Below are 72,089 nucleotides of genomic sequence, written 5' to 3'. Positions count from 1 at the left end.
GCCGAATAGTTATAACTAGGCAAAAGATATAATTGTTTGCTCAAACATTGAAAGTCATTTCAACTTCTCTGTGTTTCTCGCCGCCATTGAAAGTTGTGGTTAAGCTGTTGCTTTCTTAAATTTCCCTACATCTCCTTCCCTTCCATCATTTTCATACTCCATTTTCAAACTCCTTTAATTCCTATTTTTCATTCATTGCCTCATTATTATTAATTACTCCCTCTTTCCCTTTTTCCATCTCCAACCCTTTTAATTCTCAATCTCCTCCTTTTCATTTACCCCAATCTCCTTTAATTTACCTTCCTCAATTTTACTCTCTCATTCAGACAGTTTGGAAAAAAAACAAAAAATCATATGAAACCATGTAATTGTTTAAATAAAACTTTTAAATTGCTATAAAAGTGAATCAATTTAAAGATTATATTCTAAAATTGTCCATATTAAATATTTACTTTGACTTATGCTGTCCACAGGTTTCATTATCCGTTTTTCATTTTATTAAACTAAAAACATATGCGTTTCTTGGTCGTATGTTTAATGTTCCCAGTCTTTGTAGCTTATGTCAATGTAACAATTCTTTCTTCTTTCCTTTTGCTCGTTTTTCATTACTAATTTGTGTATTAAATAACACTAATATGTAAAACTAACTAACCAAACACTTTTGTTTGGTTAAGCATGTCCAATAACTTTAACTAAACCCAAAATCAAACCACTTTATAAAGTAAAGTGAAAAAGAAAAAGAAAAAGAAAAGTTGAAATGACTTCATGTTTGTGTGTAATTACTTCCTATGCATGTTCAATATTTTGTAAATTTAATCATCAATAAAACATAAAGATTAAATTTTTTATTTAATAGGTCGTTAAATAAATTTAAGGAATAAGTCAAAGATTTATTAAATACAAATCTGAAAGTTCTAAAAAATTAAAAATGTAAATGATGTTTGGTAATAAATTTGAAAATAAGATATTCAATGAAAATAAAAGTATATTTTATGTTTTCAAATATGTGTTTAATAATAGATTTTTTAAAAATTAAACAGTTATTTTTAATGTGTTTAATATATTTTTATAAACCACAAAACTAGTTGTAATTATCAAGTATAATATATTATTAATTAATTTATAAACATCTTATATTAAAAAAAATTGTATAATATAATAATTAATTTTTACTATCATATAATTTAATACGTATTACATAATACATATCCCAATTAAAAATGAACTGGGTTTATAAAATTAAATACTATTTTCTAAACATTTGCACTTTTTAAATGTAATTTTACATTTTAAATTGGAAAATTCTTATAGAAAAATCCAAAAAATCTTTAAAATTTCAAATTTTCAAAATTAGATATATTTATAATATTTAGATCACATAATTCATGTCTATTAAATCCATATTTATTAAACTAATGAGTAAATCTAAAAACATAAAACATAATCTATTAGATTTTATATTAACCTTTAAGATTTGAAAGATATAATAAATGAAAAGGTTTGAAAACTTGAAAGTTCACACAACACACCATGAATAAATTAAATTAAAATAAAGTTGCGGGATAAAAAGAAAAAAAAAAAAAAAGGAATGGAAGGTTATGATTATAATAATAAGAAAAGAAATGTGAAAATGAATACTATTTAAAAAAGAAATATATAGAGAAAGAGAAAAAAAAGGAGGATGATGGGAAAAGTGTTTGTGGGTGTTTTTAACTTTAATTTTGACAAACAATTTAATAATAATTTTGATGAGAAAAGAAAAGCAAGCACCGACTTCTTATTTGTCTGCACAGAATATCCGTCACATTACTTTCACCCCTTTGGTCCCTATCCTCTCAACATCACCGTATTAACAACACACATAACACATTCAATTTTCAACACTAAATTTATCCACACTTGCAAATATATTAACATATATAATATAATATTAAAAAATTAGATAAAATAAAATTTAAATCTAACTTTCGAAATCTATCGTTCGCTAATAAGGGTTTAGTCTATTATGAGTACAATTTTTTTAAAAATATTATTATATACTTAATTATTAGCCTTAAATGTGTTGTCCAGTGCAATTATCCTTAAATTCTCTCTCTCACACATATATATTATTCAAAAATTACCTTTTAAGTCTCCAAATTTTAAAAAATAGTTGTGTTTGGTCGTTAGTTTTCAAAATATACCTTGTTAGTCTTTAAATTTTTAAAAATAGGTACATTTCATTCTTAAATTTTCAAAATATACCTCTCTAATCCCTATTTTTTTATAAAACATGTTTAGAAGGTCCCTCAAATGATTTTTTTTTAATTATTATTTAAAATAATTATATGTTACTTCTCTCTAAAGTTATTGTTAAAAATTATTTTCTAATTTTAAACCTCATATAATTTTTAAAAAATACTTCAACAACTTTTTAGATTTATACTTAAAAATTCGAAGACTAAAAATATATAATTTGAAAATTTAAGGACTAAAAAGATATTAAAAAAAGAAAAAGATAGAGACGAAATATATATATATTGATTAAAAATGTAATTTTGGCTACATTATTTAAAGCTATAGTTGATGTATAGCACTGGGACATTGTTTTGTTGCCCCATTAATTTAATTTTGGTTAGCCCGATACCTGTACGATTCTCAAAGCCCATCGCAAAGCTACCTACAAATTACATTAGCGCCTTTTCCTACCGTTCTCTTCTTACTAATAGTCGTGGATGGATCTAGAGCTAAAACAATTCAGGCTCCGACCATAATTTAATGACTACATTAATATTTCATCTTTTATAAGATTATTAGTCAAGAATTGCCTCCAATCTACGTGAAATCTACTAGTTCCAAGTATTCCTTTTTTAATTGTGATTCTTGGCATATAAAAAATAAATATTTTATAATTTCTTTTTAGTTACCATCAACTTTTAAAAGTTAAATAATGTAACAGTTTTTATTTTGGTGTTCTCATATTATAGTCTTTTTTCCAAAAAAAAAAAATAATATATACTTATATCTAGTACCAAGAGAGGAAATTTGTTCTAACAATTAGATTATCGAACTAATATGTTAGTAATAATATTGTAATATATATTATGCAATAATTTTTTTAGAAAAATTTTCCTAGATAGAAAAAATGTCAAACTATTTACAGAATAGTAGAAAAAACACTTGTTTGAGTTTCTATCACTAATAGACACTGATAATATTTATTAAAGAAGATTAAACTTTTGTTATTTTGTGTAAATAGTTTATCTTATTTTTTCTATTTTTGAAAATCCCTCTAATTTTTATTTTAATGTTATTATATATTTACTAGGAAGTTACAGGAAAATATGCGTTGTTTTCCTATATTAATTACTACTCATTCAATTAAATACTCTATTTTTCTTTTGTATTTGTATTTCCTCTAAACTTTGGATTTGATGGAGTTATTTTATTTTAAGAATATAAATGCAAGTATTTAATTTGTTTACACGTGCACCTCACATGTACATTGGAAGAATCAATACACTAATTCGATATGTGTGGGTTCACCCCTAAACTGATATATCTAATTGGCATCTATTGCATCCTATCTTGAAGAGGTGCGTGTTGGAATTGATGTCCTAAATCTAGTGTATCTCGTGGTTTGTAGTTTTGTTGGTATTTTATTTGCTATTTAGACAACATTTATTCAATCCAATAAATTAAGATCCAATGTTATATCATGTCACTTGAACAGTGTGTGGTTGACATACAGGTATTTCATGTTCAAGTAATAACCTAAAAGGTCTACAGTAATTGGATGGAGGTTGGGTGTCTTATCCTAGTAACACTGCGGATATGACCCACTTTGTAATTGTTATATGAGATGTCAGTGTTACAAACAATATGAACCATATTGTTTATCTAAATACATGTGAGTGGAATATCTTATATAAAGGAGTTTATACATAGATTGGACCACGAAATAATTAGTTTCTCTTTCTAACACTGTTACTTGAAGAAACTAATAGTTCACTATGATGACCATAGGAGACTTGACCTTAATCATGAGTGAGTTGTGAACTTCTGTTTATGACGACAGTTCTTTGATCTGTATGGGTGAGAGTAGCCATGATAGTCGACTCAACAAGCCTACTATTTGTCTGATTGGGGAGTTGGGAACACAGCTACACAAAATGAAATTCACTCTCATTCCTTGGGAAAGTAGATAAATTGCTTCCTTAATAGCTGGTTTCGAGTCTTAAACAATGAGACTCCAATCACCCACTAGCCCAAGAGGTGTTAGTTTATAATTGGACTAAAAGTGTTTATTTATCAGAGAAATCTGTGGTACTTAAAGAATTAGATATAACTGCAGGGTAAAACGGTATTTTGACCCAATTGTAGTTATGAGCATTTGTGAAGGGTCATCGCTCTATTGACTAGTTATATCTATGGACACAGAAATATAACTAATTTTTAATGGAATAATCAGTAGTTAATGAATATTGATTAATTGAATTAAATGAGTTTAATCAATTAATCTCATATTATTGGAGCTTCTAATTTGTAGGTTCATAAGGTCCCCTTGTTAGCTCGCTGAATAATAGTAATAAGGAATGATTTAAATTGTAAATCAAATTAGGAAATTTTATATTAACGAGATTAATATATAATGGTTAATTATAGATATGATCTAAAATTTGAATAAGATTCAAATATTAGATTTATATGAATTGGTTCGTAAAGAGATGTACACATATAAATATGTGATATTTATATGTTAATTAACTCCATATTAAATATGATTTAATATAGTTATTTAATTGATTAATTAATGATTAATTAAACGATTAAGAAATAATGGAGATTGGAGGTTAGTATAAATATATGATAAGATGTTAGTATAAATATATGATATTTCTGATAATTAAAAAAATATATATATTAAATAGGATTTAATATATGGTTATTTAATTATTGTGATAATTAAATAGGAGTTATTTAATTAATTACCCCTAAGGGTATAAATGGAAATTCTTGGAGGAGGGTTTAACCTTTTACATATAAATATATCCTTATAGCGATTTAGGGCAAGGGGTTTTTTATCACACAAAACTTAGCTTCCAAGTCTCTACATTCTCTCTAACTTATCTCTAGAAATTATATACCCTTTTCCTCCTCAAAAGTTCTTGGTGTTGAGAATATCCTAAAACTCGTAGTTCGTAAACCATGAAAACATATTCTATTATTAATAAAAGTAAAGTGTTACTGAAATTGCATGATGTAATAAAAATCCAAATAAACGAATTCATGACTATTACATGAGTATTTGAACTTTATGTGGAGACATAAGAGTGGATCAAGTTCGAGTAGATAGCTAAAATGGTCTATACGTATATGGATGAGATTGGGTACCTCGTCTTAGGGACACTATGGATGCGGTCTACTTTGTATAATGATACAAACGATGTGATCCTGAAATCATTCATGTGGAGACATGCAAGTAGGGGCATCCTATGCAATAGAGTTTTGCATAAAATCGGACCACAAAATAGTCATTTTTTATTTTTTTCTTTATAACGACCGTTTACTGTTAAAACTGACTATTTCAATTCGATGACCTAGGATAACTCGATCTTAATCTTGAGCTAATTATGAACTCCTATTTATATTCAGGATCATCCTTTGATCTGCGTAGGTGATAGTAGATCAACAACACTACTCAACAAGCCTCCATTTTGAGGATAAGATCGGATAGATAGCTGTAAACATAGTTCTACAAGATGGAATTCACTCCTACCTGTTTTATGGTTAGCAGATAGGTTATTCCCTTAAGTACTGATTTCTGGTCTTGAACAAAGGGACCCTGCCCTCTCATGGCCGAGAGAGACATGGTTTATTAGTTGGACTATAAATCAATTGTTCAATAGAGAATAGGTGGAAGCTTAAGGTGTAAGATGTATTTACAGGGGCAAAACGATAATTTTGACCCAGCTGTAAATACAAACAACATATGAAGGATCGACTTACTGATTATGGTTAAACCAAATGGACAGAAATACATCGAGAGTGCAACCATCGAGCTATGGTGGTATGTCTTGGTGGTTAACGAATATTAATTTATTCGAGTTAAATAATTTAACCGATTAATCTCAAATCGTTAGAGCTCATGATATGTAGGTTTATAAGGTCTCTCTACTAGCTCGTAAAACTTTACACCTTGGATTAGAAAATTAAGCAAATTTTGAAGTGTTCAAAATTTGAAATTAGGGTTTTGAATTTAAAATGTTGAAATTCAATTTTAAGGTTTGAATAATTATATTCGATATAATTAAATGTTTTAGTTTTAGTTTATTGAAATTAAACATAAACTGGAGAGTTTTAAGTATTTAAATTTTGATTACATGAATAGGATTCATGTTTAAATTAGGTGTTTTATTAATTTAATATTTGATATAAATTATTGTTATTTAATTAATTAATTAAATTTATTTATTTAATTATTTAAATAAAATTATTTTCAAATTTAATAAATTCAATTTTAGAAATTGAGTTTATTATTTAAATTGATTTCAATTAATTTAAACAAAATTTGAATTTTAAATTTTTTAGCGGGGTTTTTCAATTTTTGACACCTACGACACTCATTTAGTGCAGTTTGAAGTATCACTTTGCTGAATGTGTGTAGTGCTTGTATGGTTAAGCTTGATAAAAGTTTCATGATCTGAATTTTTTCATTTTATGCATGGAAAAATTAGTGAGAAATTTTGAATTTTTTCTTTTATTCTCATCTCTCTCAAAACCCTTTCAACTACAACTTAATTGGGAGTTTCCACTACTCAGACTTAGAATAGTATAGAAGACCCTCTAAGTAGTCTACTACTGATTTGAAGGTCAAATTCGTGAATTTCAGCAAGGATTAGAAGAGTTTCTACAAAAGTATATATCTATGAAACCTTCCTTTTGTAAAAAAATTTTATGCATGCTTTTAAATTCAAATTAAGTGTAATTAGAATGTTTATTGATTCTGTTTGCTTCCGCTATATGCATGTTTTTCCTATCACTTGGAGACCACTCTTCCAAGTTCTTTGGAATCCTAGAGAAAAGGTAACTTTGTTGGTAGTGTCCTTCTTCTTGGAGAAGTTCGAGATCGTTGATAACGGTGGAAGAGGATAGTTGGAGGAGTCAACAAAGGTGAGTTTCAATTTCTTTTCTTCTTCCTCTTTTATAGCATACTTATAATTTTGTTTGAATTTTTATCCTACAAATGCATGTTTTATTTTACTGTTTTTGTTTTCATAAAAATCGAATATCTAAATGTAAGGTGTTCACACACTTCTGCGGGAATTTGATTCCTCGATGCGTTCCGTCAACATCAATTGCACTTGTTCGACTTAAGACTTTATTTTTAAATATATAAATTTATTTTGTAAACTAAAAATTGGAAAAGTTACCTCCATTATCTTGCAAGTGGACACCTACACTTAAAAAGTCACAACTATAAGGGCAAAAGAGGCCGATAAAGATTCTCCTTATATGACCCATTTTAATAAAGTAGAGATTATTAATTTTCTGATTAAGTAATATAGGTGGACAACACAAGATTATTTTTTTATCGTTTAGGTTTGTGCCTATTTGATGTTTGAAATTCTATAAATATTTGATAGGTCTTGCAACTTTCAATTTTGTGTCAAATATGTTCATAAACTTTAAAAACTATTTAAGGAGGTGTTTTGAACAAGAAGCGGAATTGAGAACTTCTAGGACTCAGCTCTAGATTTCTTGTTTTATTATCTACTTTTTACCAATGTTTCTAAAAAATAATCAAAGTTTAGAAAACTAAAAAAGTAGTTTCTTAAAACACTTATTTTTGTGTTTTGGAATGTGATTAAGAACCAACTCATTTACATAAGAAAGATGCAAACCACCCTAATAAAGTGAGAGAAAATGTGTTTAATTCTGAAATTTTAATTTGTTATCAAATGAGAGCTAAAATTTTCAATTTTGTATCTAATAGGTTGTTGACTTAATCAACATTTTTTAAAAATTCAAATACTTACTATAAACATCAAATTGAAACTTTATGGTTCTATTAGAATAATTTTATTTTAGATTATAGATTAATCATCAATTTAATTTTTTAGAAAAAATTGAATATATCACAGATTTAATAGATACAAAATTAAAAATTTAAAAATCTATTATACACAAAATATAAATTCCAACAAATTTTGAGACTAAAATCATACTTTAACCAATATTCTATACGATTTGTATTAAATTTTATTTTTCAATTTCATTTTCACCGATAATTTAAAAACTCTAAAAAGAAAAGAAAATATAAAAAGAACAAGAAAAAGAAAAAGAAAAAACTTGCATCTTAATGTTAGAAAGTGACGATGGAATATATTTAGAAACCAAGGGTTATGATTAACTCAATTAAAATAATTTGAATGATATTAAGATTAAATTTTGGCATATTAAATCATATGGTCATTTGATCAAATTTCTAATCAGATTACTGAAGAGAAAAGTTTTGACTTTTAGTTCTAAAGGTCGTTTGAATCGCAAATATTGTTTTATGAATATAAATATTAAATATCTGAAATTTGAGTATCTGAATTTTAAATGTTTGAGATGATTAATGTTTGTGTTGGGATGTATAGGATAATTAATGTCTGAAAGTTAAATATTTATGTTCGATTCAATAGTTTTTATGTAGAAACTAAAAGTAAATAATTACTTAGCTAAATGTAAGAGATCAATTAAATTTAATATTAATGGATGTAATGTTAACTAGTTATTTAATAGATAAAATAAAAAATAAATACTTTTAAATTAAACAGAATTAAATTAATTACTAAAAATAAATATAAATACATTAGAATACTGATAATTAATAATAATAATTTAAGATAACCTAAAATATTAATGTAAGTGATATTAGTTGAAATTTATTAAATCTAAATAATATATTTATATTTAATAATTAAATAAAAATATTGATAATAAATAGTTAATACTAATTTGTTAATTAATTAAGCAAGCTATAATTTTAGAGTTTCATTTTCAATCATCATTTTTCACACATGTTTAAGGGTGTGTTTGGAATAAATTTTCAAATGTTTAATTTAAAAAATAAATCATTTTAGATAAAATTGAAATATTTGGTAGCCACTCAAAATAGTTTTTCAAGTGTATTTTAATCTCTTTTTATCAAGAGTGTTTAAATAAAAATGAGTTTCTTTTAAAAACATTTTTTTTCTTAAGTCAATCCAAACGGATCCTAAGTTACCTATTGCTCGACTTTTATATCTTATTTTCAATATTTTTTTAACCCAAAAAATGCAACAAATCTTCTTCCACTGTTATTAAATAATGCATAGTCATATATGAATTATATATCTTGAATGTATTATTTATGAATTACGAATGAAAGTTGTGTACCACGTAATTATTAACTAAATATAATGTAGATACAAAATTAAAAATTTTAAAGTTTATTAATGAAAACTAAATAAATTTTCTTCAAAATTTATAAATTGAGTAGAAATTTTTTAAAAAAACTTAGACTCAAATATATTACACACATGAATATGCACACATCAAGATTTAAGATATCAACGTCAATGAAAATATCGATATCTTAATTTTATAAAAACTTCGATAAATATATTAATAAAATATCAATTTGGATGAATAATTTTGAAAAATTATAAAAATCAAAAAATCAAAAAATAAATTTAAATTAATAAATAAACATATTGTGTTTTCAAATAAAATATATTTATATGAATGATATTTTGATGATTATTTTATTGTGTTAAACTTTTTTACAGTATAACGAAAATTTAATAAAATGATAGAAATATAAACATTTCAAGGAGAAATTAATAAAATGATGTACACACGCCCTATTATTAATTATTAGTCAGTTGTGAAATTAATGAAGTAAAATAATAAATGAAGTTGTTATCTAAAAAGATAATAAATGAATTAATTAATAATGTGGCTAAATCTGGATGGAGTGAGTGATACGAAAGCACTAGATCTATGTGGCTATATATGAATGTAGCAACTGCTATGCGCTAGATTCCTTTTTGACCGTAGCTCTATGGTTAAATGTTTTTTTTTAACTTTAAGGACGTCTACGGTTATGTTGGCCTCAGAATAATTTTCTTGTTTTTCCGATAAGTTATTTTTGTTTTTGTTTTTGTTTTTTTTTTTTATTTTGTTTTTAATAAGGTTTACAGTTGTAACACAATTAATATAATTAATGTTAGATAAAGATAGGTACTTGTTCCGGCTAAATATTGTCTCATATAATTTATTGTTCTATACATTCGTGATGATCATTCAAATTATTCATTACTTCATTTAATACCTTTTTTTATTTTTATATAAATAATGTTCGTCAACTATATTAAGAAAAAAAATGGTTAAAATGAATTTAATTCAATTCATATAGTATTTATATTATCAACTTCGAGATTAGAGGTTTGATTCTCCAAATTTGTATATTTAATTTAATATCTTTACAAAAAAAAGAAAAAAAGTGAACATTTTTTCATTAATTTCTTGATCAAATCAAACTAAAACAGAAGAACGTTGCATTGCAAATAAACCATAGTGCATTTTAAAATTTAGATACAACTTAATAATTATAATCTGGAGAAAAGATTTAGTTTTTTTTTTTTTTAATGTACTTTCTAAAAATAATATAGTTTCATAAAATATTGACAAAAAGTAAAGATATTTTTGTCAATGCCTTTTTGAGTCCAATAGACTATTTCTTTAAATCTTCTTTTTGAATAACTATGCATGAATCTTCATCTATCTTCTTTCTAGCTAATTATTCATTCAAATTTGTCTAGTAGACTTTTGTGTCTTAAAAAAAAAATTAAAAAGCAATCTTAAATCATTTATCTATATGAAATTCATGATGACATGGTTGATAATTGTTACATGAATAGTTAAGATTTAATAACTAAACATATGACATATGATAATTAAAAAAAAAACAAAGAAATATCTTCGAAATCATGAATCGTGATTATTAATAAATGTAAATATTTAGTTAAAATAAGTAAGTGTCGATATTTAAAACTCCGTCATGTTATGTGCTATGCATTAATGTGGACAATTTCATCACTACTATATAATTTGCAGCACAGGTTATAATAATGACATAAATGGTTCACTATTTAAAATTGGAATTAACGACGATTCTATTTCATAATATCGTCTTGTTTGTTGATGTTGATACAATTTAAGACAAATCTATATATTTAGGCAATAAAAAATAATTATAATTATAATTAATAATATATTTATTTCGTGCAATTAGATTCTAATCTAATTAATTCAATTATTTAATTTTAGTTGGCAAGTGATCATCAATAATTAGGGAAGTTGCTTGAACAATCGCAATCAGTCCCCTATAGAAGAACAAATAATGATTATTTAAATCAAAAGAGAGGTTTTCATACGTTCATTAAATTTGGAAAAAAAAAATATCAATTCATTGGAATATTTTTCCAATAAATTTTCTTATGAAAGGGAAATCTTTTGAAATAATAGGCTGAACTCGTATTTATAAATAGAGTCGAATTCGCCGATTATTTTGTTTAGCCTTGAAAAATGAGACAGAGAGGGCATTGGTCAATTCTATGTAAAATTGAAATTTATCTCTAATAAATCTTAAATACATGAATTTAAGGAAAAAAAATCAAAAGTTTTGAGTTAATTTTGTAACATAATCTTGAGCATTCATTGTTTTTTTGGAAGGTAGATAATCGAATTTTTTAGATACTCTAGATTATAGACATACAAAATTGTAAATATCCAACATCTTTACATTACCACATTTGTTTGTTAATAATATATATTTTTTTATATATCTAAGAATATTTTATTATTGTATTTATTTTTTAACGATTTTTATTTAGATATATCTTAAATTTACATAATATTTCAATAATATTCTTACAACTATTTAATAATTCATAATTAATTTAATATAGTTTGAACTAATATAATATCTTTGTTTTTATCCATTTGAATTTCTTTTTTAATATAATTTATATTATTTTTATATATTTTTTTGTTTTCCTCCCCAAAATATTATATAATAATTTAAGGTTTTTTTATAAAAATAAATATTAAATTAAATTTAAATATCTAGTTTAAAAAATTATAAGATCTACATATACATGGTTGACAAAATTTATTTTAATTATATAATGTAAATGAAGAATGATATATACATAAGAAAAAAGGAAGGATAAAAAAGTAAACTGAGAATGTCCTCAGCTCGAGAATATGAAAACCCATATTTAAAGAGGACATATAAAACTCTCGAGATGCCTTTTGTAAGATATCTTAGGATGGTTGAAAATCTTTTAAATGTTAGAGCATTTTATAATAATAATAAAAAAACGATAATCTAGATATCCACTTCATGGAAAAATAAACGACCCTTAATTGCATGATATTAATAGGCCTAAAAATTATTAAAAAAAAAAATGGTGTGCGAAGTTCAAGGAACATTACGATAATTGGATTCCAAGTTTACTTGAATTAGATTATTAATGTCCCTACTTCCCATATGCTGATTTTCCATATATGAGCAAACATAATAATTATTTTCGTTGTCATTTTTTATCGATTCCTCCTAATAATATAACCCTTCCACCTAATCTGTACAATTTTGAAACATTAGCCCTACTCTCTTAACGATTTTATTTTTACCTTCGATATCTGCCAGTAAATTATTTATTTTTACTGTGGTCTACATATATAAAGGACAATGCCATTTGATTCTGTAACCCATAACAATGACACATCTATGTAATAATTTTAAACTATAAATTTTATTCAAGGGTCTATTATATTTTTTATCTAAGAAATTTAGAGGATAAATTATAATTTAAAAAAAAAATCAAAAAATCAACTTTATCTCTTTTCACATTTCTATGTTTTAAATTAACATTGTGGTTTTCTTCATTTCGCTTGAGCATTTTTTATATTGTTCTTTTTTGTTGAATACAACATAATTAGTGGAACATTACCAAACACAAGTCAAAATTAAGATTTTTTTTCTTAATTTGAAAAAGAAAAATTCAGCATTTTAGAACATTTTTGGGATTTGGAACGAATACGCATGGAAAAAAAAAAAAGAAAAAAGAAAAAGCAATGGGAACTTGAATTAAAGGAAAAATTCAACAAGATAAAATAAATAAATAAAAATTATTTGACCATCTCCTCCTTTTTCTGTTATTGTTCTCCCAAAACTGCAGATAACCTCTCTTCTCTCTCCTCTTTAATTTCAAACAGTAGAAATAAAAAATGTACCTTATAAAAAGTTTAAGCACATAAAAAATACATAAATATAATTCAGCTAACATGAAATTTCTATTATAAAAAACATGCCATGAATAATAATAAAAAAAATAGAAATAAGAAAATAAAACTACGAAACACAAAAATTAATAAAAAAAAAAAGTCATGACCCTCCAGAAAGAATATATTATGTGAAAAATTGTTATATCACGTAAAATCCTTTTTTATCCAAATTATATGAATACCCTCTCAAAATTTTCGTATTGTTTATATCATTTGAACTGATTCCCAAACGAAGTATACAATAAGAAAATTTAATTAGAGTTAATACGGCTAAGTTTAAAGAGTTTTTTCATATTTTACTATAATATAATAATCTATATTATTGATTTTGAAGTTTGAAGTTTGATTATCCGTGTATATATATATATAAAACTGCATGATAAATCGTGCAATTTATGAAATGAATCTTCATGGAGAGGAAAAAAAAGGAAGACAGAATACTGTAGTTAGGACACAACATTATTATTTTAGCGTTGGACTTTGTTCTAAACATCACATGGTCGCACGAATAAGAGTGGGGACTTGACGATAATGCAACCAAATTTTACTTTAATTTTTTTTTCATTATTTATTTATTTTTCTGTATCCCCAAATAATGTTATTCTTTCTATTTGGACCCCCAAGGATAATTTTGTTTCTTTTCAGTCGTTGCAGTGTCCGAATCATCTCCTCTTGTTTTTCAACATTACTATTTACCTCCTTAAGTAATCGATTAATTAATTTTAATTTGGTATGTTAATTTAATTTCATTATAATTAATTCCCAGAATCTGTTCCTAATCCCAACAACTTTGGCTTTAATTACTCAATTCCGTTTTGTCCTTTCAATAATGCCCTCAAGTCAATGAAAACTCTCTCACTGACCCCTTATATCTTACCATTTTACATGAATGTCCCAAATCTGTTTTAAACACCTTTCATTCCCTTTTTTTTTTTTCTTATTTTACTTTTTTCCTTTTCTTTTCCATTTTCTTCTTTCAAACTTTTTCTGAATTATAATTAATCAAAGAGTTTGAAAGTTGGGTTAAAAGCATCCATCTTTTGCAACTAAATTCAGATTCAACTTTTCACATAACACCCTCACTCTTAGCCTTATCACAAAAAAAGTTTTATTATTGTAATAGTACATACATTTTTTTTTTTTGTTAAATTACAAATTTAGTTCTTATTATTATTATTCTTTTTGGAAGGTAGATTACACCTCTGACCTCTAGAGACAAAATTCATACTAATATCATTAAGTCAAACTCACTTTAGTTCTAGTTTACATTATTTGTTCAACTTTTGACAGGTCATAATAAGATATTTTATTTTATAGGCGTCACACGTAATACTATAATTTTTTTTTTCATAAAAAAAAAAGTTAATAGTATTAGGTTGTTATGAAAAGAATTATACCACTTTTCATTCATTGCTTGTCGTAAATTCAAGATCTAAGAATTCTATGAAGCCCATCTAATAAAATAATAGATCCAATGTTGAATGTAAATAGGATGTATTAGGGCAATACTAGAAAATTTTCTTTCTAAAATAAAACCTTGAGAGGCTCTAGTCAAAATGGACCCATTGCTTGCTTGTGGGACTCACTAGGCTGATGTGGCGAAAATGGGCCCACTCTTGTCTCTTTAAAGTGGGTTTGGTTTCTTGGGTGGGCCATGGTAATAACCATTGGCCCATCTCTTATTATTATTATTATTCCATGTCTCATTTTTACTGAGCTGTCCCACTTTTAGAGGGTTAAATGTTGACCACCACCATTGATTTGTCCACCACATTTTCACCCTCTCATGTACGAAATCAAAATAAAATGTGAATCATAGCATAAATGGACCGTTTAATTTTTATTTCTCTTTTCCTATGTGAAATTCAATTGAAATAAATCATTCGTGTCCTTTTTTGGGGGGGTTTAATTAAACAAGATTGTCATATGGTCCAAAAAAAAAGAGAACTTAATGCACAACTTTATTTTGTTGGAGCCTAAAAGTGTAAGCTAAGTTTTAAATTTATAGAAGGGATGAATATGAATGTCTAAAATGAGGCTATAAATCATTTACTTCAATGCTTTATTTTTTTGGTTGACAACTTTAAATGGCGAACTTTAGAGGGAATGTGGAATCGACCCAATTCTATCAATGGACTCATCATTACTCAGTTTTAATATTATTTTTCCCATAACACTTCTAACAACTAAAGCCATGGTTCTTTCCATTTGGGAGGCAAAATAGAAAGTAGATAAATAAAAGATGGTTGAGACAGGCCGTATACTTTGAACGAACCCAGGCCCATTTAGTACGAGCTCCAAACTTTCAAGTGTAATGATTGGGCCTTTCCATCTACATTCAGGATTGGGTTAGGTCGAAGCACTTTTGTGACTCAACTCAATTATTCGCATGATAATTTTTTTTTTTTTTTTTTAACTCAAATAACTCTTATTATTTATCATGGATTGAGTTGGTTTGAGTTATTTTGATCATTTATTTAAATTTTTATTGCAAAAGTAAATATTATGTTAATATATAAAAATTTTATTTAATTATTTACGTATATTGAATTAAGATTAATAACTCAATTTCAATTTATATTACGAAAATTAAATTTTTTTTAGAAGTTGGAGAATACATTATCCAAAAAAATTATGAAATTAAAATAAATTCTATCCTAAGTAAAAAAACAATATTTTTTAAAATCAATAATAAGTTTGGGTTGGTTCGAATTGGTTTAGATTATTTCAAGTGAATATATGAATCAACCCAATCCAAATACCCGAATCAACATATTTTTTTTGTTTTACGCCCCGTAATTCTATTTGGATTGGGTTGGGTTGATTCGGCTTTTTGAACTGCCCTGCTATCCCATCCACAAAAGTGTTCAAATTGGCCCTTTTTATACAAATATTAAGTCAAACAAATTGTTATTTCATGTTAATATTTTTCATATTCGTTTCAAAGTTCAAAATTATGTGTTGGTATAATGAAATAAAATGGGGAAAAAAACAAATACATTGAAAGGATTAATTATGAAGGTCCCATTTGGTAACCATTTGGTTTTTTATTTTTGTTTTTGAAAATTAAACCTATTTCATCCGTATTTCTTACAACAATTTGCATCTTTCTTTTAAGTACAATTGTTGAATCCTTAGTCAAATTTCAAAAATAAAAACAACTTTTGGAAAACAACTTTTTTTAATTCTCAAAATTTGGCTTGGTTTTTTTAAACCATTGATGAAAAACAGATAACAAAGGAAAAAATTTGAAGATGTTGATAATGTCAGACTTAATTTTCAAAAAAAATAAAAATAAAATAGAATAATTACTAAACGGGATCAAAATAATAAACCTAGTGAAGGATGCGGTATAACATTTGCATGGGCAAGTTCGAAATGCAAAAATAGTTCGGCCTTTGGTTATCAGGGTATGTTAGAGCCCCTCTTTTGAGATCCTATAACCAATTAGCTTAGCTTAATAACTTACTAATTATCATTTTAAAGTCTCAAAATAGGGGGAAAATATATAAATATAATAGAAAAATGTAAAACTTCAAACGTGGAGTTTAAGAAGTTAATCAAACCCGATCACAACACTTAACATACAAATTATAGAAACTTATTGTGCTGCTTTACATCATTCATACATCTCTTTGAGCTATTTTCCCTGGTTTTTGCACGGTGTTACACTAACACCACATCCTAACAAAAAAAAAAGGTCAACAAAAATCCCCACATCAAATTTTCTTGAGCAAACTTTCATTTTACACGGAACAACCAATAGTAGTATAGCTTCACCATTCACACCCCACCTGTACAGACTAAAGTTGCTGGTTTTTCAGCCGAGCTTTGATCAATCACTTTATTCCTCGACGATGGAGAAGTCAGGCTCTTCTGGCTTCTGCAACGAGCTTACGACACCAGCATCCGACACACAACGCTTATTCAATCCCCTTCTAGCGTTTCCTGGGCGTGAATCCAAGTTTGATGTCGTTGGTGGTGAAAGCGGGGACTCAACTTTGGTAGCTGGATAACTCTCTCTAGCCCTGAGCTCAGCTCGCTCTTTGCGTCTCTTATATCTCCGCCATGCTGCTTGAACAAAGCATGCAGCCCATGTTCGCCATTGATGCGAGTAGAATCGAAACTTGTGTCTCAGTTGTTTGCTGTGTAGTCTTCTGAACTGGGAGGATACAAATTTCAAGTCCTCTGCTATGAGAGCAAATGCTTCTACCTCAGAGATGGCTTTGACTGTGCGAGTGGAAGAAGGAAGTACAACACTTGGACGAGGGTCGAGAGCCCAAGTCAGCAGCTCCTCACCACAGAAATCACCTGGGCCAATACGACAGGAGTTGAAAAACCCAGTTCTACCACCATTAGTGGTGTATGAGTCGAGATGACCTCTGATTATGAATAGCATTTCATTGACGGGGTCGCCTTCTCGCACGAGAAATGTGCCTTCTGTGCTCAAGGCAGGTTTAAGTCTCTCGCATATTGCATCTAGCATTCTTTCGTCCATTTGATCAAACAATGGAACCTGCCAAGATCAAGAAGAGAGTGCACAGAGAAGAATCAGTTTCATTTGCCACAAATTGTAATTCTGAGTGATCAATTCCAACAATGCTCCTCCATATCCATATGTCATGTAAATGTATATGTGAAACTTACCCTTCGAACGAGGTCAAGGCAAAGGTGACGTTTTATGTCTCTTCGGAGATCCAAGGGAAGGCTTCTAAGCAACACTTCTTCATCGACTCCTCGAGTTGCTACCCACTTATACTGATCATATCTGCGGACAGATTGTCTGAGCTCTGGAGGTAGTTGCCTGTGATGCATCCATTGTTCCGTATCAGTTCTCCTTATTCTCCACTCTTCTAATCGAACCGTTGTTGATTGGAGGTATTTCTGCATAATAATTTAGTGCCTTATTTAGATACATGGCAGAAGGGGATTGGAACTAATGGTTTATTACAATAGCTATTATATGAAAGGCTTACCTGCATATTACCAATGAGCAATGCAAACAGAACCAGTCCAAGAGTTGCCACAATAATGGCAAAAATTATTTCCCCAACAAAAGTGCTTGTGGCAAGATTTTGTCCCAAGGAACTGCACATGTAAATGAAAGGAAATTGGAATTTTTTGTATCAAACTTTTTAATGGACTGAAGGGTCACTAGTAAGCCAGAAGAAGAATGGCTTGAACAGCAACAGTGAGTGACGTAGAAATCGAAGACTACTTTCTTCAGCAAGCTTCATGACAACATAATGTTCTTCCCTTTGAAAGAAAACTTTCAGTGGTAGGTTTCCTGATCATCAACCATTTGATGGTTAAAAGAACATTTTTCTTTCAGAAAACAAATCTAAAATATACAGACTCCCTTTGGCCTATGTTAGCCCCTGATCACATTGGAGGCCTGTCTCTTTAAATCATATGAAAAAAACCCAAAATGTGACATTGTTTCTCCTTATGAGAAGAACGTGAAAAAAAAACTTTATGCTGACATAATCAAAATGCAGGAGTAGCTCACCTGAGATTTTTCAGGCCCCACCAAAGACAGTAGAAGTACTTGTTGAAAAATGCTGAGGTTGTGACATGGAAAGTTATTGCATCACCATATATACCGAATTGATAAAAGGAACCATTTGGATTGCATGAACTTTTAATGTTGCTCTTATTAAACCACGAGTCCCTTTGAGGGTTATCGACCTTATGACAGTCGAAGAATCCATCTGTACAAGATTTGTCAAACATACAAAGTCTTCTCCAGCATGCTTCTTGACGCTCAATTGAAAGAAGGTACCAGCAGGCTCCTAAAACCTTTTAAAAGGATACAACAATAGACGCAGTGGGATACAAATAAGTCATTTGTTGTCATTTTAATCCCTAATTTCCACTTCAGGGGCAATTAGAAAAGGTAATATTTTTCTACTTACATGGCTTGCCAACATATAAAGAATCAGGTTATAAGCAGCTCCAGCCCATGCTGTTTGTGTCACAAGTCCAGTGGCCTTAACAATTTGTGTTGAGAGAGGAAATATGAGAAAAAGCCTTGGGAGGTACTGGAATATGAGGAAGAACCTTAGGAAGTTCTTGGTGTTCGTCATTGTTGAACCACTAAGGTTGGGAATGACAATCCAGATCAGTACCTACAAAGGCCCAAGGCTTAGATCAACAATTTGGCAACCTCATATCGAACACCAACAGAAAAGCAATTGATGGACCGACATATACCTGTGGAACTGGCACGGCTGCAATGAGATCAATCCAGAAACCATGGCGTAGATACCTTATTGCTATCTTACAAGGATCTATAACAAGCTCTCCTCTCCCAAATACACGAGAAGAGGGCGCAACATAAGCTGTACGGAACTTAATGAAAATCTGAATTGTGTAGAAAACATCAGCTATTGATCTTATAGTTGTGAGGACGACTTCAAGACCTACTCCTATATCGATGCACACCTCATCCCTGACCACAGGCAGGTAAAAGAAAAGAGGGTCTACAAACAAAGAGACTAAACAAGCAACTAAAAATATCTTATTCCATCGCCTTATGACTTGTCCCCTAGGATCCAATATTTTTCTTTGTACTCTCTCATAATCTTCTGAGAAAACTCTAGACAAAACTTTAGCTCTCAGGGATCTTCCAGACTTCCTAGAAGCCACAGTTCTCTTGCTGCTCGATTCCGGTATTTGTGTGCCATCAATGTTATATATGATCTTTGTGACACTGCCACCATTGATAGTAGGCAGGGCAGACGATTCGAGATCATCTTGGAACCTGAAAGAAAAAACCATCTTCAAATCATAAATACAATAGATAATATCGTGTCACGATGCTTAAATTTCAAGTAAGTGCAAACCAATTACAATAAAATGCTAGAGAAAACAACAGAAATACTGTTAAAAATTTGTGCCCTCAGTTCTAAGATTGAAACAGAAACTAACCTTATGGATCTAGAATTACCATAAGCCATAAAGATATTCCCAAATGAAAACTTTGGCTGCAGTTATAATGGAGTTAACCTGCAACACAAGGAAATAACATTAGAGGTCAGAAAGCTACAAATGTCATATTATGTTAAAGTTCATAATAACTGAAAAAAGACAAGGCATGAATTCAAGGCCACATAAACTAAAAGAGGAAGGTTTTCCATGCCTGGTGTCACCACGAATCATGTGAATTAAAAGATTGCAGCAAGGATAAAGCTGTAAAGCCTCTCAAACTTCACAACTCAAATGAACAAGTTGGACATGTGAGTACTTTTGTATTATAATACCCTTTTCAACAACCAAATACTTTACCATAGAGAATCTCCCCCCGCCAACCCCAACCCCAACAAAGAACAGTGATGGGGGGAACTTTGCTTCTTTCAAACGCTGAAGTTCATTAAACTAAGTCCAATTCTTTAAACCAAAACATTTCTCGCTCTCATTCACACACACACACACACCGACAAGAGAAAGAAGGTAAAGGGGGAAAAACAGTAAGATTGCATCTCAATAAGAACCAGTAAAAATCGATGATGGGTTTTGCAGAAATACCTGTTTCAGAGCATGAAGAGAAGGGCTTGTTGTTCTTCTAGCCGAAATGAGGGGTTGAAACTCAGAATTTGAATGAAATGGGGAAATGGGCTTTGAAATGTTCAATGAAATAGACATGAGAAAAGAGAAATGAGAGAGTAGGAAAAGGTTAGTATGTGGGTTCAAAGAGAAGAATGACACTGAAAATTATGAAATAAAAAATGGTTACCAAGAAGAAGTGCTTCCATGCGTCTAGAGAGAGTCCAAAACAGAGAATGGGTCTAAAAAAGTTTCATGAAAATGGAAGAAGATGCTTCTTTTGGATTTTTTAAAAATATTATTTAAAGTATTTTTTTTTTTTTTTTAAAAAAGGAACTTTTTTGACCCTTTTACCCTGCAGTTGTTCTTGTGTGGAGTTGACTCCTTCTGTTCTGTCAAGGAATAAGAAAAACCAAAAACTGACTTTTCCTTTTCTTTTTCTTGTTTTTTTTTCCTTCGAGGAAACCAAAGGTTTGGCTTTTGATTGTTTTGTAGATGGATATTACATATGTACTTCATTTTTCCATTATTGCTCCTTTTGGAATAAACAACATTTTTTTAAAAAAAAATAATAAAATAATAATAAAATCCATGTGTGCATGCACAAAAACAAACGTAAAAAAGATCGACACAAAAATATACATAATTCATTAATAGTGTGTTAGCTATGTTCACGAGATAGAGAAAGAACAATATTATTAAAGATAATAGTTTCTGAATACAAAACGACGGTACACTCGAGTTAAAGAGTTTATGTAATACATCTCTTTAAACCTTAGAGTCATAATCGTAAATAACTATAAATAATTAAATATGTTAAATACAAATTCTGAATAAATTTTGAATGCGAAACTCCCATACTTGGTTGTTTGTAGCGCCAGACAATAAATTCAAGACATTTCAACACTAATAATTAAGATGACACTCTCTATAAAAAAAATTCTATTTCAAAATAATAAAATCTTAAGAAGAGACTATTTGTAGTGCAAAAGTTAAATTATTAAGGTTGTGTTTGACAATAATTTGATTATTTATTTTAGTTTTTGAAAATTAAGCTTATAAATATCTCTTCCACCTCTAATTTTTTTGTTATTTATATACTTCTACCAATATAAAAAAAAAAAAAAAAAAAAAAGAGTCAAGTTTAGAGGGAAAAAAATTAAAAACTTGTTTTTGTTTTTGAAATTTTGCAAGAATTTAACTCTATTACTCAATAAAGATGAAAATTATTAGAAAAAAATTAGAAAAAAAATAGGTATAATTTTCAAAAACCAAAAACTAAAAATCATATGATTAACAAATCGAGCTTAAAAAATACTATTAAACTTCATCTTTTCTTTAAAAAAAATACTTCTTTTATTTGGGATGTTATACCTTTGACATTTCACATACATTTTAAAAATATTTTGAAATAAAAATCCTCTAGAATGTTTGAGAGAAGATGACATGGAATAAATAGGACGGTTGAATTATGTTTAAAAGAACTAAATTTAGACGCACTGACTTTTTAGTAGAATGAAAAAACATTAGCCATTGCACTTTTGAGAAAAAAATAAAACGATATTTTCTATAAATTTGAAGTTAATTTCCATCTGACTTAATAAAAAATAATAAACAAAAAGTAGGATAATGTAAATATATTTCTCAATTGTTCAGATAAAATGTTTAAGAACTAAATTGATTATTTGAAAATTAGCGAGATTAAGAGACGTTTTTTAATCATATACGGGATTGGGGGAATCAAATCTTTGACTTCAAGATTGATAGTACAAATACTATGTTAATTGCTTATATTTGCTCATTTTACTATTGAGAGTAGAGATCAACGTGCTGATAAAGGAGATGAACCAAACAAGTAGTCTACTAAACAATGTTTAACCACCACTTATATGAGTGCAATCTTATCTTCATTTTAAGCACATAATTTTGAACTTTTATTAAGGGTTGCTTCAGGCAAGGCCAAAATCTCATGAGCCGGTTTAAGCTTAACTAGGAGCAACGTGGAGAAATGCACATCTCAAAAGAAAAAAGTTAAAGCTTCAGATTTCGGGCCAATCAGCTAAGTCGATGGAATATCAATCGAGAAATAATCAAATCGTACCTGATTTGTTGCCCCGCAGCCTCAACTGCCATAACTACTCTAATATTGTTGGGGTTATACATAGTCATAGCTTCATTTAATAACTCTGACAACGTGTATCAAAGAAAGGGCATTATGAATACTCTAGTTTGACGACTCAAAAGGAGAAGAGTAAAGTAATCTCTAAAGGATAACTATGACCTTACTTTTGTGTTTAGCTAAAGTATACACTCACTATACTAACTTAGACATAAGAGTGGCTTAACATTACATCAGAGTGAAGAACTCTCACCATATGAGACTAGACAAAAGAAGTAGACCGACAAACTAGCCCAAGAAGAGCCCGCAACGACCATGAATGCATGTGATTTCCCACACTAACAAACATTTTGTCGAGTTTCATCTACCCTATTTTCTTTTGAAGGGACTATATTTAAATGCTTAAAATACAAGAAAAGAAATATATTTTCTCTCCAAATAATTAATGTAGAAAAATAAACATTGAGGAATTAATAAACAATATATAAAGATCCAAAGTTTTAGTATGGACAACAAGATTGCACCTTGAGCAATGTATTAGAAGATGTGAATTGAATAATTAAATGAAATACCTTAGCTTATGAAAGATTGTGCAATGTTGGATCGTAATTAATTTTGTCAATTAATTACTGCTGCACCAAGCAACCAAATTTGTGGGCTTTTCTTTGGTTCTGTATTCAAAGAGAAAGAACAAAATAATATTGGTTCTGCTTTGGCTTCCTCTTATGTGTATCTGTGTATTTATAGAGGAAGGTGAGAGAGGGGATTTAAAATTTTTGTGAAACTTCAGTGCAACTTAATTATTAATTATTTCAAATATACTTTTTTATGTTTGTGGTTTGGTCTGACCAAATTTATTAGTAATTTAATCATCTTTAAGAAATTGATATCACTTTAATTACAATTGAGACACAAATGTTTTCTTTAAATTATATACGTTTAGGCTAAATTGTACAAAAATATCCCTAGATTTTATACTCTGTGATAAAAAATATTATTTAAAATTTCAAAAGTTTCAAAAATACTATTAAATTTTCAAAAGGAGTTAAAAATACTCTTATTACCAATTTTGAATGGAAACCTTTAGTATTTTGTGTAAAAAATATCATTGAGCTTTCAATAATTTAAAAAAGATCCTTAAACTTTGAAGGGAAGGTTAAAGAAATACTCTTATTTCTCTCTTTGTTTTCTCCTCTATTCTTTAATACCCTCTTACTTTCCTTTTTATTAAATATTTGACATTTGTTTATCTTAGTAAAATAATAATAATAAATAAAGTTCTTCACTTCATTTAAGATATATAGACTATAACAAGAAGAAAGAAAATAATTAAAGCACCGAGGGATCTTTAAAATTTAAATGTTTTAACATCGAGTGTGTGTTGATAGTCAAATACATATTTTTTTATATTTAGCTATTTATCTTTTTGATATATTTATTTTAAGGAGAGATTTTAATTTTAGAATTTGGTGAGATTTCGTTGGATTGTATGCTTTAACTTAAGTTTATAATTTTTATTTTGGGTTATGAGAAAAATTAGTGTGAGAATTGGACAAATAAAAGAAAATGAAAGTATCTATATGAAAAAAATAAAGATATCTATATAATATGTTTTAAAATTGGTTCTTTTTCGAACTCAAAAAAAAAAAAAAAAAAATCAAACAAATAGACCACTATACTGACGGTGGGAGCATTTTTTATTTTTTTTATTTTTTTTTAATTTTAGAGTTATTTTTGTGACGATGTATTAACAATGTTGGTTTATGCTAACAATAAGATTATTTTTTAAAACTTTTCCTTTAAAAAAAAAAAAAAAATTAAAGGTTGTTGAAACTTGAAAGTTTAGTGGTAGTTTCGAAATAATATACTAACAATTTCCATCCAAAACTAATGATAAGACTATTTTTTAACTCTTTGAAAGTTTGAGGGTATCTATGACATAAAAGTAAAAAAAAAAATCTAACCTATATTCAATGTATGGTTTGAATAATAATGGCATAAACTTTAATATCAACATGTACTTGATAAGAGGTTGAGAGATCAAATAATTGATCTTTAATTTAAGATGATAATTAATATTTTATCTATTGAATTGTGTTCATGAAAGATTGCCAAGTTTTTCTTTAAATGAAAGTATATTGGGTAAATAATTTTACCCCAAAAAATTGTTTGATTATGTTAGTACTTGTCTAAGTCACTAAAACCCCATTTGGTGACCATTTGGTTTTTAGTTTTTATTTTTGAAAATCAAGTCTACTTCATTTACATTGCTTACACTGATTTGCATATTTCTTAAGTACAATAGTTGAATTTATAGCCAAATTTCAAAAATAAAAACAATATTTTGAAAGCTATTTTTTTTTAGTTATCAAATTTTGGGTTGGTTTTTTAAACCATTGATGAAAATTAGATAACAAACGAAAAAGTTTGAAGATGGAAGTAGTGTCCATAAACTTAATTTTCAAAAAATAAAAATAAAAAACAAAATAGTTATCAAATGGGGTCTAAATTTTTATTTTGGTGCTAATGTTCAAGTGAAGACGTTCTAGATCTCTTTTTAAAAACAAACATTTTAGTTTTAAACATTTAAAATGTGTAGTTTAATCTCCAAACTTTTAAAGATATTTTTTGTGGTTGCATTTATTTTATCAATATATATATATATATATATATATATATATATATATATATATATAATAATGAATAATGATAGTATATAAGAGGTAGGACTAGATTGTTTGGATTGAGCCTATATGCTTAAAATAGTGAATTGGTCACATCTTAGTAAACTTATTTAAGAGTAATGATAATATGTGTAAAGAAAATGTTGAGGACATAATTGAGAGTAGAAAAAAAGCAAAATATATTGAATATTAATTAGAAAGGGCATGGTTTGATTTAGACTTTAGAGTTAAAAAAAAAAGAAAAGAGAAGAAAATAATTAGAAGATAAATGGGCATTGACCGGTGAGTTTGAGGCTTTGAGCCGACCACTCCCCAAAAGTAAATTTATTTATTTGGTTTGGTAAATGTTATCCCTCCACTCACGTACGCTTTTGACTTTTTTTTTCCCCTTGTTTTCTTTTCTATCCTTTTTTAATTCTCAACATTTGTATCAAATCTAAAAACACACCCCATCTTAAAATTTTAAGTTTCATAACAATTTTGTTTATATTTAATTGAAGAGAAAATAACGTTGTTGAGGTTTGAGTATAAAATCTCTTAAACCAATCTACTCTTCTACCATCTTAAATCATCGATTAAGAAAAAGGTTTAAATTTATAGGGTGAATGTAGATTTAAGATTATATTATTTAACCGCTTATGTTTGATTTCTCCTCTATTTCATGTTCCAACTTTTGAGATTATAAAAAAACATGTTTTTGAAAATTATTTTTTTAATGTAAGTTAAAAATCACTTTTTAGTCATTAAACTTCTATAAAAGTTATAATTTACTCCCTAAAGTTTGGATTGTAACGATTTAATCCCTCAACTTTCGATTTTGTAACAATTTTGTCCTTAAATTTTATTATGTAACAACTTAGTCCCTGTACTTTGAAATTTGTAACAATTTAGACCTTATTTTAACAAATTATTGTTAAGATTTAGTGAGATTTCTTGCATTAATAAATTAATTAGAGACTCAATATTTTCATAGAATACAAAATTTACATCATAAAATAATAAAAATTGTCATCTAATTTTAATTTTCATATTATTTAAAAGACTCTAACATCTCTTATAAAAATAAAACTCTTTTCTTACATTGCAAAAATGAAGGTTAGGTCAAAGCAAAATTGAAATATTTGTACTTTTCTTTTAAAAAAAAAAATTATAGTTATTATGTGAAAAGACATGACCTTTAATATTAATATTGTTGTTTTCAAAACTTATTAGAAAAATATTGTTGTTTTGAAGCTTATTAGAAAAATATTGTTGTTTTGCGAGTTCGAGACTAGAGGTCGAACGTTGAGAACTCGACTAATGTGGAGGTCGAACGTTGAGAACTTGACGAACAAAGAAAAACTTGGAAACAATACATAGACCGAAACTTCAACCCTCGACAAGGGAAATCTCGCGAATCTCGCTTAGATTGTCGAAGATTGAAGTTTCGACACACATCCACCCTCGAGATTGCAGGTTTATTACTTTTCTTTTTCCCTCATAGAGGAAATAAAGTAATGAGATGGTACACTATATGTATCTGTGTACTCGAGCTGCTTCTAACAACCTATGCATTTTTTATCATTTCGAATTAGACGGAGGCTTGTGGGATGACGTGAGGGGGTGGGGATGGCTATATTTCTGGGAGCGAACTCCAGGCGAATATGAAGCGCATGGATACAAATTATGCCTTGGAATGAAAGAAAATTCCGAATTAGCTTTGTCTACAAAATTTTTTTTGTATATTAGGTTGTCGAAGGTTACACACATGTCGAAACTTCAAAGCGATTAAGAAGATAAGTGGGCTGAAGCAGATTAAGGAGAGAGCGAGATTCAAAGCGAGATTTTAGGAGAGATCGAGATTCAAAGTGAGAATATTGGAGAGAGCGAGATGACTAATTTGACTAACATTGAACTTGGTAAAATGAAATGGTTGAATAATTGAAAAATGAAATTATTCAGGAATACACATTGAATGCTAAGATTACGCATTGAGTTTCTGGTAGAAGATCCATAATTAAAAAAGTGTTTGTGATTGTTCCATAAGAAATGAAAGCTAGTAATCATTAATGGAAAAATAACAACAATAACAGAGAACGAGATATAGAGAGAGAGCGAGATCTTAGAAGAGAGCGAGATCTTAGGAGAGAACGATAGTGAGAGAGCAAGATCTTAGGAGAGAACGAGAGTGAGAGAGCGAGATCCTAGGAGAGAGCGGGAGTGAGAGAGCAAGATAAGAGAGAGTGAGATTGAGAGAGCAAGACTAAGAGAGCGAGATCTTAGGAGAGAGCAAGATTGAGAGAGAGATCTTAGGAGAGAGTGAGAGTCTTCAATTTGAACTTTCCATAGAAATATATATAAAAAAAGAGAAAAAGAGCTAATAATCATACTATAATTAAATAATCATTAGACTATAATTGAATATATTAGATTATTATACTATAATTGAATAATCATTAGATAATAAATTGAATATATTAGATTATTATACTATAATTGAATAATCATTAGACAACAAATTGAATATATTAGATTATTATACTATAATTGAATAATCATTAGACAACAAATTGAATATATTAGATTATTATACTATAATTGAATAATCATTAGACAATAAATTGAATAAATTGAATATATTAGATTATTATACTATAAATTGAATATATTAGATTATTATACTATAAATGAATATAAAATTAAAAAAATTATTTATTATTCAATCCCTAACTATTTGGAGCCTGTCTTAGTAACGAAGGACACTTCCTTCGATCATGTCCTAACTGATTACAAAAATCCACATCGTTGTCGAGTGGCTGGTTCTGTCTAATCCATCTCGTTGTGATAACGTGAACTTTTCGGTCTACCAGGTCTTATCAACAACGATGGATCAGGATGTAAGACAGATATATTAGGGTGCGTGATCTAGTAATCTTCATGCGGTACAGGTTGAAATTGAGGAGAGTAACATTCAGCATACGTTGACAATTTGTAGTAGTCCTCAATAAAATCTTCGTAGTTCATGTTAAAATGTGAGCAAACGGCCATAAAATGCGAGCATGGAATGCCGAATGCTTGCCACTTGTTACATGAACAGTACCGCTCGGTATGATGGCTTATTCGAGATCACTAAGTATGAAACACCTGAGAGAAAATGTCACACACGAAGATGTGTGTTTAATTTTAGATCGACATGCCGGTATAATTGCAACAGTGAACAACCTAGCAAATGGTTGGACGGGACCGAAATGTCACCACCGTTTCTGCTTACGACATATCGATCATATGTTGTATGGCGAGATCGTACTACTGGAGAAATATCTTGCAGACGTCGAGAGGCAGGATTTGTTCAGTTGGACTGGCATCTGATCACAACCTTGGTCGAGAGATGGAAGCCCGAGACGCATACATTCCATATGTCTGTTGGAGAGTGCACTATCACTCTACAAGACATAGAAGTGTTGTTGGGGTTACCTGTTGACGGTGAGCCGGTCACCGGAGTGATGTACGATGACTGGTTAGAATTTTGTCAACTGTACCTCGGTGCGACCCTACCTGCCGACAAGATTAAAGGATCGAGGTTAAGTTTAATATGGTTAGGAACACAATTTCATGAGCTCACAGATGATGCAGACGAGGAAACCGTCATAAGATATGCACGAGCATATATCTACAAATGATGAGTGGAAGTCTGTTTTCAGATAAATCAAGTCATTTTGTTCACTTGATGTTCCTGCCACTGTTAGCTAACCTCCATGATGCAAGGCGGTATTCGTAGAGTGGAGCATGCTTGGCATGGTTATATAGACAACTATGCAAAGCAATAAGACCTGAGGTTCGAGAGATAACTGGGCCTCTCATACTTTTGTAACTATGGGATTGGGAGCGATTTCCAACAATGGCTCCACAGCTACATCATGTTAATGACGCTCAGTTAGTTGGACGAGCCTACGGTTCTCGATATATTGTTTCAATTCAATTTAATTTTTATATCACTGATCTAGTTAATTTAAATTCTAAATTATCAATTTAAAAATTTAGGTGGAGAGACAAAATTTGTGTGACTAGGATAGCCACACATGTAGTCAACCAGTATAGATACATGTTTGATCTGCTTCAACCTGAACAAGTACATTACACTAAACCTAATTGATTATTTTATTCACATTTTTATTGTATTTGTCTTTAATATTCTCTAATATAATATTTCGTGTTCAGGTTATTTGGGAGCCGTACAAAATTATTGTGCATACTTTGTCTAATTTTTGTACGAATGGTCAAAACATATGGTGGACGGTGAGTCCTCTCATATACTTTCACATTGGTGAGTGGCATCTTTCTAACAGGATGGCGAGACAATTCGGTTTTCAGCAGGATGTCTCATCGCCTTGTAATACTGAACCCGTAATGCATGATATTGACCTAAGGACTGGAGATTGGTCCGAAAAAGTTGCACATTTGGTAGTGCGATGGCACTATCGTGTAAGGTTTATTGCAGTGGGGGTTTCTCTTGAACAGTTTGACACAGATGTCACTCCAGAATATATTCATTGGTATAATAATATCACAAGGCGCTACGTCACTCGTGACAACAGCTGTGGGTCATCTGGTAAATGAATGAATATTATCTATTTTTTAATTTAAATTTATTTTAAATATTGTCTAATTGTTTTATAATTCACAGAGATCGAACAACAGTAGACTCTGTGAGGTTGCGAATGATCCGAACCAGGTTCTTGCTATATGTAGTGACAACCAAAACTATATGGAGGAAATTCATTATATGTACGATATACCTATTGTTCTTCCATCAGCTCCTAGACGTAGAGGATCTGTTCGGGAAGAGGATGAGTTTGATGAGGTTGCACATAATGTGGAAGAGTTGCCCCCTATGACGCAGATGCAGAGTCAAACTAATTATGTTAGTCCGATGACGATGATGCCAACATTTGGTTCAGGACATTATGACAGAGGCTGGTCCTTCGTCTTCATACGTGCATGGACATGGTCGGGGTCGTGGAGAGCATAATGAATATTTATATTATGAACACCTGCAGAGGTACCAGAGCAATATCAAGAAGAACCCGAGCAACCTCAAGTTCGAAGTCGACGACGACAATCAGCTCGAAATCGACGACGCCCGCCTTGTGGGACACATTGATTTTTGTAATTATTTTTATATAAATGAGATATTTAATTTACATTTTTTTTATTTTTATGAGTTATTATTTTTTTAATTTATTCTTTTTAGAGTTTAAATAAAATAATAAAATATCTTTAGAAATTATTTTTATAAAATAGAAAATTAAAAAAAAAAAGGATTAGAAAGAAGAAGGTGGAATGTGTAATAATTAAAAAGAAAAAAAAGGGAAATTTGTATGATATTCTCGCTCTCTATCAAAATATCGCTATTTCGGTCTCGCTCTCGCTCTCGCTTTCGCTTACACTCACGCTCTCGCACTCGCTCTCTCAAACTCTCGCTCTCTCAAAATCCCGCTCTCTCTCATAATCTCGCTCACTCTCATAATCTCGCTCTCGAATTCGATTGGGAAGTTCAGTGGTAAAAAGAAGGAGATTCATTAGCTCGTTATTTAGTCAGACTTGCTGAAATGACAGAATCCGTAAAAATTATTCAACAAGCTTTGGAAGGAATTCTAGAGGGACCTTATAAAAATTTAGAAATACGATCTTTTGACAGAAGAAGGTCTCCGGAATGATAATTAAACAGACTCAATAATAATGTGAGGAAGGGCAAGGTCGAGGGTTCAAAGTTCGACGTACAAGTGAAAGGAAGGTCGAGGGTTCAAAATTCGACCTATCGAGGTCGAGTTTTCAACCCTCGCCTTATTTAAAATATATATATATATATATTTACAAATAGTTTGAAAATAACAATATTTTCTTAAATAGTTTCTAAAAGATAATATCCTTTTAATTTTTTCTGAAAAGACATGTCTTTAATAAATTGTAATCATGTGAATAAATGTATCATAATAGTCAAATGGTGTGTTTTTCTCTAACACAAACAAAAAAAATCATGTATCTTATTGTGTAAAAATGTGCCTTTTCAAAAAGTTGTTTGAAAATTTCATGAAATAAAAAAGTTAAAAAAGAAAAAAGAATTAAAAAATAGAAACATCATAATGAAAGGATATGAAAGTAATCGTATAAAATTATCTCTACATTTTTCTAATTTTTTTAAAAAATCAGAAAATAAAATATAGACATTTTGATTTTTGAGTGAAAACGTGTTTTTTTATTTTTTCTCTCTCTCTCTCTCTTTAGAGAAAAAGAAAAAAAAAAGGTGGAGTCTAAATTCTGAATTACAAAAAATACTAAAAAGTATTTATGAAGAAAGACTTAATGGAGAAATATATAAAATTGATTAATGCTTTTGAAGACGGTGAGTGACAATATCAACGAAAAGGCGTGTTTGTCAGTGAGGTAATACTAATAGTACCCGACCGTGATGGCTGAGTAAGACAAACAAATAAAAATTAATAATAATAATAAAATGCCACGGTGTCCGGCCGAACCCTAAAGGGATCCGACAAGACCAGATGCCAGCTCAGCAATAGTGTAAATTAAATTTAATTAAAACACCCACATCTCACGCCTCTGAGTCTCTCTCTCCCCCACGAAACAGGGAACATTAATTACATATTTCATTTTGTCTTCACATCATATATACTTTTACCCATTTAAACAAAAATTCAATCCAATTGCATTATTAAATTAACTTCTAAGTTATACATTTTCTTCCCTATAATATTCACTCCCAATACTTTCATTATAAGTCACCGTCTCTGAACACTACCATCTAGATTCTCGCTGACTTACTTCAAATATGTGTATTAATTGATTGAGTTTATCCCCAACTTATTTAATAATAAATATATGTGATTATTTTTTATACCATAATTCAGATAAAAAAAAATGCACATGACTTTCATGTAATAACAATTGCGAATTTATAATTCATGGTAGATATGAAAGACAAAACAAAAAGAATCTAAATTCTGGACATGGTATGGTATTTGTCACAATATCTCTAATACCTAAAATGGATAAGAGGCCTTTAGTTGTAGTAAGAGCTTTTAAGGATTAGAATAAACTTACCATTTATAGAAAATTCTAACACAGGTGCCCATATCAAAATTTTCGAGTCATATTAGGTTAATTCTTAAGCTAAATGGGTTAAGACATGCATTTTAGGTCCATCAAATGGGGAGGTAAGGCCGAGGTTATTAGTTTGGGCTTTTGACTCAAATTATCCTTTTTTTTTTTTTTTCAATCCCAACGGGTTGGAGCATGCCCTATTCATCAAATGGGGAGGATCGATCTCAACCTTAACCTTGGTCGAGGGCTAGTAGATCAGTTTGGGTCTTGGCCTTAATTACTCTATTCTCATATTTAATTGAGTCCTAGGGTATAGTTTTCTCGTTGAAGTTTCGTCCATTTCTTGATCGAATAGTTTGCAAACTCCTTAAAGTTGATTATGTCTTCTTGTCCGAATCTACCCATAACAATGTTAAATAATATTATTTCATTTGCAATCTTATTCAATAAATTTTCTTAGAGGCCATGAAAAATCTATGATCATTGGATATTACACTTGTGACCATTAGATCATTCACATTGTACTATAAGACCAATTCCAATATGTGCCTATTAAATCTTTCACATTGTCTTAAGGTTAATTAGGACTATTGAATTTGTTTGATTGCCAAATTTATTTTAAATAGGAGATACTTGTTGTTGGCAAACCATCTCAAATCACAAGTGAAATAAAATATTACAGATATAAGAGCATTTGCTCTCCTTCTATAAGAAAGGAAGTTTGTAACTCTTATTTTATATGGTAAAATCCATCCACATTCTTGTCCATGGTTTTTATCTTAATTTGTTTAGGAGCTTTTAACGTAAAACCACAAAGTATTATTCTGTCATCCGTTGTGTTCATTTTCATTATATTATTCAAGTTTATCGTAGTTGTAACCTTACTCTATTGAATGACGAAACTTAAAAAAGAATAAATTAGAAGTGGTTGGAGAAGGAAATGATGATATAGAAGAGAAAGACAAAGGGGGAAAGTACAATAGAGGGACTAAAATTAAAATGGGGGTCATTATATTAGTGAAAGAGATGTGATTGTGGTTGGGGCATTATATTCGACACCCCTTATGCGAGCATTAATAACACCCATTTCTTCTTGTTTCTCTTCCCATTTTGCTTACAGACTGTTCTGATTTGGCAATGGGTCCATATATAATTCCAATTTTAACTCTCATATATATATATATATATATATTCTCCAAGCATGCATATAAATGTATATATAAATAATTATCACATTAATCATTTTAATTTGAATCACTCCATTATAGTTTGTCTTTTTTTGCATTAATCCTTTGCACAAATCTTTTGGAAATACTGTATTTAATAGTATTTTTTGTGTATATAATATGGATTGGATCGTTACACTATTTCTTTACTATTTGTCATAACATTGCATCGTGGTTCTAGTCCAAAGAAATGGAAACTCAGGCACTAGTAATCATGATTCATGTTTCGTACCCACAAGAAAAAAAAAAAAGGAGTTCATTGTTGGATTTGACCTTTTCTTTTTAATTTGATACACTTATTATATCCTTATTTTTAGTCATATGTACTGTTTAATGTACGAAACTTTAAATTATTTCATTTGGAGAGGTCATTGATTTAAGATATGTAGATTGAAATTAAACATTTGGGAGAATGAAGATGGTAATAATAATAATAATAATAATAAAGAAATTAATTGTGCCTCGGATGATAAGATCACCCATTTAATTTGTATATACTATTTTTACATTATTATCACTTTTTTTTAATATATATAATTATATAAAATTTTAGTTTTCCTGTACAAGTTTGCTGACTTATTTCAGGAAAAATGAAAATTTGATGTTTAGTGTCATAAGTATTGATAGCAGGTACTAATTTTGTATTTTCCTGTTTTTAGTTTATGGTTTTTTTTTTTCTTTTCATTTTTTAGAAACAAAATTCAAATTCTCTGTCTCCCACTCCCTTCCAATCCCTTGGAATTCCAAACTTCAAAGTCTCAAACATGTTTGCTAATGTTAACTTTTTTTTTTTTTTGAAGATCATGATACATCAAGCAAATAACAACCCCAATCCACTACTCACGATACCCTTTATAAAAGAATAGAAAGAACACTAGAGGTTTTTTTTTTTTTTTTTTTTTTTTTCCCTCTTTCGGATGACTTCTCTAGAAAGACTTTTATGATTGATAATCTACCTCCATAAATGTATGAAATCTATCCTTTTGCTTACTCTATTGTGATTTCATTTTTTTTTTCAAAAAAATCCTAACAAACTATGAGAAAAATAGGGAAAATACAACAAATATTTTATAACATATAGAACTAGAGATGACTATGTAGCCCTACATGATGATAATCTCCATTGTGATATGTATTTTTCTCACCCAAAAGTACAACAGACTCTGAGAAAAATGAAAAAAAAATAACAAAAAAATAAAAATCAAGATAAAGATGGTCATCATATTATCGCTACGTTAAACATGACCATCTCTAACACAATAAGTTATAAAATGTGATAGTGTCTTCTGACGTAAGCAGAAAGTTAGATTTTATACATTTGTGGAGGAAGGGTCATTAATCATAAAAGGCTTGTGAATAGGTCATTCGTACAAAAGAATCCGAGACCGAGAATTCTATCTAAAAACACTACTTTTGATTAAGTTGTTTAAAAAACTCAACGACCCAAAAAAATCGATCAACCTAACCGCGTTCGTTAGGTTACGAACTTTTTTGGATTGGATTCAAATAAATGAAAATTTTATAGATTGGGTTGGTTCATAAGTCACTAAAATAACTCAAACCAACCTGATCTTTTTATTAACTTTAAAATGTAATTTTTTTGGCGTATGTACAATTAGATATACTATATTTATTTTAGTTTTCTTTAATTTCATCAATTTTTTGGATAATTTATTTTTCAACAACTCTTAAAAATAGTTTTTTTTTGCACTTTAAAAAAAGATTATACATTATATAAATTGAAATTAAGTTGTTAATCTTAATTCATATGTGAAAATAGTTAAATCGAATTTTTACGTATTACCATTTTACTTCCTTTTATTAATAAATAAATAAATAAATAAATGACCCAAGTAATCCAAACAAACTCGATCCAAATGTTTCATGATTGACTTGGGTTGGATTCAATTTTGAATGAGGGTTATTTGGATAGAAAAATATTATAACTCAAATAATTAGATTGGGTCTAAAAAGTCCTTCAACCCAACCCAATCCAATCACGAACACCTCTATCCAATTCAAAGAGAGAATAAGCTGGGGAGGGAAATTTTCAACAGAAAAGTTAAAGCTTGCATAACATTGACTTTGTTCTACTATACTTCAAACTACTCAATAAATTTTAAATGTTTAAGGACCCAAATGAATGTCTCAAAATTACAATCATCAAAATAAAAGAAAAACTTGCCAAGAGAGCAGGCAAAGTGGCTACAAATTCATTGCGTGTCAAAAAGAACAATAAATATTTCATAATTAATTCTAGTTTTAGGATACTAATAATAACATAGTCTAAATAGGCCTATTCTTTCAGCCAGATGAGTGAGATTTAAAATGTACAGTTCTTGTTTACAAATTACTTACCCAACTAAAATATTTCCAACGTAAAAGCAAAAAGAGCAAAAAGAACCGATGAGATTTTGTGAATTAGTCAATTTATAAGGGAGAAAAAAACTAAAAAAAGAAACAGCATATAGTTTCAAAAGCATAATCAATGGATGTTGCCTATATATCAAATCTCATGTTAACTTAGAAGAATCACTTTCAAATAACGAAAATTGACTTTGAGGAGAGAATTGACTTCAAAATGGGCCGTGGTAGAACCGGAGAGGTAGGAAGATAAGGCTTTGACTTGACTGACCAACACTATGAATCCAAATATAGTTTCAAGTCAACTTTGCTTCTTCAGCCATTGCAATTGATTTGCTGTGGCCGGCCACCAACCAAGCTAACCAAATGAAAACTTCTCTGCTTTTCCTTGGAAGAAGAAAAATTGCTACTTTTACTTTGATGCAGAATCCAAATCAACCATTTTCCAAAGATTTTACATACTTTTCTTTCTCATCAAAATTGGGGATGGAGGGGGAGGGGGGTGTTGGGATTTCTCAACTAAAACTAAAAGAGATAACATTAAACTTTACTCTTTTTATTCCTCAGAAATGGTGGCGGCAGATTCCTTCAAGCACGACCGCATGATCTCCACGAGCTTACATGAAGCATCAAGGCAAAGCTGCATACCCTTTGGTGGTAAAAACAAATAGAAAGAAACCATCATCAGATGATGTTTTAGTATTAAAAACTTTCTTCAGCATGAATAAGACTGTAAGACTGTATTTACTTCTCATGACTCTAAAAGAGGAGTTGACCGACGAAGTTAAGAGTTGATGATATACCTCATTAATTTTAGCAGTTGACCATTCGCCTGTAATTGTGAGCTGAGTGACTTCGTAACGAGATGGCATACAGGTTATCATAAGACTTCCATCTTGGTAGTTTTCTTCTTCCAACGTAGGATCAATAAGAAGATTCTTACCAAAGCAGCTCTAGTTAACAGGTGAGAGTAATCGTATCAGAACTTAAAATAGTAATTCGTAAGGTAGACACCAATCACTTGCATGAACATGATATGACAAAGAACCATCAGTGCTTTATGTTGGAAATAAGAAGGCAATAGAAACAGGAAAAAAAAATAATAAAGTTCTGTCTTCAAGACAGCCAAGGTCATTTTATTGTACAAAAATATCCACCTCAATTGTACAGAGGAGAAAATAAGCCACGGAACACAGAGAACTACAATCTCCTACTTTCAGGATTCAATTATCAGCAACCCAAATAACGTATGCGAATTTCATAACCATTCACGATCAAAGAGCTTGTTGAAAGGAAAGAGAATGCATAACATACTTAGCAAAATCAAATACATGTTGAAGAAGGATTTAATGCTAGAAATACAAAATTAATTGCAGTAGGAACAGGAGAGTTAAGAATGTGCACATGCATACCACAGAAACTGAGGCAACAAGATCATAAAGCATAATTCCAGCATCGGCAAGAGCAAGGCTGGCACATGATATTACAACAGGAAGATCACCTGCAACAACAAAATATCAATCTAGGTGAAAAGGTAACCTTAGTTGCATGCTTAAGTTTACATAAAAAGTATAAAATCTGAGTGTGTTGCAGAGAGCTAAGGAGAAAAGTCAATTCTGGCTCCAAAGTGATGCCAACAAGGACAGAATTCACATCATGAATACCTTGATATGGAAGTCATTGCTAACAAATAGTTACAAGGCCCAATGAGAATAGCTAACATTCTCCACTTAAATTAATGGACCATTGTTTTAAAAAGAGACAATAACCAGCAACCGAAGTTTCCATACTGTAATTTGATTATTCCAAAGGGTCTTAGTTTGTTCCACTTCAAAATTACAAGTCAACATACTCCCAAATGCAAATAACTAATAAGCTTAGAATACTGGTTCATGTTCATTAACCTTGATAGCACATCTTCTTGAAAAGGCCTGCTTATAGTTCATAACCATACATCGTTTCACCATTCAGACCATCCATCTAGAAAAATCTTATACTTACTGCCTCCAGATTCCAGCACCAAGGCAAATACATCCACGGTTGTCTTGGGAAATGTCTCCAACATTATTGCCCCTTCCAAAGCTTTATGTAACATTGAGGAGAACTCCTTGTTTTCTGATCCCTAACAATATGAAATTGAGACAAAATGAGATAATCAGATGACAGCAGTATAAACTATATTGAACAAGAGGGATATCTTTCACACCTGTCCACGAACTGGAGTGGAAAATGTTGTATAACTCACACTACAATTGAGCCGGCCAATATCACTGTACATCATTGCTTTCTTACTTTCTCTAGGGCCAAATCTGATGCAAAGAATACAGCATTTGAATAAAGAAGGGAAACTGGAAAGCTCTTAGTTCATGCACACAAAGACTACAAAAAAAAGTAGCAAATGATTTAAATGATAAAAGGAAAGGAACAGCAAGTTTATCAAAAGGAAAACTAGGATTTAGGCATTGATATTCGAACTCTCATCAACAAAGAGAAACCTAGAAATCACGAAGAGCACAATACTTGGAGTAAGCTCGAACTTACACAGAAACAATGACCTTGGTATTACCGAACTCTGCATAAGCAGATCCTGAAGCAGCATTTACAGCACCAGTCCTAAAAACTGCAAATGAATGACGACTTCAGTTTCTACAAAAATTATGTTTTCAGTATAGATTCAACAACAAAAATATAAAACCACCACATATGTTCAAAATCCCAAGTTAAGGACTCCATGATCAACTACCAACTGAACTGAGTCATGCCACCAAGGAAGAACCTTCCAGTAAGACTTCAATGTCAAGAATCAGGATGACAAATTCTTAACCATGCTATTCCTACTTCCCAGTCAATACCCGATTTATTAAGATCATGGCATCAACCAATTTTGCCATTAAAAGAAACAAAGAGCTTTCTTTTCTTCTTTTTAAGATCATGGCGGTGAAAAAGGAAGAGTCATATGACCATTCCCTAGGAAATCCTTGTCAATAAACTAAGATACTTAAGTTTATTAGATAACTTGGAGTTCCATCTCAAAACCAATTGGTAAGGAGAGGAGTGACCCATCTATCCTATTATGATAGAGAGGTCCCTTGATCGTTCCAACGGGGCATTTTCAACAAAATCCATTGTCATGTTATCAGGAATAGCTACCATAAGTATACAAATAAAGAGCAAATTTGATTGCTCGTGTGGTCTCGCATTGAGACAGCAGAAATAAAGCCCGGTTGCTCAGTACTTATGATAAATTGATTGAGAACGATAAGCTCAAATTAGCAGCAATTAGAAAGAATACTTAAACAGACATTAAATGAAACAATAACCTAATGCTATATTATGTGGACTAGAGCACCGAGACAGAGCAAATAAGAAAAACAGAAACGGGCAAGATAGACACACAAGCAGGCCGGCATTGGTGGAAGCCTCGGCCATCGGAGCGAACCCAGTCGACGTCGCCGGTTCTGAAGATGGGTGGCCTAGTTTTCTGGATAGTAGGAGACGGAGAATACGTTGTGGTAGTTGGTGTCGCTTTTTTAGCCATTCAGAACGCCAATAAATTACTCCGTCGATAAGTTGGACAAACTTCCTGAGGTTTGGCACACAATGAAGGAATTCAGGAGCTAATCTCTATGGAAAAACACACAAAAAGTTGCATTGCGACAAAAGAAAACTGGCAATCAAAATCAGAATTTAGGGTTAAAAAACCCAAAAAGATCGTACCTGCGGCTATCGAAATAATGAACACAAAAACCCAGAATCGATCGGTTTAAAGAATGGTGTATTCAAAGAGATTGAAAAAGAGTCTGTGTTTGGGGGAGGCCGAAGAGCCAAAGATTGAGAAACTGACGCTCGGACGCGGGGAGTGCTATTTTAGTCTTTTTCTTTTCTCTTTTCTTTAATATAGTTTTCCCTATAATTTAAATTTAAACCTCTCAGTCTTATTATTTTATTGAAAATAAATAGGCAAATGGCTTACGGAAAATTAGGCTCAAAGTGAACTTAACTCGATGATTTGGCTTTAAAAAAAAATTAGGTTAAAAATAATTTAGGCAAATTTAGTCCTTATATAATTTATAACAATTCAATCTCTATAATTTTAAATTTCAAACAGTTTAGACTTTGTATTTAAAATTTATAGTATTTTAATCCTTACTTCATAACAAATAAGTGTCAATTTTTATTATGTAACAATTTTGTGTTTAAAATAATTAACAAGCACATTTTATCATGTTTACATAAAAATTTCATAAATCTTAAAAATAGTTTTCCCAATCGAAATTAAATATTATGAGTTTTAACCTTTAAGACCGTTTGGGACAAGAAATATTTCAAAACTTTCATTTATTATAGTATTTACTCTTTTACATTCATCATTTTAAAATTTTTTTTGTTACGATATTTACTTTTTCATTTTCAAACTAAAATAGTTTACATCTCAAACACATTATTATAATCCAAATTAAAATGATCCACACTCCAAACATGAACTATTATAATCCAACTATAATAACTTAGAACTATAATAATCAACTCCTCACCTCAAACGTCCCACTTAATTGTTGTCCGAATTGTTCATTCCAACCGAGAAGCAAAAATGAATTTTTAACCGATCAAATAAGAGCTGTCAAAATTTTACATGACGGGAACCTTGGAGGAGGGTTGATGGGGAAAGGCAGCAAAAATTACAAAACTTGATAAGTAAAAACCAGTTTTATCTCACAGCTGTTGTAATAAACTTGGTGACCTATGAAAGCTAATAGATTAATTGATTTCAAATATTCAAGAGAGAACAGAAAGCAGACTCTGTGACATTTCTTTATAGTTTTTGCCTAACAATATCTGTACATGATCAAAATTATATATGATACAGCAGTAAAACACAATGCTCTAATAAAGCACCCAGTTTTTCCCCTTCCTACTGTTTTTATATGCAGGTTGATGGGGAAAGCCAAGGAACAAATTTGGGACCTCTTCATTTTGTGGTGTCTAAAACTGTGATTGTGTTGTGAGCTTCTGATCCTCTTGCTATGTTCAGGTAGTGTTAGCCTTCTACGACGAAGATTTGACATTCACAATGCAAAATGACTCGAACCGAGGCTCAGTCAAGTCTACTGTTTCATCATCTGGGGCTCGGACTTGGACATTGCAGCCCTTTAAAGTCAAGGGTACGAGTCTTTGCATGTGCTCAAAAGAAACAATATCTTGGTTGTCATAGTTGCCAGCACAAAGTGAACAATCAATATCCAACGGTAGCGAATAGCGGTCAAGACATTTGCAGGATGAAGCTTGCCTCGGCATCACATCATTGATGCGAATCACCTCTGTATGGACTTGTTTCCCTATAGGATTCATGATATCATCTACAATGTCTGGTTCACTCGCCACACTACAGGCTGACAGCCTCTCCTTCATAAATCAAACAAAAAAGAAAAAAAATCAAACAGTCATCTGATGTGAGTAATGACCCATGTTGTATATCAGAGTGCTCGTCAATAATGGAGGCCTTGTGCAACAAAAAGTCATATAAGTGCTTTAACAATCTTAACGGGTAGGACATCTAAAGTCCAAAGCTAGCTGTTAAGTTTGTAACTGTAACAGTCAGACCCCTAATTATGGTAATAGTAGGATTATTAGTAGAATATTAGTATGATTATTAGAAGGGACATATTAGTAAATAGAGGGAGTGGATGGGGAGCCAGGAGTGAAGAATCTTGTGGGATTTCCTATAGGTAATTTGGGAGACACTAGTCTTTTCAAAAGGCTGGGTTATCTTGTTACTTTTCCTATAATATTACATTATACTTCCATCTACTTCCATATTTGAGTGTTCTTGAGTTTTCTGTGTTATTCTTAAGTGTTCTTGTTAGATGGTAACCTAATAGTAACTAAAGCAGTTGGTTTTTAACCTAAGGTTGGTTTGATACTACTCTCACCACCATGGAACTGAAGATCAGAGATGGAAAGCTTTTTGAGCAAAACAAGAAGGATTCAGCTGTAATGCACTACAAGGGTCCTATAGCAGTTAGCAATTAAAGAATGGCCAACTTAATATGTGGATGGTTCTTAAATTCCCTTGTGACAATGAGTTATAGCGGCACAAACAATCAGTACCATTCAACAAAAGAAACACTAATCGAAGCAAAGTTAGAGATAACTAACATGACATACCTGAAAAACGTTTGCAGAAATGTTATTCCTTCTTGATTTATCTGGAGTTATATTTGAAAGAACTTGAACAACTTCAGTCATGGTAGGTCTAGCATCAGGATCCAACAGCAAGCATTCCTTTGCTAAATAAGCCATTATTTGCATCTCTTCCTCTGGGAACATTCCATCTAAATTTGGGTCGGGCAACTCTGTTATGACTCGCCTACTATTTTGCAACCGGGGAGCAGCCTAGGAAAAGATAAAAGAGTATTCTGATCTACATTAGTAACCGATTCCAAGATGATCAATCCACCATAAAATTATTTCTTTTGAGAGTAATTAGGTGAACGATGGATGAACAAGATACTAAAGAAAGCTTATCTTATCTTATGAAAATGTATGTCTTATAGTACACTCAATAAAGCTATCCATGAAATAGAGATGAGAGCCATGTTTTTTTAAAGTTAGCAAAATGATGAAGTTTATTCTACCCATATTGCAAGGCTTTCTTCTCCTTTGTTTGCTGACTTATGGATGGGATGCTGACCCGTTATAAGCTCAAGAAGAACTACTCCAAAGCTAAAGACATCAGACTTCAAAGAGGCTCTTCCAACAATTGCATACTCCGGTGCAAAATACCCAAAAGTCCCCTGCATTCTAGCAGGAGAACTAGAACAGCTAGGAAGATCATCACCTCTTAACCTTGTAGCCATACCAAGGTCTGTTATCTGTGCATGCATATAAGTAAATTTTGATTACATATTTTCAGCTGCAAAATAGAAGTAATACTTACAAACATGAACCGAAGTATAGAAGAAAAGTAAACAACAGCATATCTTATCGTTAAAAGGTTGGCAGCTTATTTTATAGATTGTAGTCACAGCTTACTTTTGATCTCCAATCTTTATCCAAAAGAATATTTGTTGACTTGACATCTCTATGCAAGATTCTGGGAGCAGCTGCTTCATGAAGATATTCCAAGCCTCTTGCAGCTCCTAAAGCAATTGTAACACGAGTACCCCAATCCATTTTCTCCCCTAAAGCTTTATCCAAACAGTCTCTTAGATTACCCTTTGGCATGAATTCATATACCAAAAGCCTTTCAGTATGTTTCCCCCTTGATTCTGTGCAATAACCAAGTAGAGGCACCACGTGACAATGATGAAGTCTTGATAACAATTGTATCTGAACGGAAAAATGGAAGAATATAAGATAACAATATTTTTCTGCCAGAGATACAAGGAAAAAATGTGTCAAGTGATTATAAAAGGATCGGTGGAGCTGATACTTCTGTTAAGAACAAGTAGTCCACATCCGGTCCTCCTTGAATATTGAGCCGCTTTACCGCCACTGTTCTACCATCCTTCAACTCACCACGATAAACAAAGCTACTTCCCCCACGTCCCACAAGATGGGAGCTTGAAAACTTATTTGTTGCATTTTCCAACTCTGAGTACGCGAATTGGATGATGATCCCACACATACTCCAAGATTTAGTCCTCAACAAGCATTGGTTCATGAAAAAGCATCCTACAAAATGATAAGGCTATCAGCTAAGTGAAGTATATATGAACAATTAAATGGAGAAAGTTGTAATATGAGATGCTAACAAAATGAGAAATATAAGAAATCCATAGAAGTAAGTTAAAAAAAACTGAAAAAGTATAAACCCTGGTAAACTAGCACACCTTTGATGTTATTCACAGGGGAATCCATCAAAACCCTACTATCTGGTGTTGAAGAACTCTTGTGACTAATTAGGTTGGTGAAGCTGTTGTAGCTTATTTGCTTATCTAATGAAAATATTGGAGGTCGAACACGGCACTTGCCCCTTTGACAAAGATAGCAAACCACTAAGATGAAGAAGGCTAATGTTATGATTATTACACAGAGTGAGAGAATAATCACGACCACATTGCTTGAGATATGCCTTTTAGAAGATGGTGACTCCGGAAGTAGTCCTGTAAAGAAGCAATGAAAATCTTATCCAAGGAAGATTGTAGTTTTCTTTAGCAGTACAAGACCTTTTTCTGAGTCCGACACAATAATATATGAATTTTATAGTCATTTGCATTATCTACAAGCCACGCAAATGTAAGAGCTAATATAACATTCAGACAAACATAGAAATAGTGCAATAGACTAGGATAAAGCATAACTAATCCACATTCAAATACACAGCTTCTGAGAAGCTTAAACAGCTGCAAATTTTCCTAGTTAAACAATAAACAATCAACAACCACAAACTTGCAATGGATGCACAAGCAAGTACCAAAAGCAGTATAAAACAAAATGAACAAGCTAAGTTAAATTATTGAAGGCATGTTACCAAATAGAATTCAATAATTTTAAAAAAATAATAAAAATGATAATGATAATAATAATAAATCCTGACAACAATCTAAACAGAGTTCAATAATTGTTGAAAATTATTAAATGATCTTTGCTATTTATATCAATTAAGAAAAATGGTTTATACCCATATATATAAACTCAAGTTTAATTGCCATTTATGCAATTGGTTTTACTTCTTATTGGTGATTAATGACCCAAAAAGAGAAACTACAGAGATACACAGGCACTAAAACAATCAATAATGAAGTGAAAGATTGATGTATACCATAAGAGCAGTTGCATGATGTAAAACAGTTGGAATCACGGTGATCGGCTACAACTTTTGGGAAGCCATCAGTTGAACAAATGCATGTCCACAGTTTTATTCCCCCAACATCTAAATTAAGGTGATAATGTAATCAATATATCACGCAACTCAATAGCTGAATCAATGCACAGCCAGAAATCAAAGCAAGAATTAATAGAAAGTTCATATATGACTGGCTGCGACCTCCCAGTTTCTTGTGTAGAGCTTTTGAAAGAATATCTTTATTATTTTAAATGTGATTGTATCACTTTAAAAAGAGTATATGATTTTCACCAACGTTTTTGGAGGATGTAATGCCAAAAACTAGGTTTCAGCATAAACAATGAGAAGATTATGCTGATTGACATAGAATGAGGAGAACTCAGATGAGGCTCTACCTTCAAGAAGTCCAATAGAATGTCATAGCTTTTTCAACATTGTTGTAGCAACAAATGATAATATTTTGAGGACTCGGGATGACTAGTCTAGAACATTTAAGGACAATGGTTATACCTTGCGTACATGAACAAGATGTAGAACAATTTGCACCAAGTGTTAATCTCTGATTTTCTTGGTATGGAGAAAAACATCTACACGTCCAGTTGCCAGAGGTAGAAGTATCAGAAGTATCAGCTGACACCAAAACATAAATATAGAGTAAGCCTGATAATATCTGAGAGGAAATTTAACCCTAAAATTAATGAAACATTGACCAACACATAGAAGGCAACGTTTGAATAAATATATTTCTTTGGATATACTGACCACAAATGACTTGTTGCATCAAGATAAAACTCATTAAAAAAATGAAGGTGGCTGCCACTTGGTGCTTCATTTTATCTGAGTCAAAAGGAGAAAACGAATTGAAACCAAACAAAAAGTTAAACATGGCAAAATTTGTATTCTACTTCATGTAGAGTGTTTATAAAGAACATAATTCGGTCTAATTGGAAGGGGGAAAAATATGATAAACTTCTCAAGAAGAAAAGAAACAAACAGGTGCTTGCTTTCCGAACTGTGATTAAAAAGCATCAATTGCATAATATTTATTTCATGGCATATTGTAGCATATGCTAATGCATGAAAGTGTTTTTTCGAGCTAAATATTGATGGCACAGCATAGATAATAGAATCCAAGATGAGATGAGAATTATCTTGTTATAACTTTCAACAGTGCTCATTATTCCTAAACCTCACTAGCTACAAACTCAAAAATCTATTCTTCTCTAGTTTAGTACTAAACTAGAGCAGAATTCTGATAGAATATAAGACTACTGAGTTGACACTGAACTAGTGATTTATCATAAAGAAGAAATCAAGACGATCTGCGGATCAGGTGCCTGGATTGCTTCATGAGAACTACAATCTAGTGAAGCTACCATGATCTAATTTCGCCTAAGTGGACTATGAGAAACAAAATATGGCATCAGGGAACAGTAGAGGTTACTGCCACAGAAAATTCTCCTTTGATCAGTTCTAAAATGATTAATTAAGAAATAGGGAGTATATCAGTTGTTCATATTTCCAGGTAGTCTTCAATTAATTTCATAGAAATTTCTGATTCGACACCCCGATGGAGAACAAATACATAAACAGTACAGGTAAATACAGTTTTGGAGAAATTGATTATTTAAGGAAAAGACTGAGCAGGTTGGAATTTGACTAGTTCATGAGTTGGTCAACAACTGTTAAAATTTTCAAGTCATTTAAACCAACACACTGCATATTTAATCATGATACTTATAAGAAAAGTAAGATTGTACTAAATTCTTTATTTTCCAAACATAATTTTACAATGATTTATGAAGACCCTTGGCAATTACTAACTGTTTAAACATTCATCCAGCCAGATAAACCAAACAGGAAAGTGAACCCTAAAATCTTATTGAAGTACCAAGTGTCTGATTGCAGAGTGACATGTGGAACCAGGAAATATAGTCATTTAAACTTCCAATTCAAGTCACATCAAACATTAAGACAACCTGCCAGCCATGTGAAACGCCATTCCGTAACTAATGGCCCCCTCCATCATCAATTCCCCCAACAGAACATTTAAAGTTCAATAAAATCAAGGGAAACATATAAGGCAACTACTTCTCTTTACCTCTTCACGATAATGTACATGCTTTATTGAGATTCTTCAGAACAACCCAAGTAGGGAAGTTGAACATTTAACCAGAAACAGAAAATCTTCACTGCTCTAATCAAATAACAAAGATAATTGAGCAACCACGGACATGGAAGTGCTTTTGTAATGCTACCGTTGATATTTTAACTCCAATTTAAACATCAATTCCAAGAAAAGTAAGAGAAAGGAGACATACCTAGATAATCAAAATAGTGGATTGAGCACACCGACTACAAATTACAAAAAATGGGTGAAAGTGGAAGAGAAAAATTGGCAAGAAAGAATGACAGAAAGGGAATTGTGGTGGACAAAGACCGCTAAAGGTTCGGATATATTCAGAATTGGAATCAGGCTGAAAACAGAACAGAACAGAGCCCATCGACCACCACTCTGAAAGTGACCCATTTGCGAATTCGAAAGGGACTGCTCAACATACAACAAATAACAAGTTACTAATCTCATACTGTCTTACCTTCCTGACATTGTTTATATTTTACTTTATCTAAAACACCATCTCTACCAACGGATAAAACCAATGTTCAAAAGGGGAAAAGAGAAAAAAACAACGGCTATAAGACTACCATACTTGGCTTCAAAGACATGCGAAAATTAGAGGAATATTCAAACCGAAATATAAAGTCGAGTTCCAACGTTTATCCCAGAAATAGAAGAAGAAAATAACAAGGGTAAAGAGAAAAATAAATAAATCATAGCCTCGATTTTCAACGGGACCCGATAATGAGTCCCACATCCCCACCAACCTTGTGTCGGCTATGTAGACCGCCAAATAGCGGACCCTCGTTAATGTGGACAAGAATCATGCATCGATCATCATTGATCGGAATAATCTGGAGCGTCCAAACAATGGACGTTCAGATATAGCCAAAATATGGCCCTGGAAGGAGAATCCAGCTTGGGCTTCCTCCAACCAAGTAACATACAAGTGAAGCTACGTCATGAACAGAAATCTAATTAGACCCATTTGAGATTGATAAACAGTGAAGATTCTGCTTACCCAGTAAAATAATACTCTGTCTCAGATTGCGTGGCTCGAGTATGCTGTTTGTCCTATTGAAACCATAATACCCACCAAGTAAAAGCTCTTTAATCGTGGGGCATAAACTGATTACAAGGTTCTGATTCTTCAATCAAGCTAAAAGGGATGCCGAAATTGGAGAAACGTTAGAGAAACAAAGCGAGAAGTGATGAAGAAGACAACACGATTTCTGATTGAAGCCCATTGCAAAGAGAAGATCGAAGGATTGGAATAAATACAATGGAAGAGAACCGAAGAAGGTTTAATTGATTCTGTTGTAAGAAGCTTGTGATATAGTCTGAGAGTGAGAGTGAGAGTGAGATTGAGGGAGAGATTCAAAGAGTTCAGAAAAAACTAAAGGAGGCGCCACCATGAGGGAGCCGAAGCCAAGGGGTCTGAAATATAATGTGGGGCCTTTTTCTTTTTCTTTTTCTTTTTCTTTTTCTTTTTCCTTTTTTTTTTCCTTTATCTTTAACGATTTATTATTATTATTATTATTACTTTGAGAGAAGATTTGTTATTAATAATAATTATTATTATTTTATGGTCAGTGGACCCCAGTTTTCGTCGGCTAGATGTCACGTGGCAGTACATGTCGGGCTTCTTCACATTTTTCGGGAATTGATTTGCTAGAAACTCGAAGCGGCTTCGATTGGATAAATCATATATTATTATAGGTTTTGTTTAGAACTCATTTTATTTTTTAAGAAAAGTTTTTAAATTTCATATTACTTCAATTTTAAGTTCGTTATATTTTGGTTCATGCTATATTTTAATCTTGTAGCTTTTAAATTTGTTTGATCTTGATCTTCAAGTATTAAAATATTTATTTTAGTCATTAAACTTTACATAAACAATCATTTTCATTATTATTATTATGTTACTTTTCTATGTTACTCATAGACTTATTTGGTTTGAAATTGTGTTTGTATCAATATATTAATACACTATACACATACTCAAAACTATCTCGTTAATTTGATAAAATGAGCTAGATCAATTAAATTATGATGCGAAATAAACGAAATCGACAGGCAAAGAATAAATGATAACAAGAAATCAATGCATAGATATACGTGATTTATCAACACAATATCAGCTAGGTCCACATACGGAGGGAGGGAGTACTTTTATTATTAAAGAAAAAATATCATAAAATACTAATATAGAGACGTCAATGGGAATAAAGTGGTTTATTATGGCATCCCTCTAAACCATATACCCAAAAACAAAAATAACTTTTAATATGCATACAATTTAAGTTTTTAGGGCACATGCTTAGTCATTTGGAGCACTAGATAACATATTCAAGGTATTCCTACAAATTATATTTGATTTGTTGATTTGCTAGTTATATTTATATTTAGTTTATATAATTAGTATCAAAATTTTAAAATACTCATGTAAAATGACTCTTAGAAAAACATTAAACAGTTGAATAATACTTCGGTGGCAAACTGGGCTACACCCATTTTTCTACCACCTCATCATATGGCAAAGTGTGGTTGGCCTATTGAGTGAGATTACACAAATATGAGTAAAGCTCAAGAAACATCTAATTATTTTTCAAATTAATTCAAGCTTACTTTAACAAATAAATCGCTTAAAGTCAAATATTCAAGCCTGCTTTCTTGTTCAAAAGCATATATTTGTGATAGTTGAGTTACTCACTTTGATAACTTAAAATGAAAATAAAAATCAATCATAGGTTCCATTTCAATTTAAAATTTCGAATCTTATTCCTAATTTGTCCTTTAATTTTGAAATTTTAAAATATACTCAAGATTATTTTTGTCGACAATCATATGTGTTGGCTTTTTGGCTCTTAATCATCAAATAATTAATTTTAATTAATTAATATTTTGATGATAACAAACCTATTTTTATTTATTAATAATTTGAGTGTTTTGAAGTATCCATTGCATAGAGCTCAGAATGACGGTGTCACACCCTTCCCCAAATTACCTTCTTAATCCGAGAAGGGATGCGAAGACAGCAATTGCCAACCTTCTTATGACAACTACTGCCCAATATCCTCCTGAAAACCTGTATCCTTAATACCTGTTCCTAATTAGCAGTTTATAATTTTCTAGAATTTAACATACAATAGCTTTAAGCATATAGATTATTGCTAATCAGAAGTATCAACATCAGCATACATAACAGTTTCAGAGACCAAAGTTATATACAACATCTGTACAACATAAACTCTACCCCATTTGCCCTGACATGGACATGAAAACTAAATAATGGAACATGATGAGCCATTTAAACTTCCACTCTCTGTGGGTCTGAGTAGTGGCTGACTGGAAAAATTGCTAGGTCTCGGGACGTTGACCACTACTTGGGGAGGAAAATATTTTAAAAGAGTGAGCCGGGAAACCCAGTGAGTGACCATCTTAAATAAAACATACTTTAAATTATAAAAAAAATAAACATACTTATCAAGAAAACATTTATAAAATCATGATTAGGGTTTTGGAAATAAAACTAAATTCATGAAAATGCATCACGTAAAAACCCTGAAATAACTCATCAGCATCTTTATAAAAACTCCACTACTCCACTACCTGAACATGTGGGAGAATCCTTTTGCTCAATCCTTAATAACCTTAGTTGAGAAAGAGCCCTTTTGCTCGATCTCGTCAACGTCGATAACATAGTCATACGTGTACACAGAGTTGAATTGGGCCCTGATCACCTTACCATACTTTTGGTGTCAAGGATCCCCAACATCATCGAAATTTGGGTACCTTATCAAGGGTTTGTACAAGGCACAAACATTTAAAAATATAAGAACATATACAAAATATGCATTTGAAATGATCAAACTTCATGATTTCATAACATCGCATAGTGTCTTGTAAAACATGGAGTATGCTTATAAAATTGCCTTAGTAAACTTCCACCATGCGATACAACATAGCATAGGCTTAATATAAAAAGCTTGCAATTTACTTAATTTTAAGTAATGTATTAGTTAATGTAATGCATCATTGAATTGAATACGCAATTTCCGGAATTCTCACATATTTTTTTTACAAACAAGAGAGGTGAAAATACGAAAAAATAAAATTGGAATGTTAGACTCATAAATAACCTCAACATTTAAAAACATGGATCATGCGATCAACATTCATTTCTAAGGCATGCATTGGAGAAAATCATGGTCTAAAAACTTCATATGAAATGCCTATGCGTTGGAGTTTATTCATAAAAATTGCATAAAAAAACATTTCTCACTATCTTAAGCTACTTATCTAAGGAGTTGTACGCCTCTCCTATTTGTGTTTTCCCTAAAAAGAAAAGGTCCCTTGGTTAGTATACTTAGCTCCCTTTCGAGCTTAACGCATAGCTTAACTTTATCGCATACTAATAGTTATCACATTATAGCTAAGTTCGACGCATAAAAGCTATCTTTAACGCATTGACTATCCTTAACTATCTTACCTTATAACTTGGTTGATAATTGGGAATCCTTTCTCAAGATGCTCGAATAAATGCTGAAATACTTCTCAGTCTATGTGACATACATTCACTATGCGATGTACTTAGATTACCTTTGTTGTGGATTGGTTATGTTATATGCGTTAATGCCTAATATCACTGAGTCAGTTGCTTGCTTGTTATTCGTATGTAGTTGCCTGCTTATTCATCCACAACATCATTCCAACTTCAATTTTCCAAATTCCTTAACTTTAATTCCAACACTCATAAAAACTAAACTCCCTTAAACAAAAATGCTAAAAAAACTTATTAACAAACTTACCTTAAAATTTGAGCATCATTTCCTCTAGAATCGATTAGAAATTCCTTAAATTATCTTTTAGCTGGCTGAAAATTCTTCAACTTTCAAAATCTTCAGATGGCAGCAACACTTCTTCACTTAGGCGTTAGAAAACATTTCGTAAAACAGTCTCCTTTGTTACTAAGCTTATTTATACTTGGGATTGTATGAAAAGTTTGCTTAATTAATTACCACCTGATATGTTTATCCCTTCATGGACATTTACAAGGCACCCACATGGCTTGCTTACTCGTTAATTAAGTTGAATTCCTCAGCTTAAAATTCATCGCATGGCCTTGTGGCCACCCAAGCCCTCTCCCTTCAACGCATGATTCTTGAATCATGCCGCATCATTTGTCAGCTTAGCCCTCAACAATGGCATACAAGGTTAGTCACATAAATCCTTCATCCCACTTGTTGTACCTAGCCATAACGTCCCCTTTCTTGGACCTTTAGCCACATCATTCAAACGAACTGGCTGCATGGTGCCTCATAATTCCAATGCATGGAACTCTCTACTTTCTCTAAGTGTTAACTTGTTCATACTTCACCCCAAAACTCAACATTCCACACTTAACATATTTTCTTGCCCTTTTCTGACTTGCCATTGACATTTTCTGTAACACAGGTTTTCCTTAGAGGGAGAGAAGAGCTTGGAGTTCAAGCTTTGGAAGGGAAGAGTTTAACTAAGTATATAAACTATACCTTGGAGGAAGAAAAATTTCTAAATGTTGGAGACATAGTAGCTAGAGTCAAAATTTGGTTAAATGTCCAAACTATACCATGGGAATAAGAGTTGAATGCATAGCATGGGAAAGGGTGGAGAGTCTTGGATGGGGTCAACGCATGATGTAATAGAGGAAGCACGCCTAGTTGTGCATCCTAAGGGGATATTTTGGACAACTTTTGAATGTCTAGGGATGTGGGAAGCTATGCTATGAGGTTATATAATGAACCATGCGTTGAACACCATGATGGACACATAATGGATGCATAATGAACACTATAATGGGCGCATAGGGTATTATGGGAGAGAAATTGGGTAAATGTTGGACAACATAGGACACCACAAGCGAAGGAAATCCTAAAGAAGGAAGTATTGGACACATAGATGAGGTGTTGGACACATAAGAAGGAGTGATGGATGCATCTATGGCTATGTGGGCGCATGCTTGAGGGAAAGTAAGACCAAGAGGACACATGGTTATGCTTTAAGTAGTGAGGGAGTAAGATATGCTTTGAGAAGAAGATGAAAACTAAGGGAGAAGGAAGTGAAAGAAGGATTGGCATATAAGTTCAAGGATAGGTGCATAGAATCAAGGTTGGTACATGGGAGATCTTATGGATTCCATTTTGGATCTATGAGGAGCAAGATGGAAGCATAAGACAAACTATTAGGAGAGAGTTACCCCAAGGAAGCCCAAGAACCCTAGTTGGACGCATGACTAGGAGGGAAAAATGTAAAGTGGGCGCATGCCCTTGCTATAGGCCAAAGAGGGAACTATATGATGAGTCGGAGTCAAGCTAGTGACATAGTTAAGAAACCATACTTCCAAACCTAAGGGATCATACGTTGGAATCACTTCATGGGCGCATAGGAGAGATGTTGGACGTATAGAGGATGGTTGGTGAAGCAACCATGCATTCAACATATATTACCATGCATTAGCTTGGAAACTTGGAGAGCAAGGTCAGATTAACAGCAAAAAGGGGGTATGTGACTCAACCAAATGAAGCTCCGATCGAGCCTAGGATGAGGTGGATGCATAATAGGATATGCAAGAGGCTGGAATGACAGCTCAAGAAGGGTCTAGCATTGAAACTTGCATGGTGGAGACACCTCAAGCTTGCATGCAAGTAGGAGGTATCAAGGACCCTTATGCCGAACTTTGCATGGTGCTGACACTTGGGACATGCAAAATATGTGTCATGCATTGGTGGCTTATGAAGGATGACAATGACACCTTTAAGGGTATATAAATACCCCAGGAAAACTTCATTTCAACTCACAACTCAATTCTCTTCAAAGAAGACTCAAAAGGAAAGTTTTAGGGAAAAATTAGGGTTTCGGAGTAGGGCCATACGTTAATCAAAGGGAGGCTATGCGTTGATCAGTATTGTCATGCGTCCAATTGAGTCCATGCATTGATCAGAGGAATTCTAGGGTTCTAGAAGGTGCTGCCATGCGTCCCACTGCTTAAGGAAGGTTTGCCTTGCATCCAACTGCTATCCGGAAGTGTTTAGAGGCCTAGTTTCATCTCAGTAGGAGTTGGTAAGCCAAGTTTAGGTCCAAGAAGGTACTCTAAGGTTATTTTAGCCCTAAACATGAGACTTTAGGCCAACATTGAGCTAGTGTAGGCCCAGGATTCCAGAAGGAACAAGGGAAAATCAGGGAACTTGGAGAAGAAGTGCGATCCTTACTAAAAAAATTATGAGTGGTATTCTTTTAAGGTTTTGTGCATATCGATATAAATTCTATGCATATATAGATGTATGAGTAGCGTAAATGATGATGAGAGTATGTGGCTGGGGATGGTCAGGGAGTCAGAAGACCTAGTTCCTGAGCCTATAGCGGAACCTCACAGGATGGTCAAGGGGTCATGAGGCCTCAGTTCTTGAGCCTATGAGAGGAACCTCATATGGGATGGTCAGAAGACCGATGAGTCTAGCTTTTGAGCCTATAAGAGGGGGATCTATGTGCACATAGAAGTAATAAAAGAGATATGTTTAACTATCTACCTCATGTGTAGGTAAAGTAGAGAATGACCCCGTTCAAGCTTGAGGTTTGAGTAGTGACCTCGCTTTGTGGATATGCTGTTTGAGTTATTTGTCTCTAAAAGGTTGAAAGAGATCCTATGAGTTATTTACCACTCAATGAGCTTCTTGAAGCTCACTCTTTTCTCTTATGTTTTCTTTCGTAGGTAGTAGAAGAGTCCAGGTTGCTGCGAGAAGACGAGGTCTGCCACGACTTAAATGTTTATATAGTAGTTGTAAAGTTGGAGTTGGGTAATTGTTGTAAAACCCCTAAAACTATAAATTCTATTAAATAGAAACAATAAGTTAATTTTATTTGTCTTTGATTGAATTGAGTTAAGATGGGTTAAGATGAGATGGGCAATAGATGTAACAAAAAGATGGCATTTATTGTCCTCACGTCTTCTTTCAAGTTCGAGAGGTGAGCTCGAGAGGGGGTGTGACAATCTCAACTCTCTATGCATCGACTATGTTCACAACTTGGATGGCATATATTCATAACACTTAGAAAATTTTCTTCTCTTACATTTCAGACACATCATTAATTAAACATACTTAACTTACTTTTCTATTAAGGTTAATACACATTTTTAACACATATATAAGAGGACTTAAACTTAATCAACTAGTAAAGAAAGTTCAGGGGTTTACAAACAGTTCCAATGCAATTTGAATCAACTAAATCAGAGCTCAAACGAAGAAGATGTGACCAAAATAAGAAAAAAAATCCCAAGTTGATGACGTGGTAGAATTTTTCTCATCAAAGTGGACTAATTGAAATGTACCACTTGGAGCAATGAAGAAGTGACACATGATGAACTTTTGATTTTTGGATTGATTTTAAAAAGGAAATGAATTTAAAAAGAAAAAAAATAATATTATTTTATGTTTGTCCCTGATGGCTAATTTTGAACACATGATGGATATTTGCTTTTTGTTGGGTTTTAAAAGAAATGATTTTAATATATATATATTATTATATTATATTTTGTTTTTGTCTAACTACTAGTTTAGTTTAAAATCTTCACAATTGATTTTTTTTTTTCAAGATTCAATGGTCCAAATTAAATGTGGTTTTCAACAATTTTTCCTCTCTATTTAAACACATCATCTTCTCCAAATTTCAACAACAATTTTCTTTATTTTCAATCTTCTAAAAAAACAAAGTCTCTATTGTTGCTCTCTCCAAGTTTCAATTTTCTTTTTTTCATCTTATTCTTGAGAGAGATATTTTACGTGGCGAGGATTGGTTTGATGTGAGCTTAATATTGTAAATCCACTCCATTAAGAGAGTTGTAAGATCGTTCTTTAACATTTCCAAACTTTTGTAAGGGTTGCTCTTGATCCCGGAAAAAGAGTAGTTGTAATGGTTTGATCTTTATCCGTGGAAATGTTGCTCTTGAACTCGCCAAAAAAAAAAAATGGTGTAGTGGTTAGGCTCTAATCCATGGGAAGAGTCAGTGAGATTTCAATTCGCATACTCAATAGGATCTTGAGAAGTAGATGTGGGCCAGTTATGCCAAACCACTGTAAAAATCTCCGGTGTTAATTTCTCTATCCTTAATACTATTTTAATTTTGCAATTATTATGTTATTATAGTTTATTACATGAAATTAATTTCAATATTTGTTCTTTAAATTAATTGTTCCTCTTGATTTGTTTTAATTGGTAGCATTTTAAATTTTATATATTCATTACCAATCTTTTTAAATAGGGTGTTTTAAAGTGTTATTCATATTTTGTTGTTTAATTCAAAGTGAATTATTTTCATGAATTTATTGTTTAAATTACTTATTACCTAAAATTGTATTCATTTGCTTAATTGGGCCCACATTAGTAAAATGTTTTCATTAGTTTTAATAAATCATATTCACCCCCTTCTAGGGTTGCCATACTGATCATTCAATTGGTATTAGAGTCGGGTGCTCTCTTGTTTGTGATAAACATTTTCATAAATTATTTTAGATTGATATCCATTGTTTGAGTTTCTCACTCCGACAATTCGTATCAGAACGGGTAGCTCTTCTGCGTAATACATTTTTCTAGTATTATTTTGATACTTAAAAGTATCTTATCAATATTTTGAAAAATTATTTAGAAAAGCTTAATTGCTAGAGCGATGACAACTTTAGAAGGTTAATGAGTTGATACATCTCTCTTCTTTCGTGGCAAAAATTTTGATGTTTTGAAAAAGAGAATGAAAACATTTTTGCTTGCTATTAATTTTAATATCTTGTATGTTTGTGAACATAATTTGTCAAAATTAGAATTGAATGATAAATTGCTTTCTTTTAATGTCCAAGCCAAAAATATCATATATAATGCTTTGGATAGTAAAGTTTGTGATAAAATTGCACAATTTAATTACGTATATGATGTTTGGAATTTTCTTAACAATATGTATAGCTAGGAAATTCTTTTTGTACTATTAATGATTTATTTTATGTGAAGGAGAATTATTATTTTCAAAATCAAGAAAATTTCTATGATGGGAAAAAGAAAAAAAATGTGATGAATCCTCTTTGGGCTTGTGGCTCATTCGGAGAATGATTCCGGCGATGAGAGTGATGAAGATGAGGCAAGCCGCGAATCTCTCACTTATGATGAATTATATGATGCATTTGAAAGCATGCAATGTGATCTTGAAAAAGTATCTCTCTATATACGAAATTATCAAAGAAGTTTAAGGCATTATCTATTGAGAATAAATTGTTGATAGATGAAAATTCTTGTTTAAAGAATAGGGCTAACAACACATTGTTACATGATTCTTGTTGTGATGAAAAAAATGACTTGAATGATGGAATTAAGTCTCTTGAAAACAAGAATGATGAAATCAAATCTTTATTGAATTGAAATTTGTAGTCAATGACTTGAGAAATTTGAGTCTTGTTCTTTGAAATTAAATGATCAAATTGCTAGTTTGAAAAATAGAATTATTGATTTGCAAACTAGCAATATAGCATTAGAAAATGAGAAAATTTTCTTTTGTTGATAGAATTAAATTTCTTGAATGTGATGTTGATGAGAAAAATAATCTTTAGCATATGCTTAAAGAGAAAGAATTGCTTGCTACTAAAGAGCTTGAAATTGCAAAACACCCCATTAAAAAGATGACTATTGGTGCACGAAAATTAGATAAGATTATTGATATGGATAGACCTTTTGAAGAAGCTTTGACTCAAATACCCCGGTTTTTTGTTTGTTTATAACGAACTTTGTAAACGGTCAGATGGTATACTCTATAAATACCACTGATTTTAAATTTAACACAGAAAGTTATCATCATTTTCCTTAGTTTTCTGTAAACAACAAAATTGTACGTAATCTTCATTAGTAAAAGAATTCAGATCTTCTCGTGGACGTAGGCAATCTTATCGAACCATATAAACACCGTGTCTTCATATTCTTTTCTTATCTTTCTTGTTCATACGAGTGTTTTCTTTACTGCAAATCACGTGCCTTTCATTCATCATTCAAATCGCATCGAGTAATCTGAATATCAAGTCAATCGTGCATCGTTCTTCACTACCGAGTAGCTTTGAGTTCATCTTTTCACCTTCGAGTCGCACCAAGTATCGTTCAAGAACCGTCGGGTATGATCGAGTATTAGTACAGTTGTCATCGAGTTCCATCGAGGATTTAACAGAGACTCATCAGACGAAGAAGGGAATTCTCATAGAGGATCGAGTAGGAAGACGTCGAGCATTGAGTTATGAGTATCGAGGATTTGGCAGAATATTATGAGCCATTTCTTCATCTTTTCAGCGTTGATCTTGGGTATTTGGGTCTTGTGAAGAATGGTTAGACCAACAATTTGTGGTATCAGAGCTTTTAAAGATCATCAAGGTCAACATTCTTGGAGCATCAAGATACTCAAGAAATCAAGACTCGATATCGATCAGATCAGAAATGGTTGTTGCAAGGTATGAAATTGAGAATTTTGATGGGAAGGGCGATTTTGCCTATGGAAGGCCAAAATCAAAGCCATTCTTGGACAACAAAAAGCATACAAGGCACTTTTAGACCCATCAACTCTGCCACCCACTATATCAGCACAAGAAAGAGAAGATATAGAGCTTACAACATATGAGACTCTAGTTCTGAATCTCATTGACAGTATCTTGAGACAAGTAATTGATCAAGACACGACTTAAAAGATGTGGGTCAAGTTGGAAGGTCTTTTTGCAACCAAGGATCTCCCCAACAAGATGTATCTAAGGGAGAAGTTCTTCACGTTCAAGATGGATTATGCCAAACCTATTTTAGATAATTTGGATGAGTTCAAGAGGATAGTCTCAAAGTTCAAGAGCCTTGGAGAGAAAATTGGCGACGAGAATGAGGCTTTTATGTTATTAAACTCTCTACCCGAAACCTATAAGGAGGTGAAGAATGCCTTGAAATGTAGCAAAGAATCAGTTACCACTGATACCATCATTTGAGCATTAAGAACTAGAGAGTTAGAGCTTCAGTTAGTCAAGAAGGAGCAGCCTAGTGCAGAGGGGTTGTTTGTCAAGGGGAAGAACAAGCAGAAATAGTCTAAGGGGAATAAAAACCGATCAGATGAAGAGCACAATCCTAAGACCAAGCTGAGATGCAACTACTACAAGAAGAAAGGTCACTTGATGAGAGATTGTTATAGCCTGAAAAGGAAAAACCAAGAAAAAGAGAAGGATCAGAAAGAAAAACAACCAGAAGCTTTAGTGGTTGAAGGTTCCTACTTTTATTCTGATGCCTTAGCCTCCACTAGAAACCAAACCAACCAAATCAGTCCTCTTGGGAATCATGATTGGGTACTTGACTCTGGTTATACCTATCATATGACACTTTTCAGACCTTGTTTTAATAATTACAAGGAAATAGATGGAGAATCTGTGTACATAGGAAACAAAGAAGCCTGCAAGATCAAAGGGGTTGGTTCAGTATCCTTAAAGCTAAATGATGGATCAATAAAGCTTCTAAGAAATGTGAGACATGTACCTTTTCTAAAAAAAAAAACTTAATATCTCTGAACATGTTAGACTCCATTGGGTGCAAATGCAGAGGAAAAAGTGGAGTTCTTGAGATGATCAAGGATTCCAAGGTTGTGTTGGTTGGTGAAAAAGTCAATAACCTTTATTGTAAGACCCTAACACTAAATCTAGGAGAGAGGGTTATTAAGAGAAGGAAAAATTCTAAGTTGTAAGGAAATATTACTAAAAGAAGTACGTATTGGAGCAAGACAAAATGGGAATGTGTTAGTACTAAGTTATGTGAAAATAAAGAAGATCAAAAGGGTAGCCAAGAGAAACAAGTGTTTGGACTATGGCCAACGCATGTGGAGGGCTTAAGCACACTGAACGCAAGGGATGTGTGGATGGCTGGCCTAAGGGTGCGTGGAGGCTGGCTTTATGTTGCACTAATCGTTGGACACAAGTGTAGGCAATGCATACGCTAGAGGGTGGCATGCGTCGATGCATAACGCTTCTGCCAAGCGTCCATGCGTCGAGCGCCTCTACCAAGCGCCCAACCCATTTGTCGAGCGCCCATGCGCCCAGCGCTCATGTCATACGCCCAAGCGTCGGTGGCATGTGTCTATGATGCGGCCAACTGCCTATGCGTCGACGCAAACCAAGGCGTGCGGCGAAGGGGCTTGCAGCAAAGGAAGTATGCGTCGTTGGTCGAAGGCATGCGTCTATGATGCACGGTAAAACTATACCATATGGCAAAGCCTATACGTCGATGTCATTGAACATGCGATGGTTATAGACACCCTATGCGATAATTAATAGATGTATGGGCACATGGACAAAAGGGAGGCTAATCGATGGAAAAGAACCTTAAGAGAAGATGGCACCATCCAAGAGATGCGTCCAAAGGCATACCAAATTATATAGATAAACATCCATAGGTACTAAGTAAATGAGGTGGCGGAAGGAGGTTTCATGCAAAAGTAGCTCTATCACTTTAAGTAGGAGGTGGAAGAAGGAGGTTACATGCAAAAGTAACTCTTATCACTCTAAGTAGGAGGTGGAAGAAGGAGGTTACATGCAAAGTAAGAAAGTTTGCTGACAAATTAAGGTTAATACAACTCACGACATTGCTGGAAGGCGCTTAGTGTTGGCAGCCTTAAAAGGGACATTTGTAGGTTTGAGTTGTCGTAAGGGGGTGAGCTTGGGATGGCTATAAATAGAGGGGTCGGGCGAGAACAGTTCATTCATGCCATTACCAAAATCTCAGTGTTAAGAGTCTATTTAGAGTATTAAGTTTGGGTATTGAGGCTGCCAAAATAATTAGGGTTCGAAGGAGTTAAGTTGCGTTAATGAGCTTGGAAGCTAGTATGGATGCATAAGCTCACCCAGCCAACGCATCCATTGTAACACAGCACGTGCCTCGCGCCAGCCCAATGCCGCATCCATCCGTGCAAACATAGCGCGCCTCGCACCAGCCAACGCGTAGACCATGACGCTGCGCCCATCCGTGTAGCCTAACACGCACCAGCCCAATGCTGCAGCCAACCGTGCAACGCAGCACGTGCAACATTTGCACAAGGCCAGACGCCTCAACTGCCTGCCAGAATCCTAGTGCACACCACAGTTAAAATAACCTCTAAAGGCTGATTTTGAGATTTTGACTAAGTTTTGAGTGGGTAAGCTGGTACTTTTAACATATAAAGGTATTTTGACTATTTTAACTTTATTTAGTGATATAACAGTATTAATTGGAAATTTTCATTGAAATGGAGGAAATCTCAGGGAGATACTCTCAAAGTAAGTTCCGGTAGAAAATCTTGCAAACGGTGAATGGTTATTAAGATTTATGCATTGCTACATGAATAAATGCATATGTATGTACAAGATGCATGATTGTAATGTTATTTTGCTTGCTATAATATTGTCTGTGTAATTACTATGGAAACTAAGATTATGCCCGAAATACATAGTTAGCATGCTTAAAAAGGGTACTTTATTAGCTCACACCTTTTCAAATGTTTTCTTTTATCCTCCCCCCCTCCCCCCTAGGTTGCGAAGCGGAGCGTTCAGGAAAGAGTCTTCAACACCAAACACCAGGACTTGGTAATCTTTAAAGGCATGGCTCGGATTGTGTAATAGAAGAATATAGGAAAATTTGACTACATGTATGAAATTTGTGTGGTTATTGTAAACATGATAAGGTTTTAATAGATAAAGGGTAAATGTTAAATTAATAAAAATATTGTCATAGAATTATATTAGTATGTCTTCATGCTCTCTTCTAAGTCTTGAGATAAGGCTAGGGAGGGGGTGTGACAATTTGTTATCAGAGCCAGGTGTACGTAAAACCTGGGAAGTTGAATCTAACATAAGTATAAATTGAAACTAGAGAAAAAGAAAAGGAAAAAGGGGTAGGTTAAAGCCAAAGCGGCATCGGGAAAAGGCTTACCTAGTTTATGGAAGCCGGGTAGTACTAGAAACTGGTCTAGGTCGGAACCTAAAAATGATAGATATAATGATGTACATTAGGAAAAATCTGAAACGAATAACAAAAGATTAGAAAAGGTTAGGAAAAGAAGTAAAGGATAATAAAGGACATAAGAAATTTCGAGGAAGGGAAAAAGGAATGAAGAGATTGGTAGATAATAACCTGAATAATGTCCACTGTAGGAAATGAATCCAAGCAAGCAGACCTGGTGGTGGAACGACTCCTGAACGTGAGAAGAAAACCGCGGTGCTAACTCAGGGAAATCCTTGAGATGTCTGAACATAGTGTGAATAATAATATCGAACACCCTACTACTTTGGAAAATACAAACTTAGTGGAATCCCAGAATAATAAGAGATGTCCAAGATGCGGTAAGAATCATAGCGGTCTATGCTTGGAAGGGACCAGAATCTGTTATGGATGTGGTAGGACGACCATATCCGTAAGAATTGTTATGTTTTTCAGAAGAGAACAAGAGAAATACAAGAGCACTTCCAGCAGGAGATGGCTGGAGGTTCAAGCTCTGGAAGCAACAATGTATTACTAGAACTGACAGTAGATAAGGAGTGGGCACGAGCAGCTAAGAAAGATATTCCTCGCCGTATAGTGATAGAATTCGAGGAACAACCTGCATATGAATCCAACAATGCAGAATCTTACAAGTTTTGTATTTTCTGCAAAGAGATTGGCCATGTCCAGGAAAGATGCCAGTGGAGAGATGAGCGAATGCATATTAATTTTGAAAACCTATATCTACATGATAGAGAGTAAATAGAAAACTCTGAAGACTAAAGTTAGCTAGTAATGTAAATAGAAACTGTGTACATAAATAAAAGTAGTATGTTTTGTTGAAAATGCATGTTTAATTTATATGTGGTTAGTTGTAGATAACATGCTGAGAAGTGGAAAACGTAGAACTGGGCAACCCTCTGGAAATAAAAGTGAAAGTGACTCAAGTCATCTGAGAGAAAAGACCAGAGAAGAAGAACAAATGGATAAATTTACTCGAAGATTCCAAGAAAGCTTAGGGAATATAAAGCCTGATCCCGAGAAAAAAATATGGGATAGAACGATTGAGATCATTGGGAGCCACAAACTTGAGGGAACAAAAGACCTTGCAAATGCAGAAGTTTGGATGAATCAGGTAGAAAAATGTTTCGGGGTAATGAGATGCCCTGAAAACAGAAAAGTAAGTCTTGCAACATTCTTACTACAAAAACAGGCGGAAGACTGGTGGAAATTACTGAAGAATAGAAGAGGAGACCAAGAAGAAATGAGTTAGAAAGAATTTCGAGAAGCATTCTTTGAGAGATTCTACCCTCGATCGTTCAGAGATATGAAACAAGATGAGTTCCTACAGCTCATGCAGGGAAACATGTCTGTTGCAGAATATTAATTAAAGTATACAGAGCTATCCAAGTATACTTTAAACATAATAGTGGATGAAAAGAAGTGCTGTCAGAGGTTTGAATCAGGATTAAGACAAAAGATTCGAACTCCTGTCACAGCAATCGCAGAATGGGGAGAATTCTCAAAACTAGTAGAAGCCGCAATGAGAGTGGAAAAAAGTTTAACGGAAGAAGAATTAAGACCAGAAAAGAACTCATCAATGAGTAGGTGGTGGAGAGAAGAATCAAGAAATTTTACTCCCAGGATAGAAAATAAAAGTGTGTGGAAAAGAAGAAGAATTACAAATACTAAAGCGGACCCTGAATGAGAAAGCCAGATAAAGGAATCGATGGCAAGTATAAACCAAAAACCGAGATGTCCGGTCTGTAATAAATATCACTAGGGAAAATGTTGGGAACAAACCCAAGGACAATCATACACATGTTTTAAGTATGGCAACCTGGGACACTTTAAATGAGAATGTCCCCAGTTGATGGATACTGAAAATATACAACCGCCAAACAACCCGGGAATGAAACCAACAACTGTCGGGGGAGGACGAACTACTGGAGGAAGAAAAGAGGAAACAGGAAAAATGGCATTGGGAAAAGTTTATGGGTTAGCTCAAGCTAAGGAAGAATATATATCAATCGTGGAAAAGGGGAAAGAGAAAATTCTAGAAGACTAGGATAAAAGCCGTTATGTAATAGAACTGTATTAGGCAAATCAATTAATAAAAAATTTATTGTAAAATAAGATTCGTTTAATTTCGGGGACAAAATTATTTTAAGGGGGTGGTAAATGTAAGACTCTAACATTAAATCTAGGAGAGAGGGTTACTAAGAGAAGGAAAAATTCTAAGTAGTAAGGAAATATTACTAAAAGAAGTACGTATTGGAGCAAGACAAAATCGTGAAGTAAACGCCTTACTAACTTTATATCTATCAAACCATCGATCTCTTCATGATCATCCCCCAGAGGGATGCCCTCGCGTTCATACAATGCATAGATCAACCATGGGAAGTATAGTTATCCTCACGGTTTGGTCTTGATGGCCGTGATCTGATCCCTTATTATTCTTCCAACGTCTAAAGGGAAGCATTGCATGATGCAATAGGTAGCCAGGACGTGTTCCTTTGACAGTGTTTCATCATGCGTTGTAGGCATGATGCTCCTTTTGATCAGGTAGTACCATTGGTTCACGTCTGAAGTTAAGTTCCTAGAGGCTAGCATCTTTGCTCCGTTTCTAGATGTTTGCCACTTGCTTCCAAGTTTGGCTACCGTCCTTAACGCATCTTCCAATTGACTTGGTGTTGGCTGCTCCAAGATGTGATTATCTTCTGCATCCGGATTACTATCAATGTTGAACACTTCGTTGATCTTGTCGGCTGAGAAGCGCACTAATACCCCATCAACAAAGGTTGTGTTCTTTTCCATGTCAAACTCGTTGTTGTGGAACATGCGAACGAAGTTGGGCCAAATACGTGTGTGCCCAACGCAGAACTGACTCCACCCCAATGCATTTATTGTTTCTATTATGTATATAGGCAATGGGTGGCGCTCGGGAAAGAAGCCCTTTTCTACAAGTATATCACTGAATTGACGCTTTCTTCCCGAGGTCTTCTTAGGTAACACATTGGTTACCTTGCGTTTTCCTGCCGTGTGCTCTTTGGCTTCCTTTTCCAGTTCTCTAAATTCATTTTCCAAATCCTTTGGAGAGCCGTCTTCCTTCGCCCTTGCCTTGCGGGCTGGTAGTCTTCCAAGTCCTTCTCTAGTGCATCGTGCCTTGAGCAACTCCCATGCATTGCATCCTCAGGACCAGATGCTGATTGCTCATCTTCTTCCTCCAATATTAATTTCCTTTTCCTTGTCACTCTCTTTGATTTTAAAGGCCCTTCATTCGCGTTAGTTTGGCGTGATTGAGATGCATCTGGGCCAATTCTCCCATCTTCTTCTTCTAATTCTGCCTCTAGCATCTTAGCGTATCACTACGCTTCGTCCAACTCATGTGATGCGTTAGGTGGGTCAGAATGCATCACTTTATTTTCCTCTTGGCCTTGATTAAGGCTCGCCAAAATGGCTTCAAATACTTCCTGCTCATCCAGTCGAGCCAATTCAGCCAACTCTTTAGGGTTACGTTTTGACGCAGGACTGTCAGAGGGGGGTATGGGTGGAATAAATGGAGGGGTGCCCACTGGGATATGAGGCGTCCCAGGGAAGGATATGACAATGGGCGAATGCGGTGGTTGGATTGATGCGTCTGAGTCGATTGGGTAGATGGTTGCTAAAGGTTGGATTGAGAATGGAGGCGGTGGACGCACGGTTGGTGATAGTGCGTTGTGAAGGTAGGCTGGAAGTGGGTCATGTGTTGCACCCACCATAGTTATGTTAGGAATGAATGGTGGTGGAGCAGGCTTGGTGTAGGGCTTAGAGGCAGCTGTAGATGACGAACGCAGCCTCAGCTTTGCAGGTGTTCTAGGCTTTGGCTTAGGGGTAGTTTTGGGTTTTTAGGGGTCTTAGCCGGAAGAGTAACGATGGATTTGGAGGTTTTGAAAAGGAGTTTTATGGGTGTTGTGGTGGGCTTCGACGATCGTTGGGAGGAGAAGGTGGCTCCGCCATGCGTGGGTTTGGATTGGACAGAGAGTTTGGAGGTTTTTTTAGAGCTCGGGGGAGGCGAAAGTGAAACAGACAAGGAAGAGTAGGAACTTACCGGCGAGTCGTTCCCAAAGCTCATGGTCTAGTTCTGACTATCTGAAGCAGATGACATTGTGGCTGGAGATAAGCTTAAGCAGATCGGAGGTGAGGGAAACGGAGAGGCTAGGTTTTTTTTTCTTTTTAGTTCAGACAGCTCGAGAGGGAAATGTAGAAGAAGAAGAAAATGAACCGTTCAATCGTTTTGTAGGCTGAGAGAGGGTTAGTGGGCTCTATAATAAATGTGAAGCTGAAAGGACGTCTTGGATTTCTAAGCACTCGAGTGCTTTTGTATTCTCGAGACGCATCCCTTCAACTAGGCCATGAGTTAGACTTCAGTCTAACACGTCCGTTATTCCCAACTCGATTATACACAAATTTTAAAAAGAAAACAAGTAAAATTTCTAATTTATGAAGGCAAAAACAAAGAACAATCAATCTTGAAAACATAGGCAGACAAACAAACCAATAAACTCAAACGCATTATAAAATAAAAAATGTAAAAAGACAAGGATAGAGGAAGCATCCCTGGAATATATGGCGATGCAAACACAGGGATGCTTCGACGCGGGCCTCAGCTGACTTTACGTAGTGTGAGAGATGACTTTTGATGTTCCAGTCCATCTTCAAAGTATGGCTTTACTCTTTGGCCATTTACCTTGAATGTGTTGGTGCCATCTTCCCCTGTTACTTCCACTGCTTCAAATGGAAAGACTATTTTAATGATGGACCTAACCACCTGGATTTTAACTTCCCTGAAAAGAAAGAAGGCATATTTCAGGTGATTAGGTAATGGTTTCAACTCGAGTACTAGTGGCTCCTCAAGTGATGGACGTGTTGGTTTTTTCCGCCGCTCACTCAGACTTGGTGGCTCTAGTTCTTTCAGGTTCTCCTCCAATGCGAGAACCTCGCATACATGGGTCTCTTATTCAGGCAACTCAATACTTTTCAGTTGACAATCTTCACTATCTGAGAACTTTAATGTGTTGAGCACATTAAACTTTACCTCTTAATTATCTATGCGCATAGTTAATTCTCCTTTATGCACATCAATTAGAACTTTCTCAGTAGCTAGGAAGGGGCATCCAAGGATAATTGGTACTTTCCTATTCGCTTTATAGTCCAAGATAATAAAGTCTGCTGGGAATATGAAGTTGTCAACCTTTACCAGAACGTCTTCAATCTTTCCTTCTGGGTACTTGATTGGTCTGTCAGCGAGCTGAAAAGTAACAGAAGTGGGTTGTGCTTCGCCAATTCCTAATTTCTTAAAAATTGAGAGAGGCATGAGATTATGCTTGCTCCCAAATCACACAACGCATGACCCACATCCCATCCTCCTATCGAGCAAGGAACTGTGAAGCTCCCAGGGTCCTTCTGTTTCTTAGGTAGACTATTGCTTACTAACGCGTTGCATTCTTGCATTAGCACGATTACTTCCGTTTCGCTGACTCTTCTTTTCTTTGTCAAAATGTCCTTAAAAAATTTGACATATTTTGGAATTTGCTCCAGGGCTTCTATAAGTGGAATGTTGATATGCAATTGCCTCAGGGGCTCAAGAAAGCGCTTGAATTATTCATCATCATTCTTCTTCATTAGATGCCTAGGGAATGGTGCGTTCAACGGCACTGCAGGTTTTTCTGCATTAGACGTATTGGGTTCTGAATGGCTTGTAGTCTCAGGCGTTCTTTCTTCTTGATCCATTGAACGTGTGATGTGTTCTTTTGAAGGACTACTGTTTCTTGGATTCATTCTTTTTTCTTCAAGAGCTCTTCCATTTCGTAACGTCACCGCGTGACATTGCTCCTTCCCATTGTTCCCAGGTGTTTCTATATTGCTAAGTAGAACTCCAGGCTATCTGCTCTTCAACTCGCTCGCTATTTGTCCTACCTGTATTTCCAGGTTTCTGATAGACGATGCCTGGCTTTTCAGCAACGCGTCATTCTGGGCTATGTACTCCTTCAATAGGTTCTCAAGTGGAGATCTTGAACTCGCGCCTGTCCTTCTCTATTAAAGGCATGTTGGTGTGGCTTATGCGTTTGTTGAAATGCAGGCGGCAATCCATTCCTTTGTTGTTGGTTCGCCCCTGGGTGGTGCTCCTGAAGATTTCCTCCTGTCCAAGAAAAATTTGGATGGTTTCTCCATCCGGGATTATATGTATTGGAAAATGGGTTGTTTTTTATGAAGCATACTGACTGAGGGTTTTGTGGACATTCAACATAGAAGTGAGGATATCCTCAGCCCACACAACTAACCATGGGCTGCCTGAACGCTTCTACCTGATTCACCTTCTGCTCATTTGATACGTTTCCTACGTTATGTTCTGCAAAAGAATGGTCATCATAGCCACTTGTGCAGAAAGTGTGGCTATTGCATTGGAATCGATAGAATTAACGTTATAAGATCTTTTCTTCTTGTCAGCTCTTCCATCATACGTATCGTCCACCCATTCCATGTTGTGTTTAGCAATTTGGTCTAAAATCTCCTTCGCTTCAGAGTAAGATTTATCCATAATTCCACCTGTCGCTGCTGCGTCTGCTGCCATCTGTGATGCTCTATTCAATCTTTCATAAAACGTCTCCATTTGGATAGTTAGAGGTAGTCCATGGTTTGGGCAATTCTTGACCAATCCCTTAAAACGCTCCCATGCGGCGCTTAAGGTTTCAACTTTTTCTTGTTCAAAATTCATAATCTCTCAACGTCTCCTCGCGTTGGTGGTAGGTGGGAAGTATTTTTGCATAAAATTTTCCACCAACTTCTCCCAGGTGGTGATTTCACCAGGCTCCAGTGAGCTCACCCATTGTTTTGTGTCATCACGCAAAGAATAGGGGAACAAAGACAGCCTGATCGCCTCTAGGGTGATTCCAGGAATCACAAATGAATTACACGTTTCCAGGAAACACTTCATGTGGGCGTCAAGATCTTCTCCACGACCACCCTCAAATTGTCCAGTAGTCTGGAGCATTTGGAGCATTACAGATTTCATCTCAAACCTGGTCCCGTCTGACGTTGGGTAAATGATTCCTGGAGAGAAATCATACAGTATAGGGGACGCGTACTCTCTCATAGGATGTGTGCTGCTATTCGCCATTAGGATTGGATTCTGTGCAGCATGAGCTAGTTGCTAATTTGCCTGTTCTTCCGCCATTGCTCGTTGCCTGTTCTGTTGTCTGAGAAATTGCTACCTCAACCTTTGACGACAGTTAGAACAACGTCGAAAGGTCCTTTCAATCTCGAGGTCGTATATGAGTTCAGGAGTGCTCTCCCTGCTCATAAACGTTCACAAGCTTAGGCTTAGCTTGTAATACTTCTTCGACCGAAGTGTTCCTACAACAGATACAACGAAATTTCTGATTAGTCTTGTTTTTGAATCCCTGGCAACAGAGCCAAAAATTTTTTCGTTGCTATTGTGATTCGCTCTAGGAGTGTATTGTATAAAATAAAGTGGAAGAATAAGTTTTAAGTATAAGTGATGCGTTGATGCTGTGATGCGTTTAAGTATTTGTAATGCACAACACTCCTAATAATGACGTTCAAGTTTTCCTAAACCAGATGCAAATATAAATCTAATTTAGGCTCCTTGTAAGTCCAGGGTCGAACTCAGGGATTCAATTAAACAAACGCAGACCTTGCGTTGTATCTATTGTAGGGGTTTTCCTAAATATATGAAGAGAAATGTGTTATTTACACTAGGTGTTGTGCCTGTGCAAGATGATACAAAAGATTTGAGTGGTGAGTGATGGATCATGCGAAAATGGAGTTTAATGTGAGTGGATGCGTCGGTCCAACATGAATGTACACAAACCAGAATGTAATGTGGATGAGATGGGATGATTTGCTTATCTTTTTGTTTATGCGTTAGGCTTTATTCAACACTTCTCAATGCGAATAACATGAACAACCTATCTCTAGGATGCATGCGTCCAACACAGAATGCAATAAACACCAGTAAGTCTATCTCTAGCTGTACTAGGCGTCCTACTTGATGCAGCTTAGTTATTCTCTCGAATAATCTAAATTAAATATGCTTTTACCAAGTGATCAAGTCGACTTAAGTGTTTGAAATGAAGTTTTGCATAAAGTATGAATGCATTCAACATAAACAAGAAATAAACAATGGCAAAAATGTGATGGATCAAATATATGAATTTTATAAAGAAGCAATTTGTCTTTACAAAAGCAATATTCAATCAAATGAAATGAAAGTGATAAATGAGATGAAAGAAACTGAGTCAAGCCGCAGAGTACAATCTCTTGTATCTCTTTGGCTCAATTCTGTTGTGTACAATCACTTGTATAGGAAGAGGACGAAATGTCCTTCTCAAGCTTGGCTTCCTCCACTCCCTGACCGGTGGTGGTGGTGGTTCTCAACTCTTCTGATCGTCTTGGCACCACAACATAGCTTAAACTATGACTACACTAATTACTGAGAGTAAGGATCTTGATAATTTCTGAATTGAATAATTTTCTAACTACGAACTCTTGAGGGACTTCATCTATTTATAGGCGTTGGTCATGTCCACTTGGTGAATGGGTAGCATTAAAGTCCATACCCTGGTCAGCATTAAAGTCCATGCCCTAGTTAGTCGTCTGACTCTTAGGAGCTTTTCAGACGTCGCTTGCTACAGGTGCCCATACCTGCAAGTGGTGATGTGACACAATCAGCCTGGATCAATGAATCTTCTCTACATTGAACTCCCTCTGATGCATGACCCATGCGTTAGAGCTTTCCCTGCGACACCTTCTTGATTATGCGTTAGCTTTTTGTAAAGATCCTGCAATACAATTCGTTAGTGCCGCGATATTTAGTAATAAAACTTCTATTGCATGAGTTCTCTAATGTTTGAATAAATCCATGCATCTCTTCTAAAAACGAGGAGAATTTATCATTAAAAACCTTAGTTGTTCTAACTTAAGAGCAAAAATAACTTGTATTTCTACAAGTTATCACCACCCCCAAATTTGAACAATGTTTGTCCTCAAGCATTCCAAAATAATTCTTTGTCATCTTCTTTGTCTTAGGTGTGCAAAGTTCACCTCTCATCATATCCAGTCATAAGTTTGAGACAAGAGTTTGGAAAATACAACTCAGATTGACTCTTTTCTAAAAAGGACTAATGTTCAGTTTCAGATGCAACAAGCCTTTTATCAATAACTCCTTTCGTTTCTCAAAACATTCTTGTTTTTTCTAAACCAGCAATGCGTTAGATGTTCCTTTTAAGATAAATGCCGGATAAAAAGAAAAAAAAATTATGAATTCACTTACCCATGCGTTGTCCCAGGTATCCCACTTTCGTTGTGGCTTGCCCCCACGGGTGTCATGCGAGCATCCAACTACGGGTGAGAATCCTTCACAACTAAGCTCATATCTAATATTAATGTGTTTCAAGATATATTTTCTTTAGACTAGATAGAGGAGTTCTATGGGACGCGTTGGTCTAGGAGACTTAACTTCATTTTGGCTTGCCCCCACTGGTGTCATGCGAGCATCCAACTACGGCTAAGTTCCTTTTCCAACTTAACTCATGCCATTTTAAAGTTTTTCTTTTGAAGTAATGATAGAGAAGTTGCATTTAAAATTTTTCTTATTTTGTTCCCTTTTCTTTATAATGTACTCGTTTGATGTGTCTTAACTCAGATTTCCCTCATCCCCAAATTTGAAGATGAACTATACTCATCCCAA

The 72,089-nt window shown here is 33.1% G+C and overlaps 3 protein-coding genes and 1 non-coding gene across 18 annotated transcripts; 1 reads left to right on the top strand and 3 right to left on the bottom strand.

Moving 5' to 3' along the window:
• Positions 1–16,918: 16,918 nt before the first annotated feature.
• CNGC15 (cyclic nucleotide-gated channel 15) lies at positions 16,919–21,192 on the bottom strand. The gene is made up of 9 exons (XM_039046894.2): positions 21,098–21,192; positions 20,890–20,979; positions 20,293–20,370; positions 19,576–20,125; positions 19,278–19,490; positions 18,872–19,161; positions 18,339–18,450; positions 18,010–18,246; positions 16,919–17,878 (listed from the first exon to the last, which is right to left on the bottom strand). The coding sequence occupies exons 3-9, from the start codon at positions 20,319–20,321 to the stop codon at positions 17,207–17,209; spliced, it is 2,103 nt and encodes a 700-aa protein (XP_038902822.1). The 5' UTR covers positions 20,322–20,370; positions 20,890–20,979; positions 21,098–21,192; the 3' UTR covers positions 16,919–17,206.
• Positions 21,193–36,446: 15,254 nt separating this feature from the next.
• On the bottom strand, positions 36,447–40,292 carry RRP41L (3'-5'-exoribonuclease family protein). 4 transcript variants are annotated; one of them, XM_039044680.2, is made up of 9 exons: positions 40,116–40,292; positions 39,795–39,981; positions 38,940–39,018; positions 38,605–38,707; positions 38,400–38,520; positions 37,811–37,899; positions 37,202–37,351; positions 36,950–37,047; positions 36,447–36,785 (listed from the first exon to the last, which is right to left on the bottom strand). In XM_039044680.2, the coding sequence occupies exons 2-8, from the start codon at positions 39,934–39,936 to the stop codon at positions 36,955–36,957; spliced, it is 777 nt and encodes a 258-aa protein (XP_038900608.1). In that variant the 5' UTR covers positions 39,937–39,981; positions 40,116–40,292; the 3' UTR covers positions 36,447–36,785; positions 36,950–36,954. The 4 variants fall into 4 exon arrangements, with proteins under 4 accessions (XP_038900608.1, XP_090162592.1, XP_038900609.1 ...); XM_090306466.1 differs by having other exon boundaries at positions 39,719–39,981; positions 40,116–40,287; XM_039044681.2 differs by having other exon boundaries at positions 36,447–36,776; positions 40,116–40,287.
• An 843-nt stretch (positions 40,293–41,135) lies between these two features.
• Positions 41,136–48,735, bottom strand: NCRK (Protein kinase superfamily protein). 12 transcript variants are annotated; one of them, XM_039045915.2, is made up of 11 exons: positions 48,327–48,735; positions 47,508–47,734; positions 45,949–46,023; positions 45,697–45,816; positions 45,163–45,273; positions 44,231–44,503; positions 43,831–44,072; positions 43,431–43,727; positions 43,034–43,270; positions 42,564–42,791; positions 41,136–41,801 (listed from the first exon to the last, which is right to left on the bottom strand). In XM_039045915.2, the coding sequence occupies exons 3-11, from the start codon at positions 46,016–46,018 to the stop codon at positions 41,445–41,447; spliced, it is 1,935 nt and encodes a 644-aa protein (XP_038901843.1). In that variant the 5' UTR covers positions 46,019–46,023; positions 47,508–47,734; positions 48,327–48,735; the 3' UTR covers positions 41,136–41,444. The 12 variants fall into 12 exon arrangements, with proteins under 12 accessions (XP_038901843.1, XP_038901847.1, XP_038901845.1 ...); XM_039045919.2 differs by having other exon boundaries at positions 45,706–45,816; positions 48,327–48,720; XM_039045917.2 differs by lacking the exon at positions 48,327–48,735 and adding an exon at positions 47,288–47,378 and having other exon boundaries at positions 47,508–48,058.
• Positions 48,736–69,006: 20,271 nt separating this feature from the next.
• On the top strand, positions 69,007–69,110 carry LOC120089611 (small nucleolar RNA R71). The gene has a single exon (XR_005485284.2). It is a non-coding gene; the product is annotated as a small nucleolar RNA R71 (small nucleolar RNA).
• Positions 69,111–72,089: the final 2,979 nt, after the last annotated feature.

This window comes from Benincasa hispida, chromosome 10 (assembly GCF_027475165.1).
Source record: "Benincasa hispida cultivar pf3 chromosome 10, pf3_genome.v1.1, whole genome shotgun sequence".
Taxonomy (NCBI): Eukaryota; Viridiplantae; Streptophyta; class Magnoliopsida; order Cucurbitales; family Cucurbitaceae; genus Benincasa; species Benincasa hispida.
Note: the sequence above shows the minus strand (reverse complement) of the source record. Positions and strands in the feature narration are given on the sequence as shown.

Excerpts from the sequence above, each read along its gene's own strand:
- CNGC15 (XM_039046894.2), bottom strand. The coding sequence starts at position 20,321 with ATGGCTTATGGTAATTCTAGATCCATAAG. Across the intron at positions 19,162-19,277 it reads TTTATATGTTGGCAAGCCAT|GTTTTAGGAGCCTGCTGGTA; the intron begins GTAAGTAGAAAA and ends TCCTTTTAAAAG. Across the intron at positions 17,879-18,009 it reads GCCTTGACCTCGTTCGAAGG|GTTCCATTGTTTGATCAAAT; the intron begins GTAAGTTTCACA and ends TGATCTTGGCAG.
- RRP41L (XM_039044680.2), bottom strand. The coding sequence starts at position 39,936 with ATGGCTAAAAAAGCGACACCAACTACCACAACGTATTCTCCGTCTCCT. Across the intron at positions 38,521-38,604 it reads CCACTCCAGTTCGTGGACAG|GGATCAGAAAACAAGGAGTT; the intron begins GTGTGAAAGATA and ends TCATATTGTTAG. Across the intron at positions 37,900-38,399 it reads GGTGCTGGAATCTGGAGGCA|GTGATCTTCCTGTTGTAATA; the intron begins GTAAGTATAAGA and ends TTGTTGTTGCAG.
- NCRK (XM_090306468.1), bottom strand. The coding sequence starts at position 46,072 with ATGTTTAACTTTTTGTTTGGTTTCAATTCGTTTTCTCCTTTTGACTCA. Across the intron at positions 45,274-45,696 it reads ATCTTGTTCATGTACGCAAG|ATGTTGGGGGAATAAAACTG; the intron begins GTATAACCATTG and ends ACCTTAATTTAG. Across the intron at positions 44,504-45,162 it reads ATCATGCAACTGCTCTTATG|GACTACTTCCGGAGTCACCA; the intron begins GTATACATCAAT and ends GCTTCTTTACAG.